Below are 72089 nucleotides of genomic sequence, written 5' to 3' on the forward strand. Positions count from 1 at the left end.
GTTTAATAGTGCATTTATTGAATCTAGCACAAAACCAACAACTAGTGACGTCATGGTCAGGGCCTAGGCAAGGAATACAGTAAGAGTGAAAGTCCTTATGAGTTATTTGCTTCCCACAAGAAATGCAATTATTAACTTTTACTGACATCAGTCTGGAGCAAGAAAAAGTTTCCCCAACGGGGTACTTAGCTTTATTGAAGACTTCGGTTCTGAAACTCAATTTTGAAAATCTCAGGAGTTGGCCAACCGGCACTTGCGAATTGCTTTTGCTTCGGGCACCGCGCGGCAAGAAAGACTGAAGAAAATGGCGTCGGTTGCAACTTTTATACCCCTGGCGCACTGACGTCAGGGAGGAGGCGACAGCAACCAACACCAGACCAAGACTTTGGAACTCGGGCCGACTGCGGGTTGCCTGCCAACAGGATAACCCAAGTGTAATGACTGCAACAGTGAAACACGATGAACATCTGCAGTGGCAAAGCCTGCCCTGGACTTAGAGAAGAGAGGCAAATGATAATGCTTTGTAAAAGTATGAACAGAGCTCCAAGTAGCAGCTTCTAGAATGTCTTTGGTTGGCACCCCTCTGAGAAAAGCTGCCGAGGTAGATGCAGCCCTGGTGGAATGTGATCTGATTCCCTTGGGCACCGGTTTACCATGATGCAAATAGCAGAAACAAATACAGTAGCTTATCCACTTTGAAATAGTCTGCTTTGAAATAGCCTTTCCCTCTGATCCTGCAGCAAATGCCACCAGTAGTTGCTTAGACTTTCTTAGAGATTTGGTCCTGTTTAAGTAGAATCTTAGTTGTCTGTGTACGTCCAAGGAATGCAGAATCTGCTCCCCCTTGTTCTGCGGATTTGGGTAAAAAGTTGGCAGGTGAATAGTTTGGTTAAGAGCTACACTGGATACCACCTTAGGCATAAAGGAAGGATTGGTCCTGAGGGACACCTTGTCCGGGTAAAATGTAATAAAAGGCTCCACAGCCATGAGGGCCTGTAGTTCTGAAACCCTTCTTGCTCAAGTGATTGCCAGAAGGAAAGCTGTTTTCCAAGATAAAAACTTTATAACCGCAGTAGCTGCTGGTTCAAATGGAGGCAGAGTGAGCTTTTCCAACACAAAATTGAGGTCCCATGCAGGTGTTGGTGAGCTTCTGGGAGGCCTTACATTTCTGGCCCCTCTAAGATACTGTTTTAGCAGAGGATGAGAAAAGATGGGAGGCTCTGTGATGTAATGAGCCGAGATGGCAGAGGCATGGATTGTTATTGATGAAAAAGATAGACCCTTGTCAAGCATCTCAGTCAAGTATTGTAAAATCTGAGGAATATTTGGCTTTGCTGTGCCAGTCCCTTGGGCTTGGTTCCAAGCACAGAATCTCTTCCATTTATCAGCATAAGATTTTCTAGTACTAGGCCTTCTGGCTTCCAAAGTGACATCCATCACAGATTTACTGAGAGGTGTTGTTTGAATAATTACATGATCAGCCATGCTGCCAGGTTCAGAGTTTGGAGCTGATTGTGCAGAATTTGATTGTCCTGCTGAGACAGTAGATGAGGTATTTGAGGCAAGTACCAAGGAGGGAGTTGACACATATTCCTTAGAATTGGGTACTAGTGCTGGCGAGGCCAGTCTGGGGCAATTAGGATCATTTTTGGTTTTTCCTGTCTGACCTTTAGTAAGACCTTGGGAAGAAGAGGCAGAGGAGGAAAGGCATAGACTGACAGGTTTTTCCAACTGAAGGATAGGGCATCCACTTTCCATGCTTGTCTGTAATAAATCCTTATGCAGAATTTGTCCAGTTGATATTTCTGGGGAGAGGCAAACAGATCTATGTCTGGGCTCCCCCATTTCTCTGTTATCATGCTGAAGACTTGTGGATCCAGTTTCCACTCGTGAGGGTGCATAAGATTTCTGCTTAGGTTGTCTGCCAGAGTATTTTGTTTTCCTGGCAGGAATTGAGCTTGAAGATATACTTGGTAAGTCAAGGCTGTGTCCCACAATGCCATGGCTAGTCTGCAAAGGGGATAGGAATGTGTACCCCCTGCTTGTTTTGTACCACATAACCATGGTGTTGTCCATCTTTATCAGTAGTCGTCCTGGATGAAGTAAGTCCTTGAAGGCTGTCAGGGCATTCTGATCAGCTAACATCTCTTTCTGGTTGTTATGCAGATGCATTTGTTTTGGGCTCCATATGCCCTGAATGCATCTCCCTGCCAGGTGGGCCCCCCAAGCATAGTCTGATGCATCTGTAGTTAGGGTTTGGTTGCAGGGGGTAGAGTGAAAGACTGTCCCATGTTCTGGTGACATGTCTCTGCCCACCAAAGAAACTCCTGTTGTAGGCAGGTAATGAGAGGAATCATTGTTTCCAGAATGTGACAATGTTGACTCCATAAACTTTTTAGATACCACTGTAGTTTCCTCATATGCAGTCTTGCATATGGAATTAGTAGAATGCAGGATGCCATAAACCCCAAAGCCTGCAGAATTTGTCTTGCAGATAACTGGGTTTTGTTGCCATCTGTTTGAAGTAAATAGTCAGTTGCCTTTGTTTGTCTGGCGTAAGGTAAGCCATCTGGGCAGTTGCATTCAAGCTTGCACCCAGGAATGTAATCTTTTGAGAGGGTATCTGTTGTGATTTCTTTTCGTTTATTGTGCACCCTAGGCATGTTAGAAGCCTTTTTACAAATGCCAAATGTTGAAGAAGAATGTCCTTTTCTGCTTGAATGAGACAGTCGTTCCAGTAAGGATAGATCTGTATGCTTCCTTGTCTCCAAAATGCAATTACTGGTGCCAGTCACTTTGTAAAGACCCTGGGCGCAGTAGATAAGCCAAAGGGCAGTGCAGAGAATTGGCAATGCATAAAACCAGCCTTGAAGTGGAGGTATCTTCTGCTCGATTCCCTTACTGGGATATGCAGGTATGCCTCTTTTAAGTCTAGCGTCACTAGCCAAGCGTTCTTGCCCAGCATGGGCAGAAGCTGTTGCAAAGTCAGCATTTTGAATTTTGGGATGTCCAAGAATGTGTTCAAAATCGATAAATCCAGTATTGGGTGCCAGGTATTGTCTTTTCTGGGTACCAAGAACAGTCTTGAGTAAAACCCTTGTCCTTTTTCCTGTTCTGGTACTGGCTGAATAGCCCCCATATCCATGAGGGATGTAACTTGTTTCTGTGCCTCTGCCCATTGATTTTGTGGCAGATCTGGCCAACCATTTGGAACTGGCAAGGTATGGAAATGAAATCTGTATCCGTGAGATACTATGTTTAATACCCACTTGTCCTGGGTTATTAACTGCCAATTTTGAGCATGAAGTGCTAGTTTTCCCCCCTAAGGGGGCTGTCAAAAGATAAGTGCTTGGTGATGGCAGAGGGTTGTCATTGAGAGTTTACTGTAGGGTTGTGCTTTGTTTCCTCCAGATTTGGAGGTAGAGGCACCCCATTGCTTTGACCTGTAAGAACCCTGTGATTGGTATCAAGAGCCTTTTGAGCACCTGGATTTGCCCCGTGAGGCTCTGTCGGACACAGGAAAGGACCAATTTCTTGTAGGCCAGTGTCTACTGAATCTTGGTGGCTGCACTTGTAAGAAGTCTTTTACAGTTTGCATAGACTTAGCTTTGTCTTCCATTTTCTTTAAAACCTCTTCTGCCTTATTACCAAACACAGTATCATGCTGTAAAGGTGCATCCAACAATTTAGCTTTAACATGATCAGGCAGATTTTGCTCCTTGAGCCAGGCATGCCTTCTAATCACAGATACAGTAACTGCGGCCCTGCAGGAGCCCTCCAAGGATTCAAAACCACATTGAAAAGTATGCTTTCCAACCTGTTCTGCTGCATGCAATAGAATTCAGGCCGAGTGAGGGCAACCTGCCAGCAGATTACCCAAATGTAATGACTGCAACAGTGAAACACGAAGAACATCCACATTGCAAAGTATGCTTTCCAACCTGTTCTGCTGCATGCAATAATTCCTGTAATTCTTTATTTTCCACCTATTCAGAAATCAACATAATTTTCTGTTTCAATAATCCCATAACATGCTGTTTATATTTAAGCATATGAAACTGGCAGTTTAAGGCCCTAATTGCCAAGGTTGCAGACGTATAAACCTTCTTTCCCCATCTATCCAGCGCCCTGGAATCTCTATCAGAGGGGGTAGGATTCTTAGCCGTTGAGGCCTTTACACCTTTGGGACCCTGTGAGATAGTTTCAAGGTCAACAGCAGGATTTTTGAATAAAAATTTGTGGGAGTCAGGAACCCTGTAATATCTGTCTGGCTTGCTAGGAGCCGGATGCAGGGAATCTGGAGCCATGCTTGATTCCGAAAACACATCATCAACAATGTCTAATACAGGAGGTATGGCCAAAGGCCTATGCTGAGGAAGAAGAAGGAAATCCCTAAGCCTCTTTTTTGATTCTGAGAAATCTTGACTCACCCAATGAAAATGTTCCCTCAAAGTATGCAAGGTTTCTCCAAAAGAATAATCTTCAGGAGGAGATGCAGATGGGATGGATTCCTCTGCATCTGAATCTTCATAGGGTGGTATAGAAAATTCCTGATCAAAAGAGGAATCAGAAGAAATAGAAACTTGATCTGAAGATTCATAATCAGTGTCTTGCCTAGGCCTCTTATCGGGGGGGGGGGTTGGGAACCCCTGATCAAGGTAATTAAGTCTTCAGCCATTTTGATCATCTGTTTTTTGGGCATAGAGGCTTGAGCACATGGCTCACGCATCAGTTTTTTAGCCTTAGAAGTTTCTTTTTTCTTTGTTTTTGATGCTGGAGTTGGTTTTATATAGAAATGCTGAGGCCTGAAAACACCCTCAGAAGCTGGTGCCTGCTCAGCGACTTTGGACCCATCCGAGGGAGAGACATCCACGGGTACAATACTCTGAGAATCTCGTGGCATGCCAGACTCCACATGGATCTCGGTAGAGGCCTGCGACTCAAACGTAGCAGGTATCAGGGGCTGCAAAAGCACTTCACTGAATACCAGTGAACCAACGACTGGCTTAGGAGAAGTTTCTTCATCGGTTTTGGACCTCGACGGTCTGTCTCTGTCCTTTTCTTTGCGTTTTGTTGTGAACTCCGGTAGCCGGATTGCTATCCAACATTTCAGGGTAGTTAAATCTGTTTCCAAAATATTTTGAAGCAAAGATATACTGACGCTTAATAGTGCGTTGGTTAAATCTAGCACAAAACAGACAGCAAGCCACATTATGATCTGGGCCTAGGTAAGGAATACAGTACAAATGGAAATCCTTATGAGGTATTTGCTTCCCACAAGTAATGCAATTATGTACTTTTACTGACATTGGTAAGGAGCAATAAAAAGTTTCCCCAACGGGGTACTTAGCTTTAATTGAAGACTTTGGTTCTGAAACTCGAATGCGAAAATTTCAGGAGTCGGCCGACCGGCACTTGCGAACTGCTTCTGCTTCGGGCACCGTATGGCAAGAAAAACTAAAGAAAATGATATCGGCTGCATGTTTTATACCCCTGATGACCTGATGTCATGGAAGAGGAGACAGCAACCAACGCAAGACCCAAGACTTTGATATTCAGGCCGACTGAGGGCAACCTGCCTGCAGATTACCCAAATGTAATGACTGCAACAGTGAAACATGAAGAACATCATAACATTAAGAGGCATTCTGTAGTTACAGATTGACTGGGAATGTAAAGAAAAAAGGAGATACCATGAAGATGGAGCCATCTGTTGTATGCACCAGTACAGTTCCTTTTTTTACAAAGCCCAAAACTGGAATCTGAAATTCCAGAGGATGAAGGGCCCATGTGTTTTCTTTTTTTTTTTTTTTTTTGCAAATTATTGACTTTCTCATATGCAACCTTGGAACTGGAATCACAGATGCCATGGACTTTAAGAATCCTGAGATATTCTTTTGCAGAAGTCTGAGACTGATTGGAGAAGCTTAGGAAAGTTTCCAGATAAAAATCCACCTTTTTCTGGGTAAGAAAAGCCTTTGCAGTGCAGTCTATAACGCAGCCCAGAAACACTATCCTGTATGATGGAGTTTAGTATGATTTTTGTACATTTATCTGGAATCCCATATGCATAAGAAGAGAGGAAATTCATGTTAAGGACTCTACTATCTAGGAAAAGACTCCACAAAAATAGGTAAATCATCTAATAAAGAAATATGTGAATACTATTCAGTCTGCAATAAGCTATGACTGAGCTATGCACTTTGTAAACACCCTTGGAGCTGTACATAATAACCCAAAGGGTAATGCAGAGAACTGCTAATGTATGCTGATGCAGAGAATCTGAAAATTTTGTTGAATTCTGTGGCTATGGGGATGTGACAAGTATCTTCTTGATCTAAGTTTGAAGGGTTAGCATTTTGAACTTTAGTACTTTCACAGACAGATTGTGAAAAGGAAGATTCAGAACTGGTCTCTAAGAAAGTTTTCTTTGGTACCAGAAAGATTCTGGAATAGACAAATTTGACCCTTTGGTCTAAACACACTGGTTCTACAATTCCTAGGGTGAATTAACTTCCCCCTTTCAGCAAATTGTTTTGAGGACCCTAGTAGCAGAAGGGCCAAGCAATACCTCCTTTCTTCTAATGCAGGATTCAACATTTCAGACTTTACTTCATCAGCAAATTTTTGGTTACATTCCCAAGCACCCATCCACTATCCCTTTTTCCCATTTTTGCACATGAGTTCGCCATGTCACTTCAAAAGTGACAATCGTTTAGAGACAAGGTTTTACACCATTGAATGGATAACCCTACTGTGGTACATACCCAAGCATATCTCCTCAAAACTGTAGCAGTACTCTAGACACAGTACTGCACAATCATATGCATTCTTCAAAAGCATGTTTAGACACTTGGGACACAGAAACAGCAGAATTCAGAAAGGAACTATCCTCTGAAGGAAGTGAAGCAGAGTATTCTCCTCAAACTGTCAGCACAAAACAGAATAAACTTCCACATATGTGTCCAACAGTTGAGAATTGCATAACTTAATGTGAAATAATTGAAAAATCTCGTATCAAATTTGTCCAAAAAGTACAGTTGTGTACACTTACCATAAATGTAGATGTTCAAATGTATTCACTGTTGCAGTCATTACATTTGGGTTATCTGCCTGCAGGTAGCCCTCAGCCGCCTGAATATCAAAGTCTTGGGTCCTGCGTCGGATGCTGTCTCTTCTTCCATGACGTCAGGTCACCAGGGGTATAAAGCATGCAGCCGACGCCATTACATCAGTTTTTCTTGCCTCAGATGTCAGGTGCCCCCATAATGGGAAGCAATTATATATAAGGTTACACCTCCAACAAAAAGCAAATACAACAGAAAGCTGAAATACACTAAACAAGAAAAAAGAAATAAGTCAGAGGGCTGGAGGGAGTGTAACCAGGACTGAAACAGTGAATACACTCGAACATCTACATTTATAGTAAGTGTACACAACTGTACTATGTTCTTCATGTTTCACTGTTGCAGTCATTACATTTGGGTAGATTCCAAAGCTAAGGTAGGGAGGAGGCAGTTAGAGAGCATTAGGACCAGCTATTAAGCCCTGCAAGACTGCAGTGGCAAACCCAGCTCTGGATTTAGAAAAAAAATAGGCAAGTGGTACTGCTTGGTGAAGGTATGTACAGAGCTCCAAGTAGCAGCTTCTAGGATGTCCCTGGTAGGGGCACCTCTGAGAAAGGCTGTAGAAGTAGATGCAGCCCTGGTGGAATGTGATCTTATCCCCTGTGGGGTAGGTTTTCCATGGTGCTTATCACAGAAATGAATGCAATGGCCTATCCTCTTAGAAATGGTTTGCTTTGAAATGGCCTTCCCTCTGCCCTTGCAGCAAAGGCAACTAGCAGCTGTTCAGTTTTTCTGAGAGGCTTAGTCCAGTCCAAATAAAATCTAAGTTGTCTGTGCACATCCAAAGAGTGCAGTATTCATTCTCCTATGTTCTGTGGATCAGGAAAAAAGGTTGTCAAATGAATGGACTGATTAAGGGCCACACTGGATACCACCTTGGTCATAAAGGAAGGATTGGTTCTGAGGGACACCCTGTCTGCATGGAAGATGATGAAGGGATCCACTCCCATGATGGCCTGTAATTCAGACACTCTTACTGCTGAAGTGATGGCTAGAAGGAAGGCTGTTTTCCAAGAAAGGAATTTCAACTCTGCAGTTGCAGTTGGCTCAAAAGGAGGTAGAGTGAGCTTTTCCAATACAAAGTTAAGGTCCCAGGCTGGACTAGGGGGGTCTGCTGGGTGATCTTAAATTTTTGGCCGCTCTGAGGAATTGTTTCAGCAGGGGGTGAGATAAGAGGGGTGGCTCAGTATTATAATGTGCTGAAATGGCTGAGGCATGAATTTTAATTGATGAGAAGGAAAGGCCCTTATAAAGCGTCTCTGTTAAGTATTGAAGAATATGCGGTAAGCTGGGCACTGTTGTGCCCATCCGCTGAGTCTGGCTCTAGGAAATTACAGTTGTGTACACTTACCATAAATGTAGATGTTCGAGTGTATTCACTGTTGCAATCATTACATTTGGGATATCCTGCTGGCAAGTTGCCCTCAGCCAGCCTGAATTCCAAAGTCTTGGGTCCTGCATCGGCTGCTGTCATCCCTTCCCTGATGTCAGGTTGTCATGGGTATAAAAGAAGCAGCCAACGCCATTTTCTTCAGTTTTTCTTGCCCCAGATGTCAGGTGCCCCCTAAAAGGGTAGCCAAACTTTATATATATATATATTCAGAAATACACCAATATAAATTTTACCTTGATCTATAAGCAAATACACCACATAGGTAGTATAAATCAGAGAAGGAAAGATAAGATCCCAAAGAAAAAAGGGGGAAGGCGGGTGGGTAACCTGGACTGCAACAGTGAATACACTCGAACATCTACATTTATGGTAAGTGTACACAACTGTAATATGTTCTTCGTGTTTCACTGTTGCAGTCATTACATTTGGGTAGAGTCCCAAAGCTATGGTTGGGAGGCTGGAACTAGACAGCAGTAGGAGCGGCTATGAGGCCCTGCAGGACTGCAGTGGCAAAGCCTGCCCTGGATTTAGAGTATAGTCTCAGATGATAATACTTTGTGAAGGTGTGCACTGAACTCCAAGTATCCGCCTCTAAAATGTCTCTGGTTGGTACTCCCCTGAGGAAGGCTGCTGAGGTGGCTGCAGCTCTGGTGGAATGAGGCCTAATGCCCTTAGGCAGTGGCTTCTCATGGTGTAAGTAGCAGAAAGGAATGCAGTGGTCTAACGACTTAGAAATAGTCTGCTTTGAGATAGGCTTCCCTTGTGATCCTGCAGCATATGCCACTAGTAATTGCTCTGTCTTCCTGAAAGCTTTGGTTCTGTCCAAGTAGAATCTAAGCTGTCTGTGTACGTCCAAAGAATGCAGAATTCTCTCCCCCTTGTTCTGTGGATTTGGGTAAAAGGTTGGCAGATGGATGGCTTGGTTAAGAGCCACACTGGACACTACTTTAGGCATAAATGTTGGGTTTGTCCTCAGGGAGACCCTGTCTGGATAAAAAATGACAAAAGGTTCCACAGACATGAGCGCATGTAGTTCTGAAACTCATCTTACAGAAGTAATTGCTAAGAGCAGAGCTGTTTTCCAAAATAAAAACTTCATATCAGCAGTAGCAGCTGGCTCAAAAGGAGGCAGTGTGAATTTTCCAAGACATAGTTGAGGTCCCATGCAGGTATTGGTAGTCTCTTTGGGGGCCTTACATTTTTGGCTCCTCTCAGGTACTGCCTTAAGAAAGGGTGAGAAAAAAGTGGTGGCTCTGTATTGTAATGAGCCAAAATGGCAGAGGCATGAATTTTAATTGATGAAAAAGATAGGCCTTTGTCCAGCATCTCAGTTAAGTATTGCAAAATCTGAGGAATATTTGGTACCACTGTTCTTTTCCATTTTCCAGCATAAGACTTTCTAGTACTAGGCCTTCTGGCTTCCAGAATGACATCCATCACAGCTTTACTGAGTGTCATTTTTTGTATGACTACATTATCCGCCAAGCTGCCAAGTTTAATGTCCTGAGTTGGCTGTGCATGATCTGATTGTTTTGCTGGGACAGTAGTCGAGCTATTTGAGGTAAGGTCTAAGCTGGGTATAGAGATAAGTTCCTTAGTATTGGATACCAGTACTGGCGTGGCCAGTCTGGGGCAATCAGTATCATCTTTGGCTTCTCCTGTCTGTTGTTAGTTGTTAGGAGCACCTTGGGGAGGAGAGGTAGTGGAGGAAAGGCATATACTGATAGGTTTTTCCAGCTGAAAGATAGGGCATCCACTTTCCATGCTTGTCTGTGATAAGTTCTTGTGCAGAATCTTTTTAGTTGGTAATTGAGAGGGGAGGCAAATAGATCTATGTCTGGGCATCCCCATTTCCTTGTTATCATGGTGAAGATTTGTGGATCCAGCTTCCACTCATGGGGATCTATGAGGTTTCTGCTTAGTTCGTCTGCCAGAGTATTTTCCTTTCCTGGCAGGAATTGTGCCTGCAGATGTACTTGGTAAGTCAAAGCTGTGTCCCACAAGGTCATGACTAGTCTGCAAAGGGGGTAAGAATGTGTGCCCCCCTGCTCGTTTATATACCACATGACTGTGGTGTTGTCTGTCTTTATCAGCAGTTTTTCCGGTTGAAGTAGGTCCTTGAAGGCCGTCAGTGCATTTTGAACAGCTAACATCTCTTTTTGATTGATATGTAGATGCATTTGGTTTGAGGACCATGTGCCATGAATGCAACTTCCTGCCATGTGGGCTCCCAAGGAATAGTCTGATGCATCCGTTGTTAGTGTCTGCCTGGCTGGAGGTAATGTGAATGGCTGTCCCTTGTTCTGGTGACAAGCCTTTGCCCACCATCGAAACTCCTGTTGCAGGCAGGGAATGAGAGTAATGACTGTTTCCAGGCTGTGGCAATGTTGAGTCCAAACACTTTTTAGGTACCATTGAAGTTTCCTCATATGCAGTCTTGCGTATGGAATTAGTAGGATGCAGGATGCCACGAAGCCCAAAGCCTGCAGAATTTTTCTTGCAGATAACTGGGCCTTTGTTGCCAACATTTTGAAATAAGTAGTCAGTTGCCTTTGTTTGTCTGGCGTGAGATAAGCCATCTGGGCAGCTGTATTCAAGCTTGCACCCAGGAATATTATCTCTTGTGAGGGTACTAGTTTTGATTTCTTTTTGTTGACTGTGTACCCTAGGCATGTTAGAAGTCTTTTCACAAATGCCAGATGTTGAAGAAAAATGTCTTTGTTCTCTGCTTGAATGAGACAGTCGTCCAAGTAAGGATATATTTGTATTCCTCTATGTCTGCAGAATACAATTACTGGTGCCAGGCACTTTGTAAAGACTCTGAGTGCAGTAGATAAGCCAAAGGGCAGTGCAGAGAATTGGTAATGCATTGAACCAGCCTTGAATCTTGGGTATCTTCTGCATGATTGTCTGATTGGAACATGCAGGTATGCCTCTTTTAGGTCTAAAGTCACAAGCCAAGCATTCTTGCCCAGCATGGGCAGAAGTTGCTGCAAAGTCAACATTTTGAATTTCGGAATATCCAGGAAAGTGTTCAGAATAGATAGGTCCAGTATCAGCCTCCAGGCCTTGTCTTTTCTGGGTACCAGGAACAGTCGAGTAGAATCCTTGTTTCTGCTCTTGCTCTGGCACTTGTTGAATGGCCCCCATGTCCATGAGGGATGAGACTTGTTTTTGTGCCTCTGCCCATTGATCTTTTGGCAGATCTGGCTAGCCATTTGCCTTTGGCAGAGTATGGAAATGGAACTTGTAGCCTTGTGACACTAAATTTAGAACCCACTTGTCCTGGGTTAGATGTGCCAATTTTGAGCAAAAAGTGCTAATTTCCCCCTAAGGGTGCTGCCAGAAGATAAGTGCTTGGTGCAGGCAGGGGGAAGTCATTGGGACTGTTGTCTGTATGTTTGTGATCTATCTTCTCCAGCTTTGGAGGTAGAAACCCCCTATTGCTTGGGCCTATAAGAACCTTGCGCCTAGCATCTGCCCCTAGGGCATCTGGATCTGCCCCTTTGAGGTCTGTCTGACACAGGAAAGGACCAATTCTTTGTAGGCCAGTGCCTACTAAACCTAGGTGGCTGTACTTGTAAAAAATATTTGACAGTTTGAATAGATTTAGCTTTGTCCTCCATTTTCTTTAACACCTCTTCTGGCTTAACACCAAACAAAGTATCATGCTGTAAAGGTGCATCTAGTAATTTTACTTTAACATGATCAGGCAGATTTTGTTCCTTTAACCAAGCATGCCTCCTAATTACAGAAACCGTAACTGTGGCCCTGCAGGACGCCTCCAAAGAATCAAAACCACATTGCAAAGTATGTTTTCCAACTTGTTCTGCTGCATACAATAAATCCTGCATTTCCTTGTTTTCTGCACATTCAGAATTTAACATTTTCTGTTTAAGCAATCCCATGACATGTTGCTGATTCTTAAGCATATGAAATTGACAGTTTAAGGCCCTTATAGCCAAAGTTGCAAATGTGTAAACCTTTTTTCCCCATCTATCTAGTGCCCTTGAATCTCTATCAGAGGGGGTTGGGTTTTTTTGCAATGGAAGCCTTAACTCCCTTTGGACCCTGTGAAATAGTTTCTGGGTCAGCAGCAGGGTTTCTAAAAAGAAATTTGTGAGAGTCAGGAACCCTGTAATATCTGTCAGGCTTAACAGGAGCTGGGGGTAAGGAATCAGGGGTCAGACTAGACTCCGAAAATACATCATCTACAATGTCTAACACAGGTGGAATTGCTAGAGACCTGTGCTGAGGTAGTAAAAGAAAATCCCTGAGCCTCTTTTTAGATTCTGAAAAATCTTGGCTCTCCCAGCGGAAATGCTCCCTCATGGTATGCAAGGTTTCCCCAAAGGAATAGTCCTCAGGAGGAGATGCTGAAGGTATAGATTCTTCAGCATCAGAATCCTCATAGGGGGGAAGAGAATATTCCTGATCAGAAGAGGAATCAGAAGAAATAGAAACCTGATCTGAAGATTCAGTCAGTGTCTTGCCTAGGCCTCTTATCAGGAGGGGGATGGGAACCCCTGATCAAAGTAATCAAGTCTTCGGCCATTTTGAGCATCTGATTTTTGGGCATAGAGGCCTGTCCACGTGGCTCTTGAGTTTGTTTCCTTGCTTTAGAAGGTGCTTTAGTCTTTGCCTTTGAAGCTGAAGTCGTTTTAATGTAAAGATGTTTAGGTCTGAATACACCCTCAGAAGCCGGTACCTGCTCAGCGGCTCCGGACCCATCTGAGGCTCCAATACCTTGAGTATCCAGCGGCATGGCTGACTCCACGTGGGAGTCGGTAGCGGCCTGCGACTCTAAAGTAGCAGGCATCAGGGGCTGCGAAAGTGCCTCACTGAGAACCGGCAACTGGCTTAGGAGAAGCTTCGACGTCGGTTTTGGGCCTCGGTTGTTTTTCTCTATCCTTTTCATTGCGTTTTTTGTAAACTCCGGTAGTCGGATGGCTATTCAATGACATTTCAGGATAATTAAACCAGCGTCCAAAAAAGTTTAAAGCAAAATCATACCGACGCTTAATAGTGCGTTGGTTAAATCTAGCATAAAACCGACAACCAGTAACGTTGTGATCAGGGCCTAGGCAAGGAATACAGTAAGAATGAAAATCCTTATGAGGTATTTGCTTTCCACAAGAAATACAATTATTAACTTTTTCTGACATCGGTCTGGAGCAAGAAAAAGTTTCCAACGGGTACTTAGCTTTATTGAAGACTTCGGATCTGAAACTCAAACACGAAAATCTCAGGAGTCGGCCGACCGGCACTTGCGAACTGCTTCTGCTTTGGGCACCAAGAAAGACTGAAGAAAATGGCGTCGGCTGCTTCTTTTATACCCCTGATGACCTGACGTCAGGGAAGGGGTGACAGCAGCCGCAGGACTCAAGACTTTGGAATTCAGGCTGGCTGAGGGCAACCTGCCAGCAGGATAACCCAAATGTAATGACTGCAACAGTGAAACATGAAGAACATCAGTATCTTTTCCACTTTTCAGCATAGGATTTTCTAGTACTAGGCCTCCTTGCCTCCAGAATGACATCTAGCACCTGCTTACTGAGGGATGCTATTGGAGAGCTCAGGTAATTAGCCAGGCTGCAAGGTTCAGGGTTTGAAGCTGGGGTTGCAGAAGCTGACCCTCCTGCTGGAACAGCAGGGAAGGGGTCTGAGGCAGGTGCCATGGTTCCAGCAGTGACATACTGCGCAAGAGGGGGTACTAGTGCTGGCGTGGGCAGTGTGGTGCAATCAGTATGTCCTTGGTTTGTCCTGTTTTATCTTTAGCAGAACTTTCGAGAGGAGAGACAGAGAGGGAAAGGCATAAACTGAGAGGCTTTCCCAGGTGAAGGACAGGGCATCCATTTTCCAAGCTTGTCTGAGGGGAGTCCTTGTGCAGAATTTGTCCAAATGGTAGTTCTGAGAGAAGGCAAACAGGTCTATCTCTGGGTACCTCCATTTGTTTCTCAAAATATTGAATATCTTTGGTTCAAGTTTCCACTCGTGTGAATCCATGAGATTTCTGCTTAGGCCATCTGCCAGTGAATTTAGCTTGCCTGGCAGGAATTGAGCTTGTAGGTGCACTTGGTAGCTCAAGGCTGTGTTCCACAGAGCCATGGCTAGTCTGCAGAGAGGGTACGAGTGGGATCCCCCCTGGTTGTTTATATACCACATAACAGTGGTGTTGTCTGTCTTTACCAATAATTGTCCTGGAAGAATATGGTCCTTGAAGGCTGTCAGAGAATTCTGTACAGCTAACATTTCTTTTTGATTGATATGCAGGTGCATTTGACTTGGGTTCCATTTGCCCTGAATGCACTGCCCTGCCAAGTGAGCCCCCCCCCCATGCATAGTCTGATGCGTCTGTTGTTAGGGTTTGGGTGGCAGGGGGTAGAGTGAATGGCAGTCCCTTGTTGTGGTAGCTGGCCTCTGCCCACCAAAGGAACTCTGTCTTTATACAAGGAATGATAGGAATCATTGATTCCAGGTCCTGAGAATGTTGACACCATAGGCTTTTTAGATACCACTGTAGTTTCCTCATATGCAGTCATGCATATGGAATTAGTAGGATGCAAGAGGCCATGAACCCCAGGGCTTGTAGGATTTTCTTTGCAGATAGCTGGGTCTTTATGGCCAGTGGTTTGAAGTAGGCTGTCAAACTTGTTTCTCTGGCATGAGGTAAGCCATCTAGGAAGTTGTGCTTAAGCTTGCTCCCAGGAATACAATTTGTTGGCAGGGTACTAGATGAAATTTCTTTTCGTTTATGGTGTACCCCAGTGAGGTTAGCAGTTTCTTTACAAATGCCAGATGATTTAGTAGCATGTCCTGGTTTTCTGCCTGAAATAGACAATCGTCCAGGTATGGGTATATTTGAATATTTCTTTGCCTGCAAAATGCAATGACTTGAGCTAGGCACTTTGTAAATACCCTGGGTGCAGTAGATAAGCCAAAGGGAAGTGCAGAGAGCTGATAGTGCATATAGCCTGCTCTGAAGTGTAAGTATTTCCTGCAATATTCCCTTATTGGAATGTGCAGGTAAGCTTCCTTTAAGTCCAAGGTTGCCAACCAGGCATCTTTGCCTACAATGGGAAGCAGCTGATGAAGAGTTAGCATTTTGAATTTTGGGATTACCAAAAAGGTGTTTAGAATAGAGAGGTCCAGGATAGGATGCCAGGAGCTGTCTTTTCTGGGTACCAGGAAAAGTCTTAAGTAAAAACCTTGTCCCCTTTCTTCTGCTGGGACAGGCTGAATAGCCCTGATACTTAGAAGACAGAGAACCTGCTGTTGAGCCTCTTCCCACTGATTTGGGGGTAGGTCTGGCCAACCGTTTGGGGTTGGTAAGGTGTGGAAGTGGAATCTGTATCCTTGGGAAACTATATTTAAAACCCATGTGTCCTGGGTAATGAGTTTTGCATGCAGGGCGATCTTTCCCCCTAAGGGAGCAGGCAGTTGAGCAGGGCTCGGAAGGTTTAAGATTAAGTCATTGTGACAGTTTTCCATAGGGGAGTGTCTTACTACTTCCAGCTTTGGAAGTGGGAGCCCCCCACTGCTTAGGCCTGTGAGTACCTTGAGACTGTAGCCTAGGTGGTCTGCTGTTCTTGGGTTTGGACTGAGAAGGTCTGGAAGAGACAGGAAAGGACCAATTCTTAGAAGGCCAATGCCTACTAAATCTGGGAGGCTGTGCTTGCAGAAAATCTTTAACAGTGTGCATAGCTTTGGCTTTTTCCTCCATCTTTATAAGTACTTTTTCTGCTTTGTTGCCAAACAGGCGGTCTTGGTTTAAGGGAGCATCCAGTAATTTTGCTTTAACATGATCTGGCAAATTTTGCACCTTAAGCCAAGCATGCCTTCTAAGAATAGACCCAGTGACAGCAGCCCTGCAAGATGCTTCTAAAGAGTCAAAACCACATTGCAAAGTATGTTTACCAACTTGTTCAGCAGAATGCATTAAATCCTGTAATTCTTTATTTTTAGCACAGTCAAGAATCAACATCATTTTCTGTTTAAGTAGTCCAATAATCTGCTGCTGATACTTTAACATATGAAACTGGCAGTTTAAGGCCCTAATGGCCAAAGTAGCAGAAGTGTATACCTTCTTACCCCATTTGTCCAAGGCCCTGGAATCTCTATCAGAAGGGGTAGGGTTTTTGGCAGTAGTAGCCTTAATGCCTTTAGCTCCTTGTGAAATGGTCTCTGTGCCTGCAGTAGGATTTTTGAAGAGGAACTTGTGAGAGTCAGATACTCTGTAATACCCGTCAGGTTTCCTGGGAGCTGGAGGTAAAGTGTCTGGGGCCAGGCTCGATTCCAAGAAGGCATCATTTACAATGTCCAGGACAGGAAGGATAGCTAAAGGCCTGTGTTGAGGTAGGAGTAAGAATTCCCTAAGCCTCTTTTTGGAGTCAGAGTAATCCTGCCTTTTCCAGCGGAAATGCTCCCTAAGAGTGTGCAAGGTTTCACCAAAAGAAAAATCTTCTGGAGGGGAAGCAGGGGGCATGGAGTCCTCTGCATCAGAATTCTCATAGGTAGATAAGGGCAAATCCTGGTAATCAGAAGAAACAGAAATTTAAGAATCCTGATCAGGAGAATCAGAAGGAAAATCGGTTCTAGGTCTCTTAGAGGGAGAAGGCTGGCTTCCCCTAATTAAAGTAATAAGGTCTTCAGCCATTCTTATAATTTGTTTTTTAGGCATATGGGCCTGACCATGCGGTTTGGACATTGGTTTTCTAGGCGTGGGTCGAGTTTTAGGCCTTGAAGAAGAAGAAGATGGTGTTGGTTTGAAATGCAAGTAAGTAGGCCTGAATACACCCTCAGAAGCCGGTGCCTGCACAGTGGCTCTGGACCCATCCAAGGTAGAGACATCCGCAGGTTCCATAGTCGAAGAAGCATCTTGCGGCATACTGGCCTCCGAATGGGTCTCAGTAGAGGCCTGCGAATCTGAAGTAGCGGGTATCAAGGGCTGCAAAAGTGCCTCACTGAGTACCGGCAAACTGGCGACTAGCTTAATGGAAGGGTCGTCGGCAGCTTTGGACCTATGCAGTCTGTCTCTGTCTTTATCTTTACGTTTTTTCAGAATGTCGGTAGTTGGATGGCTTACCGAACATATTTCTGGATAATTAAACCAAGTGCCGAAATAGTTTGATTCAAAAATGAACTGACGATGAATAGTTCGAGGATTGAATAAGGCACAAAACCGACAGTGAGGGACATCGTGGTCTTGGCCTAAGCAAGGAATGCAGTACGAATGCAAATCTTAATGAGGTACTTGCTTTCCATAGGTAATATAATTAACTTTTACTGACATCGGTTTAGAGCAAGAAAAAGGATCCCCAACGGGATACTTAGCTTTTCTGAAGACTTCGGTTCTGAAACTCGAAAATGAAAATTTCAGGAGTTGGCCGACCGGCACTTGCGAACTGCTTCTGCTTCGGGCACTGCGCGGCAAGAAAGACTGGTGTAATGGTGTCGGCTGCATGCTTTATATCCCTGACGAACTGACATCATGGAAGAAGAGACAGCATCAGACGCAGGACCCACGATTTTGATATTCAGCCCAGCTGAGAGCTACCTGCAGGCAGATAACCCAAATGTAATGACTGCATCAGTGAAACACAAAGAACATCCTCACCTTCTTTGTTCAGTGGGGAAGGGTTGATACTAAGTAAAAAAATCTGTTGTCAGCTGACAAAGAAGTAGACACTGCAGCTGGATCTGATCTAAGATGAGAAAACATAAATGTGTTAGTTTAAAGTACTTTATACATTCTATCTGCCTTTTTGTGGACTGAAGGTTGAGAGTCAGGTTTATTATAGGCAGCATTATATAGGTTCATAGGTTCATACTAGGCTATCTGCCCTAGGGCATTTATAAGCCTAGCCAGAGTATGTTTGGCTTTCGCCACCCATTTTAAATTAATTTTGCTATGCCCTTTTTCGAGGTTAGTATACTGTGCCTCTGTCTAACAGTGACACAGAAGTGATACCTGGGGTAAACCTACGATCTCCCATCCACTCATCAAGATTCCTCTTGAAGAGAGTCAATGAGGGACTCTGCCTAACCTGGACTGGGATTTTATTCCAGAGTGAAGGGAGCCTCTGGGTTATGAATCTGTCCCTCCAGCATGTCCTATTTATTTCAGAGCTGAGGTTCAAGTCTCTCGAGCGCATAGCTCGATGGGATTTGGATTTTTTTGAGGTGCAGCATGTCCCTTAATTCCGGGTTGGACATGGCTTTATACGTCAGGCACAGATCGCCTCTGAGCAGGCAGTATGCCACTGAGTAGAGCTGGAGTTTCTTTAACCGGGCAGCATATGGCATCTGTTTGATCCCTTTGATCCTCTTGGTGAGGTACTTTTGGGGTCTTTCCAGTTGCTGCAGGTGTTTGGTAAGGTACATCCCAAAAGGGGCATTGTACTCGATTATGGGCCTGATGAGGGATGAGTAAAGAGGCACGATGACCTCCCTGATCTAGATGTGAATCCCTTCATGATTAGGTGGGCTATATAAAATGTTTTTCTAACCACTTTGGCCACGTGGTTGTCAAATGAGAGATTGCTATCAACTTGGGTCCCCAGGTCCCTAATTACTTCTTCTGTACTTAATGGATTACCACCTATGTGGTAATTTGTGGGCACTTTGTTTTTGCCAAAGGGGATGACTATACACTTTTTGGCGTTTAGCTTGAGGCCATGGCTCTGGCACCAGTTGTCTGTTTCTATGAGGCCCTTTTGGAGGATGCTTGTGTCGGCTGGAGAGTCGATTACGGTTCCCAGTTTGCAGTCATCTGCAAACTTGGTCAGCCTCAGTCCTTCCATGTTGGCCTGTACCTCCGAGAAATATATACCGAACAAGAGAGGTCCCAGGACTGAGCCTTGTGGGATGCCACTTGTAACTGGTTTGGAGTCTGACATGGCTCCAGCAATTCTAACCATGTGGGTTCTGTCTTTGAGCCAGTTTGCAACCCATCTAGTGACATAGGGGTTTATATTTAAGTTGGTGAGCTTATCTATAATGCCCGAGTGGGGTATTGTATCGAAGGCTTTTGCGAGGTCCAGGTAGGCTGTGTGGACCACCTTCCCTTCGTCAATGGCCTTGGTGACGGTTTCAAAGAAGTCAACCAGGTTTAAGAGGCAGGATCTACCCTTAACAAAGCCGAACTGGGTAGGATCCAGTGTCTGTAGGTCCCCAATATCTTTATTTATGAGGTCCATGATGATCCTTTCCATAGCTTTGCAGACCAAGCATATGCATACTCCATGACTGGCAAATTAGGAAGAATGGGTGTGGAATGAGGTATATCCACTTGTAACATATACTGTCCTCATTTTAAAGGGAACAAGGGCAGCCACGGTGGTGCAGCGGTTAGCATTGCCACCTCACAGTAAGAGGTTCTATGGTTCGATTCTCGGCTGGGGTGCTTTCTGTGCGGAGTCTGCATGTCCTCCCTGTGGTCGCGTGGGTTTCCTCCAGGTGCTCCGGTTTCCTGCCACATCCCAAAGACATGCTGTAGGTGGATTGGACACTCTAAATTGGCCCTAGGTGTGAGTGTGTGCATGTGTGTGCCTTCTGTGGAAGGTTGGGCGCTGGACTGGCAACTCGACACTGTAAAACTCCACTGCCAATCATGAGCGGACAGTTGATCCGCTGTGGCGACCCCTAACCGGGAAAAAGCCGAAAGAAGAAGAAGAAGAAGATCTACCTGTTCCATAAAAATACCTCATTCATCCTGGAAGTAGTCTGAGAGAGAGAGAAAATTCCTCTAAAGCAGGTAGAAAAGAAAGTACAGTTGTGTACACTTACCATAAATGTAGATGCTCAAGTGTATTTACTGTTGCAGTCATTACATTTGAGTTATCTGCTTGCAGGTAGCCCTCAATTGGCCTGATTAACAAAGTTTTGGGTCCTGTGTCAGTTTCTGTCCCTTCTTCCATGACGTCAGGTCATCAGGGGTATAAAACATGCAGCCAATGCCATTACATCAGTTTTTCTTGCCCCAGATGTCAGGTGCCCCTCTAATTGGGAGCAATTAAATATAAAAGTACAATGATATACCTCCGATAAAAAAGCAAATACACCAAAAAGGCTTTTAAGCATAGTAAAGGAAAGTAGAGGTATAGCCAAAAGAAGTTAGGGGCTGGAGGGAGGGTAACCAGGACAGCAACAGTGAATACACTCAAACATCTACATTTTATGGTAAGTGTACACAACTGTACTATGTTCTTCATGTTTCACAGTTGCAGTCATTACATTTGGGTAGATTTCCAAAGCTATGGTTGGAAGGAGGAATTTAGATAGCATCAGGACCAGCTATAAGGCCCTGCAAGACTGCAGTGGCAAAGCCAGCTCTGGGTTTAGAGAAAATTGGCAAATGATAATGCTTGGTGAAAGTATGTACAGAACTCCAGGTAGCAGCCTCTAGGATGTCCCTGGTAGGGACGCCTCAGAAAGGCTGTGCAGGTAGATGCAGCCCTGGTGGAGTGAGGTCTGATCCCCTGGGGGATAGGTTTTCCATGGTGCTTATAGCAGAAATGAATGCAATGGCCTATCCATTTAAAAATGTTTTGCTTTAAAATAGCCTTCCCCTCTGCCCCTGCAGCAAATGCCACCAGCAGTTGTTCAGATTTCCTTTGAGGTTTAGTCCTGTCCAAGTAAAACCTAAGTTGTCTGTACACATCTAAGAAATGCAGTATCCATTCCCATTTGTTCTGTGGATAGGGAAAGAAGGTGGGCAAATTAATGGACTGATTAAGAGCCACACTGGATACCATCTTGGGCATGAAGGATGGATTGGTTCTGAGGGACACCCTGTCCGCATGAAAGATGATGAAAGGCTCAACTGCCATAAGAGCCTGTAATTCAGATACCCTTCTAGCTGAAGTGATTGCTAAAAGGAAAGCTGTTTTCCAAGAAAGAAACTTTAAGTCTGCAGTAGCATCTGGCTCAAAGGGAGGTAGAGTGAGTTTCTACAAAACAAAGTTAAGGTCCCAGGCTGGGTTTGGAGCTCTCCTGGGTGGTCTCAAATTGTTGGCCCCTCTGAGAAACTGTTTGAGCAGTGAATGAGAGAAGAGGGGAGGTTCTGTGTTATAATGAGCTGAAATGGCTGAGGCATGGATTTTAATGGAGGAAAAAGACAGGCCCTTGTGAAGCATCTCAGTTAAGTATTGTAAAATCTGAGGTAAATTGGGCACTGCTGTGCTCATCCCTTGAGATTGGTTCCAGGCACAAAATCTTTTCCATTTTTCAGCAAAAGATTTTCTAGTACTAGGCCTCCTTGCCTCTAAAATTATATCCATCACAGGTTTACTGAGGGATGGTAAAGGTGAGATTATGTAATTAGCCAGGCTGCAAGGCTCAGTGTTAGAAGCTGAGGGTGCAGAATCTGGTTCTCCTGCTGAGACAAAGTACAGTTGTGTACACTTACCATAAATGTAGATGTTCGTGTGTATTCACTGTTGCAGTCATTACATCTGGAGCTCAGTTCATACGTTCACCAAACATTACCATTTACCTTTCTTCTGATAATCTGCCGGCAGGTTGCTCTCAGTCGGCCTGATTAACAAAGTCGTGGGTCCTGCATCAGTTGCTGTCCCTTCTTCTAAGACATCAGGTCGTCAGGGGTATAAAACATGCAGCCGACGCCATTACATCAGTTTTTCTTGACCCAGATGTCAGGTGCCCCCCAAACGGGGAGCAATATATATATATATATATTATATATATATATATATCTCCAAACAAAAGCAAATACACCAAAAAGGCTTTTAGGCATAGTAAAACAAAGTAGAGGTACAGTAAGAGAAAAACAGGGGGCTGGGGGGAGGGTAACCAGGACTGCAACAGTGAATACACTCGAACATCTACATTTATGGTAAGTGTACACAACTGTATTATTTTCTTCGTGTTTCACTGTTGCAGTCATTACAGTTGGGTAGATTCCCAAAGCTATGGTTGGGAGGATGGATTTATACAGCATTAGGACCAGCTATAAGGCCCAGCAGGACACCAGTGGCAAAGCTAGCTCTGGACTTAGAGAAGAAAGGTAAATGGTAATGTTTGGTGAACGTATGAACTGAGCTCCAGATGTAATGACTGCAACAGTGAAACATGAAGAACATCAGGGAAGGAGTCTGAGGCAGGTGCCATGGGGATAACCGTGACACACTGCACAGGAGGAGGTACCAGTGCTGGTGTGGCCAGTCCAGAGCAATCAAAATCATCCTTGGTTTGTCCTGTTTGATTTTTAGTAGTACTTTGGAAAGCAAAGGGGGAAGGCATAGACTGATAGGTTTTTCCAGCTGAAGGACAAAGCATCCACTTTCCAGGCTTGTTTGTGGGGAGTCACAAATACCACCAAAATAAAAAAGACAAAAAAATACCACTAGCGACAACAGCCACAATCACAGAGCAATGCTGGTAAAAAATATATTTATTGCACTTAGCGCTTCGGCTCCCAGGCCTTCACAGAGTAAGAAACATTACTAAAACACAGGCTTAAATACAAAAAAAATAATAATCCATCCCACTGCTAATAAGTTAATCAATTAAATATTTAAATAATTAAATTACATATTTTCAGTTGCAGTCTTTGTTTAACCCCATGGGTTCCAAGGTATTAAACTTAAGAATATACATAGTTTCTTTCCTCAGAAGTTTATCCTTTAAACTTAAGTTTTCACCCATCAATATTTCCACCTGTTCCAAGATACAACCTGAAATTCCTTCAGGGTTAGAACTGTGAAATTCAGAAAAGTGACTGCCCAAAGGGCTCTCCACTTTCACATTTCTAATGTCCCTCACATGTTCTTGAAAATGTACTTTGAAACTTCTACTAGTTTCTCCAATATAAAACTTGTTGCATCCACATTTTAGAGCATAAATAACACCTGCAGTGTTGCAATCAAGATTTCTTTTAACAGTAAAGGGATATCCATTAATTTTGATGAAGGAGCTAACAATATGTGTACATATAGAACATTTTTTGCAAGAAACTGTACCAACAACAAAATTCACTTCTCTATTTAAATTAACATTGGATAACTCAAAATAGTTATGTGCTACCATATCCCCTAGCCCTTTTATAAGAGGCTATAACCTGTTTAGGCAAAAGCAGACTTAGATCTCTGTCCCTAAACATCAAGGGCCAAAATTGTTTAACGATATCCACAACTCTACAACTAATAATGTTATAGGTTGTGACAAAATAAACATTTTCAGGAATTTCATGCCTCAGGTTAATAACATTTCCATTTACAACATTTTCACCTTTAAAGGACGTCTGATGTCTAGTGTTATTATTCTTGCATCTATCTAAGTAATTCATATTCTTAGGCCATCTAAGTAACATCACTTTATTTTTGGCTTCTGACACTATGCCTACATCATATCCCGTATCAATAAACATCTTTTCAGTTTCTAAAATTTCCTGGTAAAAAATTTCATCACTACTACAGAGTTTATGAATTCAAAGGAACTCATTATAAGGCAATACTGTCATAAGATGGAGGGGATGACAGCTATTGCCATATAAGAACTGATTCCTCAGTTCAAACTTCCTATGTAACCCAGTCTCTAACTTATCGAGTTTAATATCCAGGAAGTTTACCTCAGTTCCCAGCTGTATACCATAAAACTCAAGGCCCATCTTATTAACCTGCAGATTTTCAACAAATTTTAAAGCATCCTTATAGGAACCATCATACAAAAATATTAAATCATCTATAAATCTCAAATAAAGCAAACCATGAGACCTACAGAAAGTGTGAGGATATACATAATCATACTGAAGCTTGGCCGTGGTAAGAGTGGCATACATGGGGGCAAAACTTGCCCCCGTGGCCGTACCCTACAGTTGGTGAAAAACCTCCCCACTGAAAACAAAAAAAAATATTTTTTAAGCAAAAAGCTACTAAATCTATAACAAAATGGGACACAGGGGAATCACCCAAAAAATAAAAAAGAGCCTGGATACCCACATCATGTTGAATATTTTTATAAAGGCTTTTCACATTTATACATAACCAAAACATGGAATCCTTCCATTGAAAGCCCTTTATTTTATTCAAAAAATCTGAACTATCCTTTATGTATGAAGGAATGCTAAGAACATACTTTTTCAAATATTCATGCAAAAAAACACTGATACATTTAAAAAATATTTCTCTGCAGAGACAATAGGACTCCCAACAAGGTTATCCAAACCCTTATGAGTTTTCGGTAGGCAATAAAATACAGCAATTTTTGTATTTGAAATACCAAATTTCTTAGTGATGTCATTAAATGAAAAGTAACCTAAACGATGACCTTTATTCAACAATAAAATATACTCCTCAATAGCTTGGAAATAGCAAGTAATATCACATCTTTTATAAACTAGTTCATCATTTAAATGCTTGTAGCACATATCCAAATATTGTTTAAAATTTAAAATAACTATTTGGTTACCCTTATCTGAAGGCTGTACCACAAAGTTTCTATCATCACAAAATTCCCAAAACTCTAACCATTGTCATTTATCTAAATTATAACATACACTAGATTTATTACGCATACAAGTCTTGTATTCTTTTTCTACTTCAAAACTAATAGTTGAAATGTAAGTTTGAATGCAACTTTTAGTATAAGGGGGAATAAAAAGACTTTTAGTCTGGATACTGCTGGTGTCAAAATTAGTGTAAGCATTACTCACACATTCATCAGATTCACTTAATATAGATACACATGAGTGAAAAGAATCATCACCAGAAATATCCTGGTTCACATTACTTACATATACAACATTATTTTTAGGCAAAAAATCTCTCAGATGTAATTTTCTCCCAAATGTAAAATTCTCCCCTCTCAAAATATGTAATCGAGGCAAAGCAGTGGGAATGAATTTCAAACCTAACTCTAAAACAGATATTACTACTTCAGAAACATAACAATCAGACAAATTCAACACAAAAGTGTTAATAAAATTCAGTTCCAACATTTCCGTTTATTAAAATGTCCTTTGTAGTTACCTCCAGTGTTTCTCTGTGGTCCTCAGCCTCTTCGACCCCGCTTACCATTGAAATTGATGTTAGACTTGGAATTAGCCTGTTGGTAATCATTCCGAAATTTGCGGTTGAAATCTGTAGAATTCCCAGCTTCTGGTAAGGCCAGAAAAGTTTCCTGCTCTCTATTATCTGTGCCCTGTTGTTCTACAGCTTCCACAGTTGCAAAAGATACAGAAGAGGAGGAGGCAGAACTATTATTACTGCTTTGGTTCTGTCCGTTCTTAGATACAGACCTTTTACCATGATATTTGACCAAAAAAGCTTGGTCCAGTTTATAATCTTTCATGTCCCGATTGATTTTAAAAGTTTTACATTCTACAAGCCTCTCCTCAAGATCTTTAAGCACTACATTAATGTTTTTGAGCATATTATCTAACTTAGTCAAAGAAATAAGTGGCTGCAATTGTTCACTCACCCTGAGGATTTCTTCTTTCAGCTGACGTTTTCTAAGGTGGTCTCTTTCTATTAGGATTTGAATCCATTTAATAAAACATCGATGTGAAGCCTCACTCCACCTTTTGCAGAAGGCCATATCCTCAGGACTATTTACATCAAATGGTGTGGTAGGAGGTTTATAAGCCCTTAAACCTCTTGGAGTTATACTGAGGTCTAAATATCGTTGCAAATACAAAATGTTAAAGTGGGTACTAGTCTCTTTACACAACAAAATACTCAAGTTGATCTCTCAAATTGCAGGCTTCTACAGATAAACAAAATACATTAGAGGTACCCACTTTACCAAACGGATCTGCACACCGCTGATTGCGTTCTCCCATAAAGCAATCCCAAACACCCTCTGGTACTACTGTACTCTCACTGGCTTGTGGAATATTCAGCCCCGTGGAAGTGCCTTCACCCAGTCTATTATTTTCCTGTGACTGAGTGACATACTGTTCCATAGACTTCTGGGAACGACCCACAGATGTTTCTCTAAAAATGCGAGGAATATTATGGCAGGGGTCAGTGGCCATAGCCCCTTAAAATGAAACCCAAATACCACCAAAAAAAAGACAAAAAATACCACTAGCGACAACAGCTACAATCACAGAGCAACGCTGGTAAAAAATATATATTTATTGCACTTAATGCTTTGGCTCCCAGGCCTTCACAGAGTAAGAAAAATTACTAAAACACAGGTTTAAATACAAGCTAGTCACTAGTGGTATTTTTTTGTTTGTGGGGAGTCCTTGTGCAAAATTTGTCCAACTGGTAGTTCTGGGGAGAGGCAAACAGGTCTATATCTGGACTCCCCCATTTGCTTGTCAACATGTTGAAAATCCTTGGTTCCAGTTTCCACTCATGTGGGTCCATGAGGTTTCTGCTTAGTCCGTCTGCCAGTGTATTTAATTTCCCTGGCATGAATTGAGCTTGTAGGTTCACTTGGTAGCACAAGGCTGTGTTCCACAATGCCATGGCTAGTCTGCAGAGGGGGTAAGAATGTGTACCTCCCTGCTTGTTTATGTACCACATAACAGTGGTGTTGTCCGTCTTTACTATAAGTTGTCCTGGGAGAATGTGGTTCTTGAAGGCTGTCAGAGCATTCTGTACAGCTAACATTTCTTTTTGATTGGTATGCAGGTGCATTTGACATGGGTTCCATTTGCCCTGAATGCACTTCCCTGCCAGGTGAGCCCCCATGCATAGTCTGATGCGTCTGTTGTAAGGGTTTGTGTGGCAGGGGGTGGTGCGAAAGGTAGTCCCTTGTTTTGGTGGAAGGCCTCTGCCCACCAAAGGAATTCTAGGCGTAGGCAAGGTAATGATAGGAATCATTGCTTCTAGATCCTGAGAATGTTGACACCATAGGGTTTTTAGATACCACTGTAGTTTCCTCATATGCAGTCTTGCATATGGAATTAGAAGAATGCAGATGGCCATGAAACCCAAGGCTTGCAGTATTTGTCTTGCAGATAGCAGGGTTTTTGTGGCCAATTGTTTGTAGGTTGACAAATGAATTTGTTTCTCTGGCGTGAGGTAAGCCATCTGGGAAGTTGTATTCAAGCTTGCTCCCAGGAATATAATTTGTTGACAGGGTACCAGGTGTGATTTCTTTTTGTTTATGGTGTACCCCAGACAAGTTAGAACCTTTTGTACAAAGGCCAGATGATTCCAAAGTATGTCCTGGTTTTCTGCCTGAATTAGACAATCGTCCAGGTATGGGTATATTTCAATATTTCTTTGCCTGCAAATTGCAATACCTGGAGCTAGGTATTTTGTGAATACCCTGGGCACAGTAGATAAGCCAAAGGGCAGTGCAGAGAACTGATAGTGCGTGTAGCCTGCTTTGAAGCGTAGGTATCTTCTGCAAGATTCCTTGATTGGGATGTGCAGGTATGCTTCTTTTAAATGTAGTGTTGCCAACCAGGCATGTTTGCCTAGTATAGGAAGTAATTGAAGAGTCAGCATACTGAATTTTGGAATCTCCAAAAAGGTGTTTAGAGTAGACAGGTCCAAGATAGGGCGCCATGAATTGTCTTTTCTGGATACCAGGAAAAGTCTAGAGTAGAAACCTTGTTCCTTTTCCTCTTCTGGTACCAGTTGAATAGCCCCCTTCCTTAAGAGAGAAAGTACTTGTTTTGGGGCCTTTGACACCTGATTTGGGGGTAGGTCCGTGTTGGCAACATGTGGAAGTGAAATCTGTATCCCTGGGACACTATATTTAAAACCCATTTGTCCTGGGTAATGAATTCCCAGTTCTTTGCATGAAGAGCAATCTTTCCCCTCAAAGGGGCAGTCAGTTGATAAGTGCTTGGAAATTTTAAAAGGAAGTCATTGAGACAGTTTACCATAGGGGGGAGTCTTATTACTCCCAGATTTGGAAGTGGAAGCCCCCCCACTGCTTAGTCCTGTGTGTCCCGTGGGACTGAAACCTGGGTTTTTTACTGTGTCTGGGTTTGGCTTGAGAAGACCTGGAAAGGGCTGGAAAGGACCAATTCTTAGGGCCAGTGCCTACTAAATCTAGGAGGCTGAACTTGTACGAAATCTTTAACAGTTTGCATAGATTTAGCTTTATCTTCCATCTTTTTAAGAACTTCCTCAGCCTTGTTGCCAAACAGACGGTCCTGATTTAAGGGAGCATCCAACAATTTAGCTTTAACATGATCAGGCAAAGATTGCTCCTTTAGCCAAGCATGCCTTCTGAGCACAGGCCCACTAACAGCAACCCTGCAAGAGGCCTCTAATGAATCAAAACCACATTGCAAAGTATATTTTCTAACTTGTTCAGCAGAATGCATTAAATCCTGTAATTCTTTATTTTCCACACAGTCAGGAATCAACATCATTTTCTGTTTAAGCAATCCAATAACTTGTTGCTGATACTTTAATATATGAAACTGGCAGTTTAAAGCCCTAATGGCCAAGGTTGCAGAAGTGTAAACCGTCTTACCCCATCTATCCAGTGTCCTGGAGTCTCTATCAGAAGTGGTAGGATTTTTAGCAGTAGAAGCCTTAATGCCCTTGGGCCCCTGTGAAATAGTCTATGGATCCGCAATAGGATTTTTAAAAAGGAACTTGTGTGACTCAGGGACCTTGTAGTATCTGTCAGGTTTTCTGGGCGCAAGAGGCAAGGAATCAGGGGCCAAACTAGATTCCGAAAAAGCATCATCAACAATGTCTAGTACAGGAGGAGAAGCTAAAGGCCGATGCTGAGGTTGGAGTAAGAAATCCCCAAGCTTCTTTTTTGAATCAGAAAAATCCTGGCTTTCCCAGTGGAAATGCTCCCTTAGAGTATGTAAGGTTTCCCCAAAAGAAAAATCCTCTGGAGGGGAAGCAGAGGGAATGGAGTCCTCTGCATCAGAATCCTTATAAGTAGATAAGGGCAAATCCAGATCATCAGAAAAAACAGAATCCTGGTCAGAAGATTCATAAACAACTTCAGTCCTAGGCATCTTAGAAAAGGGGGGTTGGCTACCCCTGATTACAGTTATTAGATCTTCAGCCATTCTTATCATTTGTTTTTTAGGCATAGAGGCCTGAGCATCATTTTTTTAGGCAAGGTTTGAGATTTAGGCTTAAGTGAAGAAGGAGGCGTTGGTTTAATATGCAAGTCCGTAGGCCTGAATACACCCTCAGAAGCCGGTGCCTGCAAAGCAACTCTGGACCTATCCATGGTAGAGACATCTAAGGGTTCCATAGTTGAAGCATCTCGCGGCATACTGGACTCCAAATGGGTCTCAGTAGAGGCCTGCGAATCAGAAGCAGCGGGTATCAGGGGCTGCGAAAGCACCTCACTGAGTACCGGCGAACTGGCGACTGGCTTAGGAGAAGTGTCATCGGCAGTTTGGACCTCAGCAGCCTCTCTCTTTATCTTTCCATTTTTTCGGAATCCCGGTAGTAGGATGGCTAACCAATGACATTTCTGGATAATTAAACAGAGAACTGAAATATTTAGAGGTGAAAATATACAGACGACTGATAGTGCGCTGATTAAATAAAGCACAAAACCGACAGCAAGGTACGTCATGTTCAGGGCCTAGGCAAGGAATACAGTACAAATGAAAATCTTTATGAGCTATTTGCTTTCCACAAGTAATGCAATTAACTTTTACTGACATCAGTAAGGAGCAAGAAAAAGTTTCCCCAATGGGGTACTTAGCTTTAGTTGAAGACTTTGGTTCTGAAACTCGAAAACGAAAATTTCAGGAGTCGGACAACCGGCACTTGTGAACTGCTTCTGCTTCGGGCACTGCACAGCAAGAAAAACAGATGTAATGGCATCAGCTGCATGTTTTATACCCCTGACGACCTGAAGAAGGGACAGCAACCGATGCAGGACCCAAGACTTTGTTAATCAGGTCGACTGAGGGCTACCTGCAAGCAGATAACCCAAATGTAATGACCGCAACAGTGAAACACGAAGAAAGTACAGTTGTGTACTTACAATAAATGTAGGTGTTCGAATGTATTCACTGTTGTAGTCATTACAATTGGGTTATCCTGCTGGTAGGCTACCCGCAGTCGGCCTGAATTCCAAAGTCTAGGTCCGGCGTCGGTTGCTGTCACCTCCTCCCTGACGTCAGTGCGCCAGGGGTATAAAAGATGCAGCCAACGCCATTTTCTTCAGTTTTTCTTGCCCCAGATGTCAGGTGCCCCCAAAAAGGTAGGCTAAAAATATGTCAATAAAGCATGCATGCACCAAGGTAAATTTTTCCTTCATCTACAAGCAAATACACCACATAGGTTGTATAGAATAGAGAAGTACAGATAAGTTCCAGCAAAGATAAGGGGGATGGTGGGAGGGTAACCTGGACTGCAACAGTGAATACACTCGAACATCTACATTTATGGTAAGTGCACAACTGTACTATGCTCATCATGTTTCACTGTTGCAGTCATTACAATTGGGTTGAATCCCAAAGCTAAGGCTGGAAGGCTGGAGCTAAACAGGATTAGGAGCGGCTATGAGGCCCTGCAGAACTGCAGTGGCAAAGCCTGCCCTGGATTTAGAGTAGTGTGGTAAGTGATAGTGCTTTGTAAAAGTGTGCACTGACCTCCAGGTTGCAGCCTTTAAAATGTCTTTGGTTGCTACTCCTCTGAGGAAGGCTGCTGAAGTGGCTGCTGCTCTGGTTGAATGTGGCCTAATGTCCTTAGGCACTGATTTGCCATGTTGTGAATAGCAGAAACGAATGCAGTGACCTATCCACTTTGAAATAGTCTGCTTTGAGACAGCCTTTCCTTGTGATCCTGCAGCATATGCCACTAGTAATTGCTCAGTCTTTCTGAGAGCTTTGGTTCTGTCCAAGTAGAAGCGCAGCTGTCTGTGTATGTCCAAAGAATGCAGAAGTCTCTCACCCTTATTCTGTGGGTTTGGGTAAAAATTAGGCAAATTAATAGTTTGGTTAAGGGCCACACTGGACACTTCCTTAGTCTTAAATGGCAGGTTTGTCCTCAGAGAAACCCTATCTGGATGGAAAATGATAAAAGGTTCCACAGCCATGAGTGCCTGTAGCTCTGAGACTCGTCTTGCAGAGGTTATTGCTAGGAGCAGAGCTGTTTTCCATGATAAAAAGTTTATATCAGCTGTAGCTGCTGGCTCAAAAGGAGGCAGGGTGAGTTTTTCCAAGACATAATTGAGGTCCCATGCAGGTATTGGTGATCTCCTTGGAGGCCTTAAGTTTTTGGCTCCTCTGAGGTACTGCCTTAATAAAGGATGAGAAAAAATAGGTGGCTCTGTATTGTAATGAGCTGAAATGGCAGAGGCATGAATCTTAATTGATGAAAAGCATAGGCCTTTGTCCAGCATCTCAGTTAAATATTGCAAAATCTGAGAAATATTTGGCACAGTCGTGTCAATCCCTTGTGCCTGGTTCCAAGCACAGAATCTCTTCCATTTTTCTGCATAAGACTTTCTGGTACTAGGCCTCCTGGCCTCTAAAATAACATCCATCACCGCTTTAGAGAGAGGTGTGTTTTGAATGACTACATAATCCGCCATGCTGCCAGATTTATTGTCTTGAGTTGGCTGTGCAGGATCTGATTGTTGTGTTGGGCAGTAAGTGAGGAATTTGAGGTAATGACCATGCTGGGTATTGAGACAAGTTCTTTAGGATTGGGTACCAGTGCTGGCGGGACCAGTCTGGGGCAATCAGTATCATTTTTGGCTTCTCTTGTCTGACTTTTAGGAGTACCTTGGGGAGGAGAGGCAGTGGAGGAAAGGCATACACTGTTAAGTTTTTCCAGCTGAAAGATAGAGCATTCACTTTCCATGCTTGCTTGTGATAAGTCCTTGTGCAGAATCTCTGTAGTTGGCAGTTGTGAGGGGAGGCAAATAGATCTATGTCCAGGCATCCCCAATTCCTTGTTATCATGCTGAAGACTTGCGGATCCAATTTCCACTCATGGGGATCCATGAGATTTCTGCTTAGTTCATCTGCCAGAGTATTTATCTTTCCTGGCAGGAATTGTGCCTGCAGATGTACTAAGTCAATGCTGTGTCCCACAAAGTCATGGCTAGTCTGCATAGGGGATAGAAATGAGTGCTTCCCTGCTTGTTTATGTACCACATGACTGTAGTATTGTCCATCTTTATCAGTAGCTGTCCTGGATGAAGCAGATCCTTGAAGGCTGTCAGGGCATTCTGAACAGCTAGCATCTCTTTTTGGTTGATATGTAGATGCATTTGGCTTGCGGACTATGTGCCCTGAATACATCTTCCTGCCATGTGGGCCCTCCAGGCATAATCTGATGCATCTGTTGTTAAAATCTGCCTGGCTGTGGGCAAAGCAAATGGCTGCCCCTTGTTGTTGTGACAGGCCTTTGCCCACCATCGAAACTCCTGTTGCAGGCAGGGAATGAGGGTAATTATTGTTTCCAGGCTGTGGCAATGTTGAGTCCAAACACTTTTTAGATACCACTGAAGTTTCCTCATATGCAGTCTTGCATATGGAATTAGCAGAATGCAGGATGCCACGATGCCCAAAGCCTGCAGAATTTTTCTTGCAGATAACTGGTTCTTTGTTGCCAACATTTTGAAATAAGTAGTCAATTGCCTTTGCTTGTCTGGTGTGAGATAAGCCATCTGGGCAGTTGTATTTAAGCTTGCACTCAGGAATATTATCTCTTGAGAGGGTACTAGTTTTGATTTCTTTTCGTTTACTGTGTACCCTAGGCATGTTAGTAATCTTTTTACAAATGCCAGATGCTGTAGTAGAATGTCCTTGTTCTCTGCTTGAATAAGGCAGTCATCCAAGTAAGGATATATTTGTATTCCTCTGTCTGCAAAATGCAATTACTGGAGCCAGGCATTTTGTGAAGACCCTGGATGCAGTAGATAAGCCAAAGGGCAGTGCAGAGAATTGGTAGTGGATTGAGACAGCTATGAATCTGTGGTATCTTCTGAATGATTGTCTGATTGGGACATGCAGGTATGCCTCTTTTAGGTCTAAAGTCAGAAGCCAAGCCTTCTTGCCCAGCATGGGCAGAAGCTGCTGCAAAGTCAACATTTTGAATCTTGGAATATCCAGATATGTGTTTAGAAGAGATAGGTCCAGTATTGGTCTCCAGGCTTTGTCCTTTCTGGGCACCAAGAACAGTCTTGAGTAAAATCCTTGTCACTGCTCTTGCTGTGGTACTTGCTGAATGGCCCTTATGTCCATGAGGGATGACACTTGCTTTTGTGCCTCTGCCCATTGATTTTTTGGCAGGTCTGGCAAACTGTTTGCCCTTGGCAGGGTGTGAAAGTGAAACCTGTAGTCTTGTGACACTATATCCAAGACCCATTTGTCCTGGGTTTTTACGTGCCAATTTTGAGAAAAAAGTGCTAGTTTTTCCCCTAAAGGTGCTGCCAGAAGTTAAGTGCTTGGTGCAGGCAGGGGAAGTCATTGGGACTGTTTCCTGTACGGCTGTGATTTGTCTTCTCTGCTTTTGAAGGTAGAAGTACCCCATTGTTTAGACCTGTATGAGCCTTGGGGCTGGGATCTGCCTCTAGGGCATCTGTATCTGCCTCTTTGTGGCCTGTCTGACACTGGAAAGGACCAATTATTTGCAGGCCAGTGCCTGCTAAATCTTGGAGGCTGTACCTGTAAGAAATCATTGACTGTTTGCATAGATTTAGCTTTGTCCTCCATTTTCTTCAAAATCTCTTCTGCTTTAACACCAAACAAGGTATCATGCTGTAATGGAGCATCTAATAATTTTGCTTTAACATGATGAGCCAGATTCTGTTCCTTTAACCAAGCATGCCTCCTAATGACAGAACCCGTAACAGCGGCCCTGCAGGAGGCCTCTAGAGAATCAAAACCACACTGCAAAATATGCTTTCCTACTTGTTCAGCTGCATGCAATAAATCCTGCATTTCTTTGTTTTCTGCACATTCAGAATTTATCAACATTTTCTGTTTAAGCAGTGACATAAGATATTGCTGATATTTAAGCATATGAAACTGACAATTTAAAGCCCTTATAGCCAAGGTAGCAGAAGTGTAAATCTTTTTTCCCCATCTGTCCAGTGCCCTAGAATCCCTGTCAGAGGGGGTAGGTTTTTTTTCAGTGGAAGCCTTGACCCCTATGGGACCCTGAGAGATGGTTTCTGGGTCAGCAGCAGGGTTCTTAAAAAGAAACTTATGTGAATCAGGAACCCTGTAGTATCTGTCTGGCTTAACAGGAGTTGGAGGTAAAGAGTCAGGTGTTAGACTGGACTCTGAAAATACATAATCTACAATGTCTAACACAGGTGGAATAGCAAGGGGTCTGTGCTGAGGTAGTAAAAGGAAGTCTCTGAGCCTTTTCTCAGATTCTGAATAATCTTGGCTCTCCCAGTGGAAATGCTCCCTCATGGTATGCAGTTTCCCCAAATGAATAATCCTCAGGAGGAGAGGCTGAAGGGATAGATTCTTCAGCATCAGAATCCTCATAGGGAGGAAGAGAGTATTCTTGATCAGAAGAGGAATCAGAAGAAATGGAAACCTGATCTGAAGATTCATATTCTGTCTCTTGCCTAGGCCTCTTATCAGGAGGGGGTTGGGAACCCCTGATCAAAGTAATTAGGTCTTCGGCCATTTTGAGCATCTGTTTTTTAGGCATGGAGGCCTGTCCATGGGGCTGCTGTACTTGTTTCTTTGTCTTTAGAGGCGCTTTAGTCTTTGCCTTTGAAGCTGAAGCCGTTTTAACATATAACTGTGTAGGCCTGAAAACACCCTCAGAAGCCGATACCTGCTCACCGGCACCAGACCCATCTGAGGGAATGGTTTCTGAGGTTCCAATACCTTGAGTTTCCAGCGGCCTAGTCGGCTCCACATGGGAGTCGGTAGCGGCCTGTGGCTCTAAAGTAGCGGGCGTCAGGGGCTGCGAACCGGCGACTGGCTTAGAAGAAGCCTCGTCGTCAGTTTTGGACCTCGGATGCCTGTCCTTTTCCTTTTCTTTGCATTTCTTTTGAATTGAGGTAGTCGGATGGCTATCCAACGACATTGTGTAATTAAATCTTCTGCCATAATTGTGAAATGCAAAATCGTACCGATGCTTAATAGTGCGTTGGTTAAATCTAGCACAAAACCGACAATTAGCAACGTCGTGATCAGGTCCTAGGCAAGGAATACAGTAGGAATGGAAGTCCTTATGAGGTATTTGTTTCCCACAAGAAATACAATTATTAACTTTTTCTGACATCAGTCTGGAGCAAGAAAAAGGTTTCCCCAATGGGGTACTTAGCTTTTAATGAAGACTTCGGATCTGACATTCGAACACGAAAATCTCAGGAGTCGGCCGACCGGCACTTGTGAACTGCTTTTGCTTTGGGCACCACGCGACAAGAAAGACTGAAGAAAATGGCGTCGGCTGCATCTTTTATACCCCTGGTGCATTGATGTCAGGGAGGAGGAGACAGCAACCGATGCCGGACCTAGACTTTAGAATTCAGGCCGACTGCGGGTAGCCTGCCAGCAGGATAACCCAATTGTAATGACTGCAACAGTGAAACACGATGAACATCATCATATTTTCGCTAAATCAGAGTAATAGGCTTGGATAAAAGAAACCAAAACATGAAGTCCAGAGAAATTTGGGAACAAGCCTTTAATATAATATTAGCATAGTCAACCACATAGCAACTTAAGAATACACCTTAATGGAACCTAGAAACTCATACAGGATTTGACAGACTAATCATAACTTGGGTATTAAGATTGTATGTGTCTGTCTTGTACAACAATTGAGCTAATGGTGAAAGCATCTGTGTAAACAGTGTAAATAAATGTGTTGTATGACCTACACCTTATGGTATTAACAGTAATGTATAACATACTCCTATGGTCTTGTTGTAAAGATCGAAATGTTTTTTGTGTCAAAAAGAAAAAGAAAAATTATTGAAAAAAAAAAAAGAGCAATAGGTTTGGGAATCTACAGGAGAAGCCCTGTCTCTGTCGATGTCAGAATCCTTTGTCAGATTTTCTTCAGGAATTTATTTATTGAAGTTGCCCTCAGGTAAGGAGTTCTGAGCATCAATATTAACAGCCTGTAAATATTGTCTGGCTAAGGTAAGAAAATCTTTTTTAACAGGTACCATTGTCTTCAGATTAACAATAATTAACCTTCTGTTTTTTCTTTACAGGTAGCACTTTAACTAAAGACTGACTGGGAAATGGCAGCTCAGTCCCATCAAGAGGCACCTTTCACAGTTACCAAGAGAAGTATCGCTGAGTGTCTCCATGACTAAGAGATGGTTCTTCCATGCCTATAACGGACACTGGAACAGCCAAAAAAATGTGACTGGCCCACATTCCATGATGGCTGAAAAGAACTACACCAGAGGAACCTGGAGAAGAAACTGAGTGGTTTTAGGAACAATGGATGGTCACTAAATGTTCATTCAACAACAGCTGAGGCACTAACTAAGCTTGTGGTGGTGGCAGGGGCTCTTTATTGCGTTGTTCCTTCTTTTCAGGCAAAGTGGGAGAACAGCAAGCAAGACAAGAGCAAGTATCCATGCTGTAGCCAAGGACTAGGGCTAAAAGCCATTACGTGGGGCTGGAGAAAGTGGGCTAAAAGTAAGTTGTCCCTGAAATGATCAAAAACACCAAACACCCCCCCCCCCACTGTCCTTTTTGCTGTAAATGTAACAAAAAATAGCAAAATCTCTGTCAAATATAAAGTAGTCTACAATGCACACTGACAGCAAAAATAACAGGCAAGTAGTTACAAGGTGTGCACAAACACTAAATACAGTCAAAATGTTTTCTGCCCATTTAAGCCACCACAGACCCTTCAGGTCTTGCATACAAATAAGAAGTTATGTACTCACCATAACGTTCCATGTGAGTTGTTCCATCTCGCCTTCATTCTTTACTGATGGGTTCGGAGCAGATCCATCGGCTCCGATATGGCCGTTTGCAAAGCTCGAGGTTTACCAGTAGCTCGAGACCAAGCCCCTTATCCCATGATGCACTGCTGGAATTACCTCAGATCTTGTTTGCTGCGTGTATTATAGCCATATAAGTGGGCTACCCTCCCATGGAGAGGAAGAAGAATTGAGCAACTAGGATGAGACCAACCTCTAGGTCAACTATCAGCCAGGTGGGGAAGGAGGGAGGAACATAAGAATGAAGACGAGATGGAACAACTTACATGGAACGTTATGGTGAGTACATAACTTCTTAATGTGAAGTTGTTCAATCTCGACGTTCATTCTTTACTAATGGGTAGCGTCCCTAGCACCCTCAATCTCGGGTGGCTCACGGGAGTACATTCTTCAGGACCGTAGACCCAAAAGAAGCCCTGTCCCTGGAGGCCTTATCAACTTTGTAATGAGTGATAAATGTATGAGAAGACTCAAACCAAAGCAGCAAAGCCAAAGCCAAATAATAAAACACCACAGCCTAGAAGCAAGATTCGCAAATGGTTGAAAAAAGACCAAATCCTTTAATGAAACAAGTCGATACAGCAGTAGAAACAAGCGCTTTTGCCCAGGAAAATCCTGGGCTTTATCAAGTAAACTTTATCAATGTTTATTTAATATTTATTATTATTATTTATACTTAAATTTATTTAAGTATAAAGTTTACTTGATAAAGCCCAGGATTTTCCTGGGCGAAAGCACTTGTTTCTACTGCTGTATCGGCTGTTCATAAAGATGATCTTTCAACCATTCTTAATCTTGCTTCTAGGCTGTGGTGTTTTATTATTTAGATAAATGTATGAGGTTTACACCAAGTGGCTGCAGCACAAATGTTGCCAAGAGGAAATTTGGCTTGGAATGCAGAAGATGTTGAAAAGTACAGCTGTGTACACTTACCATAAATGTAGATGTTCAAGTGTATTCACTGTTGCAGTCATTACATTTGGGTAATCAGCTGACAGGTTGCCCTCAGTCGGCCTGATTAACAAAGTCTTGGGTCCTGAGTTGGTTGCTGTCCTTTCTTCCATGACGTCAGGTCCTCAGGGGTATAAAACATGCAGCCGACGCCATTACATCAGTTTTTATTGCCCCAGATGTCAGGTGCTCCCCAAATGGGGAGCAAAATATATATAAATAATTTAAAACACAAAAATATACCTCCAAACAAAAGCAAATGCACCAAAAAGGCTTTTAAGTGTAGTAAAAGAAAGTAGAGATATAGTAAGAGAAAAAAACAGGGGGCTAGAGGGAGGGCAACCAGGACTGCAACAGTGAATACACTCGAACATCTACATTTATGGTAAGTGTACACAACTGTACTATGTTCTTTGTGTTTCACTGTTGCAGTCATTACATTTGGGTAGATTCCCAAAGCTATGGTTGGGAGGATGGATTTATAAAGCATTAGGACCAGCTATAAGGCTCTGCAAAACAGCAGTGGCAAAGCCAGCTCTGGATTTAGAGAAAATTGGTAAATGATAATGCTTGGTGAAAGTATGTACAGAACTCCAGGTAGCAGCTTCTAGGATGTCCCTGGTAGGAAAGTACAGTTTTGTACCTACCATAAATGTAGATGTCCGATAGGCATGCATCTGCAGTCCTTACAAATGGGTTGTCCTGTCGTCAGGCAGCCCTTGATCGGCAGATTCCAAAGTCTGGGTCTGGCCTCGGCTGGTGTCGCACTTCACCCGACATCATAGCGGCAGTTCTTTGGGTATAAAGGCATCAGCCGACGCCATTTTCCTCAGTGTTTCTTGCCCCAGATGCCAGGTGCCCTCTAGGAAGGCTAAATTTGGATAAATGCAAATGGTTCCAAATAGTAGAAACACACAAAAATAAGCATGTATGTACATATATACAAACAAATACACCATAATAGATTCCCCAGCTAGCTACAAGATGGGCAAATACCTAGGAGTACCACAGAGAGGAAGGAGGGTGGGTAATCCTGACTGCAGATGCATGCCTATCGGACATCTACATTTATGGTAGGTACAAAACTGTACTATGTCCTTCAAGGATGCATCTGCAGTCCTTACAAATGGGTAGAATACCATAGCCAAACTGGGGGAGGAGGAGAAATAAGATTATGGTGTAGTTAAGATCCCTTGCAAAACAGCAGTGGCAAAGCCTGCTCGGGATCTGGAGTATAAAGGTAAATTATAATGCTTGGCAAATGTATGCGGAGCTCCAAGTAGCAGCCTCTAAAATGTCTTTGGTAGCCACTCCTCGTAGGAAAGCTGTGGTAGTGGCTGTTGCCCTTGTAGAGTGAGGCCTGATGTTTTCTGGAGTTTTCTTCCCATGGTAGGAGTAACAAAATCTAATGCAATTTCCTATCCACTTAGAGATTGTCTGTTTTGAAATTGCTTTTCCTTCCATTCCTGTTGCATATGCTACCAGTAGTTGGTCAGTTTTCTATTGCCCTTGGTCCTGTCCAGGTAGTAGCGTAGTTGTCTATGTACATCCAAGGTATGCAACAGTCTTTCCCCCCTGTTCTGTGGGTTGGGGAAGAATGTAGGTAGATGGATAGCTTGATTTAAAGATACCCTGGAGACCACCTTTGGCATAAAAGTAGGATTTGTTCTCATGGACACTCTATCTTGATGGAAGATCAGGAAGGGCTGTACTGCCATTAATGCCTGTAGCTCAGATACCCTTCTTGCTGAAGTGATTGCAAGCAGGAAAGCAGTTTTCCATGATAAGTGTTGTAAGTCTGCTGTTGCTGCTGGTTCGAAAGGAGGGAGTGTCAACTTTTCTAGCACGAAGTTCAAGTCCCACGCTGGCAAGGGTGCCTTCCTAGGTGGTTTTACATTTTTAATTCCTCTCAGAAACTGCCTGAGCAGAGGATGTGAGAAGACTGGAGGATCCAAGTTGTATTCTGCTGAAATAGCTGATGCATGAATCTTAATGGAAGAATAGGACAGGCCGTTGTGGAAGAGCTCTGCCAAGTATTCCAGGATGTTGGCTATGTTTACCAGTGACACATTTTCTCCCTTTGTAGTACTCCAAATGTGATATCTTTTCCATTTTGCTGAATAATTTTTCTTGTTGAGGGTCTGCGAGCCTCCAAGATAATATCTTTAACCCTTTGGGATAAATTTGGGTTATTTGGTCTTATGCAATGTTCCAGGCAGTCAGCTGCAGTGTTTTCAGGTTTGGATGCAGGGTGTTGTAGTTGTTTTGTGTTAACAGTAAGGGAACTAGAGGTAGAGTCCATATTTGTTCCCGAGACATGCTCCTCAGTAATGGGTACCAATGTTGCCTTGGCCAGTCTGGAGCTATCAGGATGATCCTTGGACGGTCCTCTTTGATTTTCAATAGCACCTTGTGCATCAAAGGAAGTGGTGGGAATGCATATGCTGTCAGGTTTTCCAACTGAAAGATAGGAGTCCACTTTCCAAGCAAGTGGGTGGTACGTCCTTGTGCAGAATTTCTTCAGTTGGTGATTGCGTGGGGATGCAAATAAGTCTATTTCTGGTAGTCCCCACTGTCTTGTAATGGTTTTGAAGATGTCCGGATGCAGCATCCATTCGTGGGCATCCGTGGTAGTTCTGCTTAGTATGTCTGCTAGAATGTTTTCTTTTCCTGGCACAAAAATTGCTTGTAACTGGATGTTGAAGCTCAGGGCCACATTCCAGAGGTCCATTGCCATCCGGCATAGAGTCTGAATGTGTGCCTCCCTGTTTGTTGATGTACCACATAACTGTGGTGTTGTCTGTCCTTATCAACAGTGGGCCTTGTTGAAGAAATGGTCTGAATGTCTGAATTGCCAGTTTTACTGCCAGCATTTCCTTTTGATTTATGTGTAGGTGCAGCTGGTCTTGAGTCCATAAGCCTTGTATGCACTTGTCCAGCATGTGTGCCCCCCAACCGAGGTCTGAGGCGTCCGTTGTGATTGTCTGGCTTGGTTGAGTGCTGTGGAAGGGCAGTCCTTTGTCTGATTGACAGGCCTGAGCCCACCATTGGAATTCTTGTTTCAGGCATGGGATTATTGGAATTTGGGTTTCTAGGCTGTGCTTGTGCTGAGACCATAAATTCCTTAGGTACCACTGTAACTTTCTCATATGCAGTCTGGCATGTGGAACCAATATTATGCAGGATGCCATGTAACCCAAGGCTTGCAGGACTTTTCTTGCTGTTAGCTGGTTCTGCTTTGTTAATGCCAAGAAGTAGAGAGGGAGTTGCTCCTGTTTTTCTACTGTTAGGAATGCCATTTGTCTTGTTGTGTCCAGTTCTGCACCCAAAAAGGTTATCCTTTGGGATGGTATCAGCCTTGATTTTTTTATATTGACTGTGTATCCCAGGGCTTGCAGTAGATAAATGACCCTTTTCAAGTCTTCTGTTAGTTTGTTTTTGTTGTCCGCTTGTAACAGGCAGTCGTCCAGGTAAGGGTAGATTTGGATTCCCTGAAGCCTGCAATGAGCAATTACTGATGCCAGGCATTTCGTGAACACTCTGGGCACAGTAGATAAGCCAAAGGGCAATGCTGAGAATTGATAATGCTCTGATCCTGCAAGAAATCTGAGGTATCTTCTGCAATTTGGTCGTATGGGGACGTGCAGGTATGCCTCCTTGAGATCTAGAGTTACCAGCCAAGACTCCTTGCCCAGCATGGGAAGAAGCTGCTGTAGGGTCAGCATTTTGAATTTTGGGACAATGAGGAATGTGTTTAAAGCGGACAGGTCGAGAATAGGTCTCCATTGGTTTTCTTTTCTTGGTACCAGGAAGAGTCTGGAGTAAAATCCCTGTCCTTGCTCCATAGATGGTACCTTTTCTACAGCTCTCATGCTTAGTAAGTGAGTTATTTGTCTTAGAGCTTCTGCCTTTTGATTTGGAGGTAGGTTTGGCATTCCTCTCTTCCTTGGTAGAGTATGGAAGTGAAACCTGTAACCTTGGTCTATTGTCTGCAAAATCCACTTGTCTCCTGTGATGTAATGCCAGTTTACTGAAAATAAGGCTAGCTTCCCGCCCAAGGGTGCTTCTAGTTGTTCCCTGGTAGGCGGTGACAGAGCCAAGTCACTGTGATTGTCCTGTAGTAGTGGTGGTGGCCGTATCTGTGGCTGTACCTCGCTGGTTGTTAGCCTGCCACTGACGTCCCCTGTAGGCACCTCTGGATTGACTTCTGCCTCTTGAGTGCCTATTCCTGCCTCTCTGAGCTCTGGAGGTGTCTGGAAAGGACCAATTTTTGGAGGGCCAATTCCTGCTAAACCTTGGAGGTTGGACCTGTAAGAAATCTTTCACTGTCTGGACAGATTTTGCCTTCTCTTCCATCTTCTTCAGCACCTGTTGTGCAGGAGAGCCAAACAAATTGATCTTGTCCATGGGAGCATCTAGTAGCTTTGATTTGACATGATCTGGTAAGGCCTGCTCTTTCAACCATGCATGTCTTCTGATCACTGTGCCAGTCATGGCTGATCTAAAGGAGGCTTCCAGTGCATCATAGCCGCATTTTAAGGAATGATTACTGACCTGCTGAATGTTATGTACCATTTCCTGAACAGATTTTTTTGTCTAATGGTTCATCTGAGGACAGCTTTTTAGTTAACTGATCTAACATAAATTCTTGATACTGGATCATGTGGAATTGACAGTTCAAGGCCCTAGCTGAAAGAGTAGCAGAAGTGTAAACTTTTTTACCCCATCTCTCTAAGGACCTGGATTCCCTTTCAGAGGGGAGGGGGTTTTTGGTAGAGGTAGCTGCTACAGCCTTAGGTCCCTGGGAGATAGTTTCGGGATCTGCAAAGGGAGCCTTATACAAATGATAATGTGTGTCCGGGACCCTGAAGTACCTATTGGGCTTAGCAGGGGCCGGAGGAAGAGAATCAGGAGCAGTACAAGCATCATTAAAAGCATCATCCACAACAGTAAGTACTGGAGGAATGGCTAAAGGCCTATGCTGTGGCAAATGCAGGAAGGTTCTAAGCCTTTTCCTAGTGTCTGAAAAATCCTGGCCCTGCCATTGAAATTGTTCCCTCATAGCATGCAAGGTTTCCCCAAAAGAAAATTCCTCAGGTGGAGAGGCAGAAGGAATGGACTCTTCTGCATCAGAGTCCTCATAAGGAGAAAAGGGGGCCTCTGGAGGGTTTGAATTATCTGATTCATCAGAGGAGCCATCTGAAGAAACTGGCTCAGGGGGCTCTACTCTAGTCCTCTTCTCTGGAGGTGGGTGAGAGGCCCTGTCTGGATGTGGTTGGGATCCCCGGATCAAAGAAATGAGATCCTCTGCTAGACTAAGCATTTGTGAACTAGAACTGGGCCTGTGAGATGGGGTCTTAGCAGGCACAGTTTTGGTAGTTTTTGCTGCTTTAGCCCTGGCAAAGGCCTTAATCGACATGGATGCAGGAGGCCTAGCAGCTCCACGTGCAGGGGTAGAATTATCCAAAGGGATAGTATCGGATAAATCCTGTGAACCTGCAAGAGCAGGTGGGATTTCAGTAGCAGATTCAGCCAAGCTGGATGAGGCCTCGGTAAGTGGCAAGTTTTCGGCCGAAGGAAGAACCGTGGACTCGGTTTCAGCCGAAACCGAGACACTCGCGGTTGGCTTAACAGCGGTTTCGGCCGAAACCGCGGGCCGCGAGTGTCGGTCCTTTTCCTTGCGTTTTTTAGAAATTTGCGTAGTCGGAGGATCCGACGGCATAATGTAAGCAAAATCGGAGCTGAAAAACTCTTCAGCAAATTCCGACCGATGTCTAAGCGTTCGTCGGTTGAAAGAAGCACAGGCTAAACAAGCTGCTACGTCGTGGTCTGGGCCTAAGCAAGGTAAGCAGCAAGAGTGGAAATCTTTATGAGGTATTTGTTTCCCACAAGTTAAACAGTTATTCACTTTTTCTGACATCGGCTGAGGCAAGAAAGAGTCCCCAACGGGGTACTTAGCTTTTTAGAAGTCTTGGTAGTAGTAGAAGTATTCGGTAGTAGTAATCTCTGGTTCTGACCGACCGGCACTTGCGAACAGCTTCTGCTTGAGCAGCGGCAAGAAAGACTGAGGAAAATGGTGTCGGCTGATGCCTTTATACCCGAAGAACTGCCGCTATGACGTCGGGTGAAGTGCGACACCAGCCGAGGCCAGACCCAGACTTTGGAATCCGGCCGACCGAAGGGCTGCCTGACGACAGGACACCCCATTTGTAAGGACTGCAGATGCATCCTTGAAGGACATCACCTCTGAGAAAAGCTGCAGAAGTAGATGCAGCCCTGGTGGAATGGGATCTGATCCCCTGGAGGATAGAATTTCCATGGTGCTTATAGCAGAAATGAATACAATGGCTTATCCATTTGGAAATGGTTTGCTTTGAAATAGCCTTTCCCTCTGCCCCTGCAGCAAATGCTACCAGCAGTTGTTCAGATTTTCTTCAAGATTTAGTCCTGTCCAAGTAAAATCTAAGTTGTCTGTGTACATCCAATGAATGCAGAATTCGCTCCCCCTTGTTCTGTGGATTAGGAAAGAAAGTTGGCAAATGAATGGACTGATTAAGAGCCACACTGGATACCACCCTGGGCATGAAGGATGGGTTGGTCCTGAGTGACACCCTGTATGCATGAAAGATGATGAAAGGCTCCACTGCCCTAAGGGCCTGTAATTCAGAAATCCTTCTAGCTGAAGTGATTGTTAAAAGGAAGGCTGTTTTCCAGGAAAGAAATTTTAAGTCTGCAGTAGCAGCTGGCTCGAAAGGAGGGAGAGTGAGTTTTTCCAATACAAAGTTAAAGTCCCAGGCAGGAGTTGGAGCTCTCCTGGGTGGCCTGAAGTTTTTGACCCCACTGAGATACTGCTTTAGCAGAGGATGAGAGAAGAGGGGGAGGGGTTTTGTGTTGTTATGAGCTGAAATGGCTGAGGCATGGATTTTTATGGAAGAAAAAGACAGGCCCTTGTGAAGCATCTCAGTTAAGTACTGCAAAATCTGAGGTAAATTGGGCACTGCTGTGCTTATCACTTGAGAATGATTCCAGGGACAGAATCTTTTCCATTTGTCAGCATAAGATTTTCTAGTACTAGGTCTTCTCACCTCAAAAATAACATCCATCACAGGTTTGCTGACAGATGGTAATGGGGAATTTAAGTGATTAGCCAGCTGCAAGATTCAATGTTTGGAGCTGAGGGTGCAGAATTTGGTTGTTCTGCTGAGACAGTAAGGAAGGTATCTGAGGCAGGTGCCATGGAGAAATTTGTGACAGACTGCGTAGGAGTGGGTACCAGTGTTGGTGAGGCCAGTCTGGAGCAATCAAAATAATTTTTGGTTTGTCCTGTTTGACTTTTAGTAGAACTTTGGAGAGCAGAGGCAGAGTGGGAAGGCATAGAGTGATATGTTTTCCCAGCTGAAGGACAGAGCATCCACTTACCAGGCTTTTTTTGTGAGGAGTTCTTGTGCAAAATTTGTCCAACTGGTAGTTCTGGGGTGAGGTAAAAAGATCTATGCCTGGGCTCCCCCATTTGCGTGTCAACATGTTGAAAATCTGTGGTTCCAGTTTCCATTCGTGTGGGTCCATGAGATTTCTGCTTAGTTCGTCTGCCAAAATATTCAGCTTTCCTGGCAGGAATTGAGCTTGTAGTTGTACTTGATAGCTCAAGGCTGTGTTCCACAATGCCATGGCTAGTCAGCAGAGGGGGTAGGAATGTGTACCCCCCCCTGCTTGTTTATGTACCACATAACTGTGGTATTGTCTGTCTTTACCATTAGTTGTCCTGGATGAAGGTAGTCCTTGAAGGCTGTCAGTGCATTCAAGGACTACCTTCATCAGACAACAATGAAACGGACAATGTTATGTATCGTCTTTACCATTAGTTGTCCTAGATGAAGGTAGTCCTTGAAGGCTGTCAGTGCATTCTGTACAGCTAGCATTTCTTTTTGATTGATATGAAGGTGCATTTGAATTGGGCTCCATTTGCCCTGAATGCACTTCCCTGCCAGATGAGCTCCCCATGCATAGTCTGATGTGTCTGTAGTTAGGGTTTGGGTGGCAGGGGGTGGTGTGAATGGCAGTCCCTTGTTTTGGTGGCAGGCCTCTGCCCACCACAGGAACTCTAGTTGCAGGCAAGGAATGACAGGAATCATTGTTTCCAGGCTGTGACAATGTTGACTCCATAAACTTTTTAAGTACCACTGAAGTTTCCTCATATGCAGTCTTGCATATGGAATTAGAAGAATGCAGGAGGCCATGAACCCCAAGGTTTGCAGTATTTGTCTTGCAGATAACAGGGTTTTTGTGGCCACCTGTTTGAAGTAAGTCACCAAATGGAGTTGCTTTTCTGGCGTAAGAAAAGCCATCTTGGCAGTTGTATTCAAGCTTGCACCCAGGAATGTAATTTTTTGAGCGGGGACCAGTTGTGATTTCTTTTCATTTATGGTGTACCCTACACAAGTTAGAACCCTTTTTACAAATGTCAGATGTTTTTGAAGAATGGCCTTGTTTTCTGCCTGAATTAGACAATCGTCCAGGTATGGATATATTGGAATATTTCTTTGCCTGCAAAATGCAATTACTGGAGCCAGGCACTTTGTAAGTACCCCGGGCACAGTAGATAAGCCAAAGGGCAGTGCAGAGAACTGATAATGCAAGTAGCCTGCTTTGAAGCGGAGGTATCTTCTGCAAGATTCCCTGACTGGGATATGCAGGTAAGCCTCTTTTAAATCTAGAGTTGCCAACCAGGCATCTTTGCCTAGCATAGGAAGTAACTGGTGAAGAGTCAGCATCTTGAATTTTGGAATGTCCAGAAATGTGTTCAGAGTAGATAGGTCCAAAATTGGAAGCCATGATTTGTCTTTTCTGGGTAGCAGGAAAAGTCTGGAATAGAAACCATGTCCCTTTTCCTCTTCTGGTACTAGTTGAATTGCCCCCATGTTTAGGAGGGAAAGTAATTGTTTCTGAGCTTCTGCCCACTGATTTGGGGGCAGGTCTGGCCATCTGTTTGGAGTTGGCGATGTGTGGAAATGAAATCTGTATCCCTGGGACACTATATTTAAAATCCATTTGTCCTGGGTTATAAGTTGCCAGTTTTTTGCATGAAGAGCCAGATTTCCCCCCAAAGGGGTGGCTAAGAGGCAAGTGCTTGGTAACTTTAAAGGGGAGTCATTGAGACTGTTTACCATAGGGAGGTGTCTTGTTATTTCCAGATTTGAAAGCGGAGGCACCCCATTGCTTAGTTCTGAAAGTCCCTTGGAACTGAAACCTGGTGCTTTGGGAATGTCTGTGTTTGGCTTGAGTGGCTCTGGAAGGAACTGGAAAGGACCAGTTCTTAGTAGGCCAGTACCTACTAAACCTTGGAGGTTGTACTTGTAAGAAATCTTTCACAGTTTATATAGATTTAGCTTCATCTTCCATCTTTTTTAGAACTTCTTCAGCCTTATTGCCAAACAGATGGTCCTGCTGCAAAGGAGCATCCAACAATTTTGCTTTAACATGATCAGGCAGAGATTGCTCCTTAAGCCAAGCATGCTTTCTAAGCACAGACCCAGTAACAGCAGCCCTGCAAGAGGCCTCCAAAGAATCAAAACCACATTGCAAAGCATGTTTTCCAACTTGTTCAGCTGAACGCAATAAATCCTGTAAATCCTTATTTTCCACACAGTCAGAAATCAACATCATTTTCTGTTTAAGCAATCCCAGGATATGCTGTTGATATTTTAGCATATGGAATTGACAGTTTAAAGCCCTGATTGCCAAGGTTGCAGAAGTATAAACCTTTTTACATCTATCCAGCGCCCTGGAATCTCTATCAGAAGGAGTAGGATTTTTAGCAGTACAAGCCTTAATGCCCTTGGGCCCCTGAGAAATTGTTTCAGGGTCTGCAAAGTACAGTTGTGTACACTTACCATAAATGTAGATGTTAGAGTGTATTCACTGTTGCAGTCATTACATCTGGGTAATTTGCTGGCAGGTTGCCCTCAGTCGGCCTGAACAACAAAGTCTTGGGTCCTGCGTCGGTTGCTGTCTCCTCTTCCATGATGTCAGGGGTATAAAACATGCAGCCGATGCCATTTTATTCAGTTTTTCTTGCCCCGGATGTCAGGTGCCACCCAAATGGGGAGCAAAAAAAATATATATATATATATATATATATATATATATATATATATATATATATATATAAACAGAAATATATGTAAAAGCACTTTTAGCAACATAAACTTTACCTTCATCTAAAAGCAAATACACCACAAAGGTTTTAGTATATAGTGAAGGAAAGAAAAGTTATAAAAAAGAGGGATGGCAGGTGGGTAACCCAGACTGCAACAGTGAATACACTCAAACATCTACATTTATGGTAAGTGTACACAACTGTACTATGTTCTTCGTGTTTCACTGTTGCAGTCATTACATTTGGGTAGAATCCCAAAGCTATGGATGGGAGGATGGAACTAAATAGCATTAGGAGCGGCTATAAGGCCCTGCAGAACTGCAGTGGCAAAACTTGCCCTAGATTTGGAGAAGAGAGGCAAATGATAATGCATTGTGAAGGTATGAACAGAGCTCCAAGTAGCAGCCTCTAGAATGCCTTTGGTTGGAACCCCTCTGAGAAAAGCTGCTGAGGTAGATGCAGCCCTTGTGTAATGTGACCTGATTCCCTTGGGTACAGGTTTACCATGATACAAGTAGAAGAAACAAATGCAGTGGCTTATCCACTTAGAAATAGTCTGCTTTGATATAGCCTTCTCCTCTGACCCTGCAGCAAATGCTACCAGTAGTTGCTCAGACTTCCTTAGAGATTTGGTCCTGTTTAAGTAGAATCTTAGTTGTGTGTGTACATCCAATGAATGCAGAATCCGCTCCCCCTCGTTCTGCGGATTTGGGTAAAATGTTGGCAGATGAATTGTCTGGTTAAGAGGCACACTGGATACCACCTTAGGCATAAAAGAAGGATTGGTCCTGAGGGACATCTTGTCCAGGTAAAATGTAATAAAAGGCTCCACAGCCATGAGAGCCTGTAGTTCTGAAACCCTTCTTGCTGAAGTGACTGCCTAGAGGAAAGCTGTTTTCCAAGATAGAAATTTTATATACGCAGTAGCTGCTGGTTCAAAAGGAGTTAGGGTGAGTTTTTCCAGCACAAAGTTGAGGTCACATGCAGGAGTTGGTGATCTTCTGGGAGGCCTTAAATTTGTGGCCCCTCTAAGATACTGTTTTAGCAGAGGATGAGAAAAGAGGGGAGCCTCTGTGTTGTAATGAGTCAAGATGGCAGAGGCATGTATTTTTATTGAAGAAAAAGATAGGCTCTTGTCAAGCATCTCAGTCAAACGAGTGACGTCTACAGGCGTTTCTGCAGTTACCTCCTAACTGAACCCTGTGATTGGTATCTGGAGCCTTTTGAGTGCCTGGATTTGCATTCAGTGGCTCTGTTGGACATAGGAAAGGACCAATTTTTAGTAGGCCAGTGCCTACTGAACCTGGGTGGCTGCACTTGCAAGAAATCTTTTACAGTTTGCATAGATTTAGCTTTGTCTTCCATTTTCTTTAAAATCTCTTCTGCCTTATTACCAAACAGAGTATCATGCTGCAAGGGGGCATCCAACAATTTAGCTTTAACATGATCAGGCAGATTTTGCTCCTCGAGCCAGGCATGCCTTCTAATCACAGATCCAGTAACTGCGGCCCTGCAGGAGGCCTCCAAAGAATCAAAACCACATTGCAAAGTATGCTTTCCAACCTGTTCTGCTGAATGCAATAATTCCTGTAATTCTTTATTTTCCACACAGTTAGAAATCAATATCATTTTCTGTTTCAGTAAGCCCATAACATGCTGTTGATATTTAAGCATATGAAACTGGCAGTTTAAGGTCCTAATTGCCAAGGTTGAAGACGTATAAACATTCTTTCCCCATCTATCCAGCACCCTGGAATCTCTATCAGAGGGGGTAGGAGTTTTGGCTGTAGAGGCCTTTACACCCTTGGGACCCTGTGAAATAATCTCAGGATCAGCAGCAGGATTTTTGAATAGAAATTTGTGGAAGTCAGGAACCCTGTAATATCGGGGAGGGGGGGGGGGTTTGGGAACCCCTGATCAAGGTAAATAAATCCTCAGCCATTTTGATCATCTGTTTTTTAGGCATAGGGGCCTGAGCATGGGGCTCATGCATCAGTTTTTTAGACATAGAAGATTTTGATCTTGTTTTTGAGGCTGGCATCAGTTTAATATAAAAACGCTGAGGCCTGAAAACACCCTCAGAAGCCGGTGCCTGCTCAGCGGCTCCGGACCCATCCAAGGGAGAGACATCAGTGGGTTCAATACTCTGAGAATCTCGCGGCATACCGGGCTCCGAATGGGTCTCAGTAGAGGCCTGCGACTCAAAAGTAGCAGGTATCAGGGGCTGCGAAAGCACCTCACTGAGTACCGGCGAACTGGCGACTGGCTTAGGAGAAGCTTCCTCATCGGTTTTGGACCTCGACGGTCTTTTTCTTTGCGCTTTTTGTGAACTCCGGTAGTCAGATTGCTAACCAACATTTCAGGATAATTAAATCTTGATCCAAAATACTTAGAAGCAAAAATATACCGACGCTTAATAGTGTGTTGGTTAAATCTAGCACAAAAACGACAACAAGGCACGTAATGATTTGGGCCTAGGCAAGGAATACAGTACAAATGAAAATCCTTATGAGGTATTTGCTTCCCACAAGTAATGCAATTATTAACTTTTACTGACATCGGTAAGGAGCAAGAAAAAGTTTCTCCAATGGGGTACTTAGCTTTAGTTTGAAGACTTCGGTTCTGAAACTTGAATGCGAAAATTTCAGGATTCGGCTGACCGGCACTTGCGAACTGCTTCTGTTTTGGGCACCGCATGGCAAGAAAGACTGAATAAAATGGTGTCGGCTGCATGTTTATACCCCTGCCGACCTGACGTCATGGAAGAGGAGACAGCAACTGACACAGGACCCAAGACTTTGTTATTCAGGCTGACTGAGGGCAACCTGCCAGCAGATTACCCAAATGTAATGACTGCAACTGTGAAACACGAAGAACATCTGGTAATGCAAGTAGCCTGCTTTGAAGCGGAGGTATCTTCTGCAAGATTCCATGACTGGAATATGCAGGTAAGCCTCTTTTAAGTCTAGAGTTTCCAACCAGGCATCTTTGCCTAGCACAGGAAGTAACTGATGAAGAGTCAGCATCTTGAATTTTGGAATGTCCAGAATTGAGTTTAGAGTAGATAAGTCCAGAATTGGATGCCATGATTTGTCTTTTCTGGGTATCAGGAAAAGTCTTGAATAGAAACCTTGTCCCTTTTCCTCTTCTGGTACTGGCTGAATAGCCCCCATGTTCATGAGGGACAGAAAGTACAGTTTTGTACCTACCATAAATGTAGATGTTTGCGTGGTTATGCTGCTGCAGTCATCACACTTGGGTTATCTTGCCGTCAGGCGGTCCTGCAGTCGGCCTGAATTCCAAAGCCTTGGTCTGGCATCAGTTGTCGTCGCTTCTTCCCTGACGTCAGTGCGGCAGGGGTATAAAAGAGGCAGCCAACGCCATTTTCTTCAGTTTTTCTTGCCCCAGATGTCAGGTGCCCCAAACTAAGAAGGCAAAATAAGAAACTTGCAAAACAATGGTACTAGTTGTAAGCAAATACACCATATAGATACGCATCCCAAAGGTTGAAGTACATGGAGGTATAAGAAAAGCCTTGTTAGGTAGAGGGGATGGAGAGAGGGTAACCTGGACTGCAGCAGCATAACCACTCGAACAATTACATTTATGGTAGGTACAAAACTGTACTATGTTCATCGTGCTATGCTGCTGCAGTCATCACACTTGGGTAGAATCCCAAAGCTATGGTTGGGTGGTAGGAGCTAAACTGGGTTAGGTGCAGCTAAGATGCCCTGCAGAACTGCAGTGGCAAACCCAGCTCTGGTTTTTGAGTATAGAGGAAGGTGGTAATGCTTGGTGAAGTTGTGCACTGAACTCCAGGTAGCTGCCTCCAGAATGTCCTTTGTTGGGACTCCTCGGAGGAAGGCTGCTGAGGTTGCTGCAGCCCTGGTACAGTGAGACCTAATACTAAGAGGCACTGCTTTCCCGTGGTGTGAGTAGCAAAAGCGGATGCAATGTGCTATCCATTTGGAGATGGTCTGTTTTGAAATAGCCTTTCCTTCTGAGCCTGGTGCATAGGATACAAGGAGTTGGTCAGATTTTCTGAAGGCCTTTGTCTTGTCCAAATAGTAACATAACTGTCTGTGAATGTCCAAAGAGTGAAGGAGTCTTTCTCCTTTATTCTGTGGGTTTGGAAAAAAGGTGGGCAAGTGTATGGTCTGATTGAGAGCCACACTGGATACTACCTTTGGCATGAAGGAAGGATTGGTGCATAAAGATACTCTGTCCTGATGGAAAATGATGAAAGGTTCCACTGCCATAAGTGCCTGCAGTTCTGAGACTCTGTGCTGAGGTGATAGCCAGCAGCAGGGCTGTCTTCCATGACAAGTATTGAAGCTCTGCTGAAAAGGCTGGTTCGAATGGAGGAAGTGTTAACTTTTCCAGAACAAAATTTAGATCCCAAGTTGGAGTTGGTGGTTTTCTTGGGGGTCTTATATTTTTTGCCCCTCTGAGAAAAGTACAGTTTTGTACCTACCATAAATGTAGATGTCCGAGAGGTATGCATCTGCAGTCCTAACAAATGGGTTGTCCTGCCTCAGGCAGCCCCTCGGTCGGCCGGATTCCAAAGTCTGGGTCTGGCCTCGGCTGATGTCGCACTTCACCCGACGTCATAGCTGCTGTTATTGGGTATAAAGGCATCAGCCGACGCCATTTTCCTCAGTGTTTCTTGCCCCAGATGCCAGGTGCCCTCTAGGAAGGCTAAATTTGGATAAATGCAAATGACTCCAAACAGTAGAGAGCAAATAACAATAAACATGTATATACATATATACAAACAAATACACCATAATAGATTCCCCCAGCTAGCTACAAGATGGGCAAATACCCTAGGAGTACCACAGAGGGGAAGGAGGGTGGGTAATCCTGACTGCAGATGCATATCTCTCGGACATCTACATTTATGGTAGGTACAAAACTGTACTATGTCCTTCAAGGATGCATCTGCAGTCCTTACAAATGGGTAGAATACCATAGCCAAACTGGGGGAGGAGGCACTAAAAGCTTATGGTGTAGTTAAGATCCCTTGCAAAACAGCAGTGGCAAAACCTGCTCGGGATCTGGAGTATAGAGGTAGATTATAATGCTTGGCGAATGTATGCACGGAGCTCCAAGTAGCAGCCTCTAAAATGTCTTTGGTAGCCACTCCTCGTAAGAAAGCTGTAGTAGTGGCTGTAGCCCTTGTAGAGTGAGGTCTGATGTTTTCTGGAGTTGCCTTTCCATGAAAAGAGTAACAAAATCTGATGCAATTTCCTATCCATTTTGAGATTGTCTGTTTTGAAATTGCTTTTCCTTCCATTCCTGGTGCATATGCTACCAGAAGCTGGTCAGTTTTCCTATTGTTTTTGGTTCTGTCCAGGTAGTAGCGCAATTGTCTGTGCACATCCAAGGTGTACAGTAGTCTTTCCCCCCTGTTCTGTGGATTGGGGAAGAATGTTGGTAGGTGGATTGCTTGGTTTAATGATACCCTGGAGACCACCTTTGGCATAAAAGTAGGATTAGTTCTCATAGACACTCTATCCTGATGGAAGATAAGGAAGGGCTGTACTGCCATTAATGCCTGTAATTCAGAAACCCTTCTTGCTGAAGTGATTGCAAGCAGGAAAGCAGTTTTCCAAGATAAGTACTGTAATTCTGCTGTTGCTGCTGGTTCAAAAGGGGGAAGTGTCAACTTTTCTAACACAAAGTTCAAGTCCCATGTAGGCAATGGTGGTTTCCTTGGTGGCTTTACAATTTTAATTCCTCTCAGAAACTGCCTAAGTAGAGGTTGAGAAAAGACTAGAGGATCCATGTTATATTCTGCTGAAATTGCTGATGCATGAATCTTAATGGAGGAATAAGACAGGCCATTGTGGAAAAGCTCTGCTAAATATTCCAGGATGTTAGCTATGTTTGGCAATGATGCATCTACTCCTTTTGTGGCACTCCAAATGAGATATCTTTTCCATTTTGCTGAATTAGTTTTCCTTGTTGAGGGTCTGCGAGCCTCCAAGATAATGTCTTTAACCCTTTGAGATAAATCTGGGTTATTTTGTCTTATGTAATGTTCCAAGCAGCTAGCTGCAGTGTTTTCAAGTTTGGATGCAGGATTTTGAAGTTGTTCTGTGTTAGCAGAAGAGGCACTAGGGGTAGAGGCCATGCGTGTTCCCGAGACATACTCCTCAGTAGCGGGTACCAATGTTGCCTCAGCCAGTCTGGAGCTATCAGGATGATCCTTGGGTGATCTTCTTTGATCTTCAGTAGCACTTTGTGCATCAAAGGAAGAGGTGGGAATGCATATGCTGTCAGGTTTTCCCAACTGAAGGACAGGGAGTCCACCTTCCAAGCAAGTGGGTGGTATGTCCTTGTGCAGAATTTTTTCAGTTGGTGGTTGTGTGGGGATGCGAACAGGTCTATTTCTGGTAGTCCCCATTTCCTTGTGATGGATTTGAAGATGTCTGGATGCAGCATCCATTCGTGGGCATCCGTGGTAGTTCTGCTTAAGATGTCTGCTAGTATATTTTCTTTTCCTGGCACAAATATGGCCTGGAGCTGAATGTTGAGGTTCAGGGCCACATTCCAGAGGTCCATTGCCATCCGGCATAGAGGATATGAACGTGTGCCTCCCTGTTTGTTGATATACCACATAACTGTGGTGTTGTCCGTCCTTATCAGCAAATGACCCTGTTGGAGAAACGGTCTGAATGTCAGAATTGCCTGCTTTACTGCCAGCATCTCTTTTAGATTTATGTGTAGTTTCAGCTGGTCTTGAGTCCATAAGCCTTGTATGCACTTGTCCACCATGTGTGCCCCCCAACCGAGGTCTGAGGAGTCCGTGGTGATAGTCTGGCTTGGTTGAGGCCTGTGGAAGGGCAGTCCTTTGTTCAATTGACAGGCCTGGGCCCACCACTGGAATTCTTGCTTCAGGCATGGAATTATTGGAATTTGGGTTTCTAGGCTGTGCTTGTGCTGAGACCATAAATTCCTTAGGTACCATTGCAACTTCCTCATATGTAGTCTGGCATGTGGAATCAATATTATGCAGGATGCCATGTAACCCAGGGCTTGTAGGATTTTCCTTGCTGTAAGCTGGTTCTGCGTTGTTAATGCCATGAAGTAGAGTGGTAGTTGCTCCTGCTTTTCTGCTGTGAGGAATGCCATTTGATTTGATGTGTCCAGTTCTGCACCCAAGAAAGTTATCCTTTGGGATGGTATCAGTCTTGACTTTTTTGTGTTGACTGTGTATCCCAGGGCTTGCAATAGGTGAATAACCTTTCTCAAATCTTCTGTTAATTTGTTTTTGTTGTCCGCTTGTAACAGGCAGTCGTCCAGGTATGGATAAATTTGAATTCCCTGGAGCCTGCAATGAGCAATTACTGATGCCAGGCATTTCGTGAATACTCTGGGTGCAGTAGATAAACCAAAAGGCAATGCTGAGAATTGGTAATGCTCTGATCCTGCAAGAAATCTGAGGTATCTTCTGCAATTTGGTCGTATGGGGACGTGCAGGTATGCCTCCTTGAGATCTAGAGTCACCAGCCAAGACTCATTGCCCAGCATGGGAAGAAGGTGCTGTAGGGTCAGCATTTTGAATTTTGGAACAATGAGATATGTGTTCAGAGCGGACAGGTCGAGGATAGGTCTCCATTGGTCTTCCTTTCTTGGTACCAGGAAAAGTCTGGAATAAAATCCTTGTCCTTGTTCCATAGCCGGTACCTTTTCTATAGCTCTCATCCTTAGTAAGTGGTCTATTTGCTGTAGAGCATTTGTCTTTTGGTTTGGAGGTAGGTTTGGCATTCTTCTCTTCCTTGGTAGAGTATGGAAGTGAAACCTGTAGCCTTTGTCGATTGTCTGTAAAATCCATTTGTCTCCTGTAATGCAATGCCAGCTTACTGAAAATAAGGCTAGTTTTCCGCCTAAGGGTGCTTGTAGTTGTTCCCTGGTAGGCGGTTTCAGAGCCAAGTCACTGTGATTGTCCTGTGGAAGTGGTAGTAGCTGGGTCTGTGGCAGTACTTCTCTGGCTGTTAGGCTGCCACTGACGTCCCCTATAGGCACCTCTGGATTGACCTCTGCCTCTTGGGCGCCTATTTCTGCCTCTCTGTGCTCTGGTGGTGTCTGGAAAGGACCAATTTTTGGAAGGCCAGTTCCTACTAAACCTCGGAGGCTGGACCTGTAAGAAATCCTTGACTGTCTGGACAGATTTCGCTTTTTCTTCCACCTTCTTCAACACTTGCTGTGCAGGGGAGCCAAACAAACTGTGTTTTTCCTTGGGAGCATCTAGAAGCTTTGACTTTACATGGTCTGGTAAGGATTGTTCTTTTAACCATGCATGCCTTCTGATCACCATTCCAGTCATAGCTGATCTAAAGGAGGCCTCCAGTGCATCATAGCCACATTTTAAGGAATGATTACTGACCTGCTGAGTGTTATGTACTAAATCCTGAAGGGACTTACGGTCTAAAGGTTCAGGGGAGGACAGTTTTTTAGTTAGCTGATCTAACAGAAATTCCTGATACTGAATCATGTGGAATTGACAGTTTAAGGCCCTAGCCGAAAGAGTAGCAGAAGTATAAACTTTTTTACCCCATCTCTCTAATGCCCTAGATTCTCTTTCAGAGGGGAGGGGGTTTTTGGCAGAAGCAGCTGCTACAGCTTTGGGGCCCTGTGAAATAGTTTCAGGATCTGCAATAGGAGCCTTATACAAGTGATAATGTGTGTCCGGGACCCTGTAGTATCTGTCGGGCTTAGCAGGGGCCGGAGGAAGAGAGTCAGGGGCAGTACAAGCATCATTAAATGCATCATCCACAACTGTAAGTACTGGAGGAATGGCTAAAGGCCTATGCTGTGGCAAATGTAAAAAGGTCCTAAGCCTTTTCCTAGAGTCTGAAAAATCCTGGCCCTGCCATTGGAATTGTTCCCTCATAGCATGCAATGTTTCCCCAAAAGAAAATTCCTCAGGAGGAGAGGCAGAAGGGATGGAGTCTTCTGCATCAGAGTCCTCATATGGAGAATAAGGGCCTTCTGGAGGATTAGTATTTTCTGAATCATCAGAGGAGTAATCTGTAGAAACTGGCTCAGGGGGCTCTGCTCTAGGCCTCTTCTCTGGAGGGGGTTGAGAGGCCCTGTCAGGGTGAGACTGGGATCCCCTGATCAACGAAATGAGATCCTCTGCTAGACTAAGCATTTGAGTACTAGAGCTAGGCCTGTGAGACGGGGTTTTAGCAGGCACGGTCTTTAAAGATTTAGCTGCTTTAGCCCTGGAAAAAGCCTTAATTGACATGGATGCAGGGGGTCTAGCAGCTCCACGTGCAGGAGTAGATATATCTAAAGGGATAGTATCTGATAAATCCTGAGAACCTGTAAGAGCAGGTGGAATTTCAGTAGCAGATGCAGCCATGCTGGATGAGGCCTCGGCTGTAGGAGGTATGCTTTCGGCCGAAGGAAGAACCGAGGACTCGGTTTCAGCCGAAACCGAGACACTCGCGGTTGGCTTAACTGCGGTTTCAGCCGAAACCGCAGACCGTGAGTGTCGGTCCTTTTCCTTACGCTTTTTAGCTAATTGTGAAGTCGGAGTCTCCGACGGCATGTTGTAAGCAAAAGTGGAGCCGAAAAACTCCTCTGCAAACTCCGACCGACGTCTAAGTGTCCGTCGGTTGAAGGAAGCACAGGCTAGACAAGCTGCTACGTCTTGGTCTGGGCCTAAACAAGGTAGGCAGTAAGAGTGGAAATCTTTATGAGGTATTTGTTTCCCACAGGTTAAACAGTTATTCACTTTTTCTGACATCGGCTGAGGCAAGAAAGAGTCCCCAACGGGGTACTTAGCTTTTTAGAAGTCTTCGGTAGTAGCAATCTCTGGTTCTGACCGACCGGCACTTGCGAACAGCTTCTGCTTCGGGCACCACGCGGCAAGAAAGACTGAAGAAAATGGCGTCGGCTGATGCCTTTATACCCAATTAACAGCAGCTATGACGTCGGGTGAAGTGCGACATCAGCCGAGGCCAGACCCAGACTTTGGAATCTGGCCGACCGAGGGGCTGCCTGAGGCAGGACAACCCATTTGTTAGGACTGCAGATGCATCCTTGAAGGACATCTGCCTTAGCAAAGGATGAGAAAAAATGGGAGGAACCGTATCATATTGAACTGAAATGGCTGAAGCATGGATCTTTATGGATGAGAAAGAAAGGCCTTTGTGTAGCATCTCAGTTAGATATTGGAGTATGTGCGGAATATTTGGGATGCCAGGATTTAGGCTTCTGGCCTGGCTCCATACACAAAATCTTTTCCATTTGTCTGAGTAAGTTTTTCTGGTGCTGGGCCTCCTGGCCTCCAAAATGACATTCTGGACGTCCTTTGAGAGAAGTGTTGTTTGATAATTTAAGGTATTTTCCATGCAGTTAGATTTAAGGTCCTTAGTTGACTGTGAAGGATCTGAGAGTTTTGTTGTGTTAACAGCAGAGGGAATTGAGGTAAGATCCATGGGGGGCTGCGAGTCAAGTTTTGTAGTAGTGGGTACCAGTGTTGACGTGGCCACTCCGGAGCAATGAGGATCATCTGTGGTCTCTCTGAACTGGCTTTCAGTAATACCTGGATCAGTAGAGGCAGAGGTGGGAAGGCGTAGACTGACAATGCTGTCCAACTGAATGACAGGGCATCCACTTTCCAGGCCAGGGGATGATAAGTCCTTGTGCAAAATTTTTGTAGCTGGCAATAGTTGGTTGAGGTAAACAGATCTATGTCTGGTGGTCCCCACCTTTGAGTTATCATTGAGAATACTTGTGGGTGTAGTCTCCACTCGTGAGGGTCTGTCAAATTTCTGCTTAATTTGTCTACCAAAATGTTTTCTTTTCCTGGCAGGAATTGTGCTTGCAGTTGTACTTGGTAAGTTAATGCTGTGTTCCACAAGTCCATTGCCTGTCTGCATAGTGGGTAGGAGTGCGTTCCTCCTTGTTTGTTTATGTACCACATAACTGTGGTGTTGTCCATCCTTATTAGAAGTTGTCCTGGATGAGAGGTCCTTGAAGGCTGTTAGTGCATTTTTTACAGCTAGCATCTCCTTTTGATTGATGTGTAGTTGCCTTTGGTTTGCAGACCATTTGCCCTGTATGCATTGTCCTGCCATGTGTGCACCCCAGGCGTAGTCTGATGAATCTGTTGTCAAGGTTTGGTTTGCTTGATGCATTGTCCTGCCATGTGTGCACCCCAGGCATAGTCTGATGAATCTGTTGTCAAGGTTTGGTTTGCTGGAGGTGAGACAAAAGGAAGGCCCTTGTTTGCTTCGCATGCTTGAGCACACCATAGAAACTCTTTTTGAAGGCAGGGAATGAGAGTTATACTTGCTTCGAGGCTGTGTCTGTGTTGGGACCATACACTTTTTAGGTACCATTGTAGTTTTCTCATATGCAGCCTTGCATATGCAATTAGTTGAATGCAGGATGCCATGTACCCCAATGCCTGCAGGAATTTCCTTGCAGTGAGCTGGGTAGAAGTTGCCATCTTTTTGAAGTACTGAGCCAGTTGTTTTTGCTTGTCTGGCGTGAGGTAAGCCATCTGGGCCATTGTATTCAAGCTGGCACCCAGGAAAATTATTTCTTGTGAGGGTATTAGTTTTGACTTCTTTTTGTTTACTGTGTACCCTACGCAACTTAGCAACTTTGTTACAAATGCCAGATGCTGTAGTAGGATGTCTTTGCTGTCCGCTTGGATCAGGCAGTCGTCCAGATATGGATAAATTTGTATTCCTCGCTATCTGCAGTATGCAATTACTGATGCCAGGCATTTCGTGAATACTCTGGGCGCAGTAGATAAGCCAAAAGGCAATGCAGAGAATTGATAATGCGTTGTGCCTGCCAAAAATCTGAGGTATCTTCTGCAATCTTGTCTGATAGGGACATGCAGGTATGCCTCTTGGAGGTCCAACGTTACCAGCCAAGACTCCTTGCCCAGCATGGGAAGAAGCTGCTGTAGTGTGAGCATTTTGAATTTGAAAATGTCCAGGTATGTGTTTAGAATTGAAAGGTCTAAGATGGGTCTCCAGGCTTTGTCCTTTCTTGGTACTAGAAACAGTCTTGAGTAAAATCCTTGACCTTGCTCTTTTGCAGGTACCTTTTGAATTGCTTTCATGTTCATGAGAGCTGTAATTTGCTTTTGTGCCTCTGCCCATTGGTTTGTTGGCAGATTTGGCATGCCTCTCATCCGTGGTAAAGTGTGAAAATGAAATCTGTAGCCTCGGGTAATAATATCCAGAACCCATTTGTCCTTTGTTATGATGTGCCAATTTTGTGGGAAAAGAGCCAGTTTTCCTCCTAGAGGTGCTGCCTGGGCAATTTTGCTTGGCAGGCAAAGAGGAAAGTCATTGAGTTTGTTTTCTGAAGGGTTGAGATCTGTCATCTCTCCCTCTTTGAGTTGTTGTTTGCCATTGTCTAGGCCTGAAGGTACCTTGTGCCTGGCCTCTGCCCCTAGGGCGTCTGTACCTGCCCCTTTGGTGTCTGTCTGAAGCAGGAAAGGACCAGTTTTTTGATGGCCAGTTTCTGCTGAAGCGAGGAGGTTGTACCTGTAAAAAATCATTAACTGTTTTCATTGATTTTGCCTTTTCTTCCATCTTCTTTAAAACTTCCTCTGCTTTGACAGCAAATAACGCATCCTTTTGCAGTGCAGTATCCAGTAACTTTGCTTTGACATGTTCTGGTAAGGTCTGCTCTTTTAGCCAAGCATGTCTACGTATTACAGACCCTGTGACTGCTGCTCTACATGAGGCCTCCAAAGAATCAAAACCACACTGCAAGGTATGTTTTCCCGCTTGTTCTGCTGCATGCAACAAATCTTGCATCCCTTTGAAATCTAGTTGATCTGTTTGAGGGATCATTTTCTGTTTTAACTGAGTAAGCAAGTACTGCTGGTATTTAATCATGTGGAATTGGCAGTTTAATGCCCTCATGGCCAAAGTGGCAGAGGTATACACTTTTTCCCCCCATCTTTCTAATGCCCTGGAATCTCTTTCTGCAGGTAGTGGATTCTTAGCAGTAGAGGCCTTAACCCCTTTGGGACCCTGGGAAATGGTTTCTGGGTCTGCAGCAGGGCTTTTATATAAAAACTTGTGAGAGTCAGGGACTCGATAGTATCTGTCTGGTTTAGGTGGTGCTGGAGGTAAGGAATCAGGATTTAGACTGGATTCAGAGTAGACATCATCCAGAATGTCTAAAACAGGAGGAAAGGCTAGGGGTCTATGCTGAGGTAGAAGAAGAAACTCACGGAGTGTTTTCTTGGAGTCAGAGTAATCTTATCCTTCCCAGTGGAAATGCTCTCTCATGGTGTGCAGGGTTTTCCCAAAAGAGAAGTCTTCAGGGGGGAAACAGAGGGAATAGACTCCTCAGCATCTGAGTCTTCATAGAGAGGGAAAGGGTAATCCTGTTCCTCAGAGTCTGCTGAGGAAATGGATTCCTGGTCAGAAGGAGGTAAATCTTCCTCCAGTCTAGGCCCTTTGTCAGGAGGGGGCTGGGAGCCTCTGATAAGGGTAATCAGGTCCTCCGCCATTTTGAGCATCTGTTTTTTAGGCATAGGGGCCTGTGTGGGAGTCTGTGGACCCGGTTTCTTAACCTTTGGAAGCTTAGCGTATGACTTAATGGAGAGAGTCGTCTGTTTAAAGACGCCTTCTGAAACCGAAGGCCTGTCCATAGTCTCCGGATCGCCGCCAGGGCTGGCGTCCACGAGTTGAGGAGGAACCGGCTCCAGTGGCCCAGTAGATTCTGACTGAGAGGTAGTCGTATTTTCTAAATCTGCGGTAGTCAGGGGCTGCGTAGGCACCTCACTGAATACCGAAGATCCGGCGGCAGGCCTAACCGAGACCTTGGTATCTGGTCTAGGTCTGGGCTGCCGGTCTTTGTCCTTGCGTTTTTTAAACATAGCGGTTGTCGGAGGTTCTGACGACATAATGTAGTTGAATTTTCTGCCAAAATAATGTCGGGCGGTATCAGCCCGACGCTTAATAGTGCTTTTATTGAACCTAGCGCAAAACCGACAACCAGAAACGTCATGGTCTGGGCCTAGGCAAGGAATACAATAAGAATGAAAATCCTTATGAGGTATTTGCTTCCCACAAGAAATACAATTATTAACTTTGTCTGACATCGGTCTGAGGCAAAAAAAGTTTCCCCAATGGGGTACTTAGCTTTATAGAAGACTTCGGCTGAAATTCTGTTCGAAAATCTCAGGAGCTGGCCGACCAGCACTTGCGAACTGCTTCTGCTTCGGGCACCGCGCGGCAAGAAAGACTGAAGAAAATGGCGTCGGCTGCCACTTTTATACCCCTGCCGCACTGACGTCAGGGAAGAAGCGATGACAACTGACGCCGGACCAAGGCTTTGGAATTCAGGCTGACTGCAGGACCGCCTGACGGCAGGATAACCCAAGTGTGATGACTGCAGCAGCATAGCACGATGAAAGTACAGTTGTGTACACTTACCATAAATGTAGATGTTCGAGTGTCTTCACTGTTGCAGTCATGACTGTAGGGTTCTCCCCTGCCAGCAGGCAGTCCTCGGTTGGCCAGAATCCCAAAGTCTGGGTCTGGCGTTGGCTGTTCAGCCATGCTCCCTGATGTCAGAGCGCCAGGAGTATAAAGCTGACAGCCGACGCCATGTTCTCCAGTTTTTCTTGCCCCAGATGTCAGGTGCTCCAAAATGAGTAAGATCCCATACCCTTTGCAAATACACCTCAAAATAAGGGTGAAGAAGGGAACCACACAAAAGAAAACATAAGAGGGGACAGGAGGGAGGGAAACCCAGACTGCAACAGTGAAGACACTCAAACATCTACATTTATGGCAAGTGTACACAACTGTACTAGTTCATCATGTTTCACTGTTGCAGTCATGACTGTAGGGTAGAATCCAAAAGCAGAATAAAAGGGAGGTGGTCATAAAGAAGAGGGGGCGGCTAAAAGGCCCTGCAAGACAGCAGAAGGAAAGCCTGCCCTAGACTTAGAGTAGAGAGGCAGATTGTAGTGCTTGGAAAAAGTATGCACTGAACTCCAAGTTGCAGCTTCCAAAATGTCTTTGGTAGGAACTCCCCTGAGGAAGGCAGCTGAAGTAGCAGCAGCTCTGGTGGAGTGAGTCCTAATACTCCCTGGGATTTGCTTTCCATGGTGTGAATAACAAAATCTGATTCCATGAGCAATCCATTTAGAAATGGTCTGTTTTGAAATGGCTTTACCTTGGGAACTTGAAGCATAAGAAACAAACAATTGCTCTGATTTCCTGATGTCCTTGGTTCTGTCCAGGTAAAAACGTAGTTGTCTGTGTACATCCAAGGAATGCAAGATCCTTTCCCCCTTATTTTGAGGACTGGGGAAAAAAGTTGGCAAGTGAATAGTTTGACTTAAAGCCACTTTGGAAACCACCTTAGGCATGAAAGTAGGATTAGTCCTTAAAGACACCCTGTCTTGATGAAAAATAATATAAGGTTCCACAGCCATGAGAGCTTGCAACTCCGAAACTCTCCTGGCAGAGGTCAGAGCTAACAGGATGGCTGTCTTCCAAGATAAAAACTTGATGTCAGAAATAGCAGAGGCATGTATCTTAATGGAAGAAAAAGAGAGACCCTTATGTAAGAGGTCTGTCAGGTAAAGTAAAATCAGGGGAATGTCAGGAATAAGAGGATCCAAATCCTGAGCCTGCATCCAGGAGCAAAATCTTTTCCATTTTCCTGCATAAGATTTTCTAGTGCTAGGCTGTCTGGCTTCTAAAATGACATCCATAACCTGCTTGGGTAGGAGAGAATGAATCATAGACCCGGAATTAACCAGGCCGCCAGGCTGAGGGTTTTGACATGGGAGTGCAGAACCTGACCCTGGTGTTGGGACAGAAGGTTCGGAGTCTGTGGTAAAACCCAAGGGGGCTCCAGAGAAAGTTTTTTCAGTGTTGGGTACCAAAACTGTCAAGGCCAATTTGGGGCCAGCAAAATTATCATCTTGGGCTTGTCCTGTCTGATCTTTAATAACACCCGTGGAAGAAAAGGTAGAGGCGGGAAGGCATACCCCGAGAGGTTTCTCCAACTGAATGATAGTGCATCCACTTTCCAAGCTAGTTCATGGAATGTCCTGGTGCAAAAAATCTGTAGTTGATGATTGAGGTGGGATGCAAAGAGGTCTATGTGAGGACATCCCCAGACTGCTGTAATCATCTTGAATATTTCAGTGTCCAGCATCCATTCGTGTGGATCCGACAGGTTTCTGCTCAGACTGTCTGCTAGGAAGTTTAGCTTCCCTGGTAGAAACTGAGCTTGAAGTTCCAATTTGCAAGCTAGAGCTGTGTTCCATAGATTCATGGCTAGTCTGCAAAGGGGATAGGAATGTGATCCCCCTTGCTTGTTTATGTACCACATAACTGTGGTGTTGTCTGTCCATATCAGTAGATGTCCTGGTTGTAGAAGATTCCTGAAGGCCAATAGAGCATTCTGAACGGCTAGCATTTCCTTTAAATTGATATGCAGGTGCTTCTGATCCTTTGTCCGAAGGCCCTGCAGACAGTTGCCCTGCAAATGAGCTCCCCATGCATAATCTGAGGCGTCCGTGGTTAGTATCTGACTGGCTGGAGGCAGACTGAAGGGTTTCCCTTTGTTTAGAGTACATGCCTTGGACCACCAAAGGAATTCCTTTTGAAGACAAGGCAGGATGGTGATCTGTATGTCTAAACTGTGGCAATGCTGAGACCATACACTTTTTAGGTACCACTGTATTTTCCTCATATGTAGTCTTGCATATGGTACGAGAAGGATGCAGGAGGCCATGTAACCCAAAGCCTGCAGGAATTTCCTTGCAGATAGCTGAGTTAATGTTGTCAAGGTTTTGAAAGTTGAAGCCAGCTGTAATTGTTTTTCGTATGTCAGAAAGGCCATCTGGGTTGTAGTGTTTAGAAGAGCACCCAGAAATGTTATCTGTTGCGAGGGTGTCAAATTTGACTTTTTTATGTTTACAGTGAATCCCAGGAACTTGAGAAGTTTCTGAACAAATTCTAGATGCTGGAGTAAGACATCCTTGCTGTCTGCCTGAATAAGACAATCGTCCAGATAAGGGTAAATTTGAATTCCCTTGAGTCTGCAAATAAGCTACTACTGGAGCCAGGCACTTGGTGAAGACCCTGGGCGCAGTAGATAATCCAAAGGGCAGCGCAGAGAATTGATAATGCTTCGATCCGGCCTTGAACCTGAGGTATTTTCTGCACTTCTGCCTGATGGGAATGTGTAAATAAGCCTCCTTTAAATGCAAAGTTACCATCCATGCATTTTTGGTGAGCACTGGGAGTAGCTGCTGTAGAGTAAGCATCTTGAATTTTGGTATTTTGAGAAAAGTGTTTAAGACTTACAGATCCAGAATGGGTCTCCATGAATTTTGCTTTCTGGGGACTAGAAAGAGCCTTGAGTAAAAACCTTGTCCCATTTCTGAAAGTGGAACCAGTTCTATGGCTTTCATAGCCAAGAGGGCTTCCACCTAATTTAAGGCCTCTAACCACTGATGTTTTGGTAGATCTAGCCATCCGCTTGGTCTTGGCAGGGTATGAAAATGGAATTTGTAACCTCTTGAAACCACATCCAGAACCCACTTGTCTTGGGTTATATGAGTCCAGTTTAGGTGAAAAAGAGAAAGTTTTCCTTCGAGAGGGGCTTCCAGGCAAGAAGTTCCTGCAGCCCAACAGAGGGAGTCATTGAGCCTGTTTCCTATGAGCTTGCAGCCTGTCCTCTCCTCCCCTAGGGGTGGAAGCAGTCCACTGTCTTGGTCTATAAGAGGCTTGCGTTTGAGGCCTTCCTCGGGAGCGTCTGTATCTACCCCTCTGAGGCCTGTCTGAATTGGGAAAGGTCCAATTTTTTGTAGGCCAATTCCTACTAAATCTGGGTGGCTGTACTTGTAAGAAATCCTTAACCATTTGCATGGATTTTGCCTTGTCCTCCATCTTCTTTATCACCTCTTCAGCCTTAGATCCAAACAAAACATTATGCTGAACAGGAGCATCCAATAACTTAGCTTTTACTTGATCTGGCAAGTTTTGTTCCTTTAACCAAGCATGCCTTCTAATGACTGTACCAGAGGCAGCGGCCCTACAAGAAGCCTCCAAGGCATCAAATCCACAGTGTAAACCAGGCTTCCCAACTTGTTCAGTGGCATGCATTAAGTCATGTAATTCCTTATCATCTGCACAGGCAGAAATGGAAGTTAGGTTTTGTTTCAAAACAGACAGAAGGAATTGCTGGTATTTCAGCATATGAAATTGACAGTTTAATGCCCTAATAGATAAAGTAGCTGAAGTGTACACTTTTTTGCCCCATCTTTCTAAAGATCTGGAATGCTTCTCAGTGGGAATGGGGTTCTTAACAGAAGCGGCCTTAACCCCCTTAGGGCCCTGAGAAATGGTTTCAGGATCAGCAGTAGGGTCTTGTATAAAAACTGGTGGGAATCAGGAACCCTATAATATCTGTCTGGCTTAACAGGAGCTGGAGGAAAAGAGTCAGGAGTTAAGTTAGCCTCCGAAAAAGCATCATCCACAATATCCAAAATAGGAGGAATAGCCAGGGGTCTATGTTGGGGAAGAAGAAGAAAATCCCTTAGTCTTTTCTTAGATTCCGAGTACTCCTGTCCTTCCCAGTGAAAATGTTCCCTCATTTCATGCAAAGTTTCCCCAAAAGAGAAATCCTCAGGGGGAGAAGCTGAAGGAATGGATTCCTCAGCATCAGAATCCTCATAAGGAGGGAAAGAATATTCCTGGTCAGAAGAAGAAACTGAAGAAACAGAAGCCTGATCAGAGGAGTCATAATACACTTCCTGCCTTGGCCTTTTATCTGGAGGGGGGTGTGAACTCCTAATCATAGTAAGTCCTCCGCCATCTTAAGTAACTGTTTCTGAGACTTGGGTGCCGGATCAGAAGAGGCCTGGGCTGCAGTCTTTGATTTGGAAGGAGTCTTTGCCTTTGTCTTTGCCTTTATTAGAAGCTGAGTAGGCCTGAAAACCCCTTCGGAAGCCAGTACCTGCACAGCGGCTCCGGACCCATCCGAAGGAGCATTGTCCGAAGGTCCTGCAAAGTACAGTTGTGTACACCTACCATAAATGTAGATGTTCGAGTGTCTTCACTGTTGCAGTCATAACTGTAGGGTGATCCTGCCAGCAGGCAGCCCGAGGTCGGCCAGAATTCCAAAGTCTGGGTCCGGCGTCAGCTGTACCAGCAAGTACCCTGTCGTCAGAACGCAGAGGTATAAAGCTGACAGCCGACGCCATCTTCTCCAGCCTTTCTTGCCCCAGATGTCAGAAGCACCCAAAAAACAAACCAAAAAGTGTCTAAAAAGGAACACAAATACACCACAAAAGAAGTGGAAGAGAAAACAAGCAAAAATAAGAGGGACTGGTGGGAGGAAACGACTGCAACAGTGAAGACACTCGAACATCTACATTTATGGTAGGTGTACACAACTGTACTATGTTCTTCGTGTTTCACTGTTGCAGTCATAACTGTAGGGTAGAATCCCAAAGCTGTGAATGAGGGAGGAGGTTATGCAGAAGAAGGGGCAGTTAGAAGACCCTGCAAAACAGCAGAGGCAAAGCCTGCCCTAGACTTAGAATACAAAGGGAGATTATAGTGCTTAGAGAAAGTATGCACTGAACTCCAAGTAGCAGCTTCCAAAATGTCCTTGGTAGGAACTCCTCTGAGAAAAGCTGCTGAAGTGGCAGCTGCTCTAGTAGAATGACTTCTAACAGTATCTGGAATCGGTTTCCCATAGTGAGAGTAACTAAACCTTATTCCATGAGCAATCCATTTGGAAATAGTTTGTTTAGAAATAGCCTTACCTAGAGAACTGGAGGCATAAGAGATAAGCAATTGATCAGATTTTCTGAAATCCTTAGTCTTGTCCAGGTAAAATCGTAGTTGCCTGTGTACGTCCAATGAATGTAAGATCATTTCCCCTTTATTTTGAGGATTTGGAAAGAAGGTAGGAAGGTGAATAGTCTGATTTAGAGCCACTTTAGAAATCACCTTAGGCATAAATGTAGGATTTGTCCTCAAGGAAACTCTGTCTTGGTGGAAGATAATGTATGGTTCCACAGCCATGAGAGCTTGCAACTCTGAAACCCTTCTGGCAGAAGTCAATGCCAATAAGATAGCTGTCTTCCCGGATAAGAACTTGATATCTGAAGCCGCAGCAGGCTCAAAAGGAGGCAAAGTAAGTTTCTCCAAAACATAATTAAGATCCCAAGCAGGAACAGGAGGAGTTCTGGGAGGTCTTAAATTCTTAGCTCCTCTCAAAAATTGTCTCACCAGCTGGTGAGAAAAAATGGGAGGATCAGTATTATAATGAGCCGAGATAGCAGAAGCATGAATTTTGATGGAGGAAAAGGAAAGGCCTTTAAGCAGAAGGTCTGAGAGGTAAAGTAAAATGGAGGAAATATTAGGCAAAAGAGGATCAAAACCTCGATCCTGCATCCAAATACAAAATCTTTTCCATTTTGAAGCATAAGATTTTCTAGTGCTAGGCAGCCTAGCTTCTAAAAGAACATCCAAAACTTGTTTGGGAAGAGAAGGAATCAAAGGCCCTTGAAGAGCCAAGCTGCTAGGCAAAGAGTCTTGATTTGAGAGTGTTGCATCTGACCCTGATGCTGGGACAGAAGAGAAGGGATCAGAGGGAGAATCCAAGGAGGTTCCAAGAATAGGTGTTTTAAAGTTGGATACCAAAACTGCCGAGGCCAATTTGGAGCTATCAAAATGATAGTCTTGGGTTTGTCCTGTTTTATTTTCAGTAACACCCGAGGCAGAAGAGGAAGAGGAGGGAAGGCATATCCCGAAAGATTCCTCCAGCTGAATGACAGGGCATCCACTTTCCAAGCTGTTATGTGGAAGGACCTGGTGCAAAAGAGAGGTAACTGATGATTGAGATGGGATGCAAACCTATCTGAGTACAACCCCAAACTGCAGTTATTCTGCTGAATAAGTTGGGGTCCAACATCCATTCGTGAGGATCCAAAAGATTTCTGCTTAGGCTGTCTGCTAAGAGGTTCTGATTTCCCTGGAATGAACTGAGCTTGAAGATGCAGATTCAGATTTAGAGCTGTGTCCCATAAATTCATGGCTAGTCTGCAAAGGGGGTAAGAGTGAGAGCCCCCTTGCTTGTTTATGTACCACATGACTGTGGTATTGTCTGTACGAATCAGAAGAGGTCCTGATTTCAAAAGAGTCTGGAATGCTAGAAGAGCATTTTGGACTGCCCACATTTCCTTCAAGTTAATGTGCCAGAGTAGTTGCTTCTTTGTCCAAGAGCCCTGCTGGCCAATGTCTAGAAAATGAGCTCCCCAAGCATAATCCGAAGCGTCCGTGGTTATGATCTGAGAAGGTTGAGGCAGACGGAAGGGATTCCCTTCGTTCAAAGCACAAGCCCTGGACCACTAAAGGAGCTCCTTTTGGAGGCAAGGAATCAGTGGAATCATTGTGTCTAGACTGTGGTAATGCTGAGACCATACACTCTTTAGGTACCATTGAAGTTTTCTCATATGAAGCCTTGCATTTGGAATCAACAGGATGCAAGAAGCCATGTAGCCCAAAGCCTGCAGGAATTTCCTTGCAGTGAGCTGAGGTAAAGTTGCCAAGGTTTTGAAAATTGAGGCCAGCTGTAATTGTTTTTCTGGAGTGAGGAATGCCCTTTGCAAGCTTGTGTTTAGAAGAGCTCCCAAAAAAATCATTTGCTGAGAAGGGATCAAATGTGACTTTTTTGTGTTCACTGAAAATCCGAGTAGTAGGAGAAGACGTTGAACAAAATCCAGATGTTGAAGTAAAAGGTCTTTGTTGTCCACCTGAATAAGGCAGTCGTCCAGATAGGGGTAAATTTGAATCCCCTAGAGTCTGTAATAAGCTACTACTGGAGCCAGACACTTGGTAAAGACTCTGGGCACAGTAGATAAACCAAAGGGCAGTACAGAGAATTGAAAGTGCCTCGAACCTGCCTTGAATCTGAGGTATTTTCTGCGTTCCTGCCTGATGGGAATGTGTAAGTAGGTTTCCTTTAAGTCCAGTGTCACCATCCAAGCATCCTGGGAGAGCATTGGAAGAAGTTATTGTAGAGTAAGCATCTTGAATTTTGGAATTTCCAGAAAGGTGTTTAATACTGAAAGGTCCAGAATATGTCTCCATGAGCTTTGTTTCCTTGGGACCAGAAATAGTCTTGAGTAAAAACCTTTTCCCATCTGTGAAAGAGGAACAGGTTCTATGGCTCTCATGGCCAATAGAGCGTCCACTTGATTTAAGGCCTCTGACCATTGATGTTTTGGCAGATCCGGCCAACCCATAGACCTTGGCAGAGTGTGAAAGTGGAATTTGTAACCTCTTAAAATCACGTCCAAAACCCATTTGTCTTGGGTAATATGAGTACAATTTTGGTAGAAAAGAGAAAGTTTTCCTCCGAAAGGGGCTTCCAGGCAAAGAGGACCTGTAGCCCAACAGAGAGAGTCATTGGGTCTGCTTCCTTTGTGATTGAGATCTGTCTTCTCCCCTTCTAGGGGATGAAGCAGTCCATTGTCTGGACCTGTAAGAGGCCTGAGCCCAACCTCTGGAGCATCTATATCTTCCCCTTTGAGGCCTGTCAGACGTGGGAAAGGACCAATTTTTGGAGGGCCAATTTCTAGTGAATCTAGGAGGCTGAACTTGTAAGAAATCTTTAACAGTCTGCATAGATTTCGCCTTATCCTCCATCTTTTTAATAACCTCCTCAGCTTTAGATCCAAACAGAACATCATGCTGAACAGGGGCATCTAACAATTTAGCCTTAACTTGCTCAGGCAAATTCTGCTCTCGAAGCCAAGCATGTCTCCTGATAACAGTACCAGAGGCTGTGGCCCTACAAGAAGCCTCCAAGGCATCAAAACCACAATGTAAACTATGTTTGCTAACTTGTTCAGTTGCATGCAATACATCCTGTAATTCCTTGCCCTCTGCACATGCAGGAAAGGTAGAAAGTTTTTGTTTTAAAATAGACAAAAGAAATTGCTGATACTTGAACATATGAAACTGGCAATTTAAAGCTCTAATAGAAAGAGTAGCAGAAGTATACACCTTTTTGCCCCATCTGTCCAAGGCACGAGAATCCTTTTCAGAGGGAATAGGATTTTTAGCTGAAGCGGCCTTAGCAGCCTTGGAACCCTGAGAAATAGTTTCAGGATCTGCAGAAGGGTTCTTGAACAAAAATTGATGGGAATCAGGGACTCTATAAAATCTATCTGGCTTAGAAGGAGCAGGCGGATAAGAGTCAGGATTCAGGTTAGCTTCAGAGAAAGCATCATCCACAATATCAAGAACAGGAGGAATAGCCAAAGGTCTGTGTTGTGGGAGAAGGAGAAATTCCCTAAGTCTCTTCTTGGAAGCGGAATAATCCTGACCTTCCCAATGAAAATGCTCTCTCATCTCATGCAAGGTTTCCCCAAAAGAAAAATCTTCAGGGGGAGAAGCAGAGGGAATATAATTCCCATATTCATATTCATATTCATATTTCCATATTCATATATTGCCATATAATTAAAAAAGACAACATGGGATAAATTGTCTACACATGCGTGGGACTTACAACAGTTCTTACAGTAACAATGGTGGTACTTTTGTTTCTTTAAAGAAATGAACTCACAGTTTCTTGTTAAGAAATATGTTGGTGTTATAAG

This window comes from Protopterus annectens, chromosome 13.part0, assembly GCF_019279795.1.
Source record: "Protopterus annectens isolate FY-2018-M chromosome 13.part0, PAN1.0, whole genome shotgun sequence".
Taxonomy (NCBI): domain Eukaryota; kingdom Metazoa; phylum Chordata; order Ceratodontiformes; family Protopteridae; genus Protopterus; species Protopterus annectens.